We start from the raw sequence: 60,948 nt of genomic DNA on the forward strand, positions 1-60,948 counted from the left end.
CGACATGAGGCCCAGAAGCCTCATGATCGACAGAGCTGTCACCAATGCTCCACCAGAACCTCCACCCTCTCCTGAGAGAGCCACGCTCTCAAGAGAGAGGAGTCAAGCACTACGCTAAGGTAGGTGAGCCACTGGGAGGGGAGAGAGGCACTCTTCTTCCAGTTCACCGTGAAACCCAGGCGAGACAGGTGTGCAACTGGCTGGGCTGTCTGCATCAACGCCTCGTTCCAGGACCGTACCTGCAGCAGCAGGTCGTCCAGTTAAAACAGGACCCTGATCCCCAACCGCCACAGCGGCTCCAAGGCTGTCTCGACACACTTGGAGAAAGTGCATGGAGACAGGGAGTAACCGAAGGCCAGGTGGTCGTATTGATACTGTGCGCCCCGGAAGGAGGACCGCAGGAAATTTTCTTTTCTTCCTGACCACTAAGTAGCGGGAGTAAAACCCCTGATTCTCCTGCCCGAGAGGAACCCTGGAGATGGCCTGCTTCTCTCTGAAGGGGGGAGGGGAGGATGCGAACTGCAGCCTTTGACCCCGGCGGATCAGGCTGTCCATCCGTCCACTGGTCACAGCGATTTCTGTGCTCAACTGCACAGGAGAGCTTGGCTCCTGGCCGGGAGAGGGGTCACGAGCATCAGCATGCGCCACCATACAGAAGGGAGTGCCTCCCTGCGTAGTGGGCATGTGCGAGTCCGTCTGACTGCAAAGTACATCGAGGATGCCACACAGCCGGACGGACGTGGCAGCGTCCTGTCCCGCTCTTGCCGCCACAGAGGAAGACATGGATTCTCTTATCTCGCTGGTAAGAAATCTTTGCTCTTTAGACAGCTCAGTGTTGAAGAAAAATGGGAGCAGAGGGCTAGGTCTAACCCTTGTATATACAGGAGAGGCCCACGCTGAGGGTGGGCATTTTCTCATTGCCGCGCAGGCACACATAGGTGTAAACCCAATAGTGATGTCAATGGAGCGCAGCCATAAAACTGTCAGACAAGAGAGCGAGACTTATACTGCACTGTGATTGGCCAGCTTCATATTCGGGACGTGGTTTTGCAAACGGTCAATTGTTAGTTAACACTGTTGCTTAGGCATGAGCAGTGAAATTGAGGAGTAGTTATTGTTGAGATACATTTTAACATCAATATAGAGTTAATTATTTAATTGTAGGTCTTCTGTAAGTCGTTTTACATTAAGAAGTCCTTTCTTTTCACTGTGGGATTCAGGAGTTTTACCTGCCAAGGTAAATTTTTAAATCCAGTTATGTTTTTTCATGTATTCAGTTTTATTTATATAGAGCCAATTCATAACAAAAGTCTACACATTGCACTTTTCAGGTCTAGACAGTACTCTGTTTAATATTATTTACAGAGACTCAACAATTCCCAACAATGTGTAACTACTACTTTATTGAATCCAGATAACATTTCAATCACCGTCAACATGAGCAAGAGGAAAGGAGATATTTCCTAAAAGAAAGAGTAAGTTGAAACTTAAAACTTGAAATGATAAGAATTAGGAATTAGAGATGATGATGATGATAATCTTAGTTCACTGAAGCACACGCCTGAGCTGTACTGGGTTTCCTTATGACCTGGAAAATAAGTTGACTCCCCCAATTGTTAGTTCGCACCCTGAGGAAACTTGTGTCCTACTCAAAAATGTGAGTTCCCCTTCGAGGGAACTCGAACTGCATCGGTGACGACACTATGGGAACGCCCCTGGGCGTGGCAGGGCTGAACTATGAATGAAACTACTCCAATCCTATTGGTGTTACTAGAACAGTAGTGTGTGACGGCGTAACCGGAGGGGGTATATAAGCACGCCGGCACATAAGACACATTAGCTTCTTTCTATTCAGCAGGCACTCTGGCTATGTTTGGAAGCTCCATTTTCCTACCTGACATCGAGCCGAAGCAGCAGAAGATCATGTCAAAGCGATTCCGACAGTGTGTCTTCCCTTGTGAGCGTTTCATCACAGAAGGTGATACCCATGGGATGTGCGTCTCATGCCTGGGGATGTCGCATGCTCAGGCGGCTCTCGAGGGGGCTGCCTGCGACCATTGCGAGGCCCTGCCCCTGAGGGTGCTGAGGTCTCGAGCGGCTCTCTTCCTAGAGGATGGTCGGATGCGCTCCCCTCGTGGCACAGGCCCCGCGGTCGCTGAGGCATTGCGGCGGCTCCGATCCTGGGGATCACAACGAGAGATCGCCGAGGATGCCAAAACGGCTGAGGCCTTTTTCCGGTCCTCGTCCGTGGAATCCTCCTCCCCTCGTCCCCGATCGGGAGCCCGTTTCACGGTTTCTCCCACTCGAGGGGCGAGTCCGGAAAGGCTGACACGATCTGGCTCTGAGGAGCTAGATGTGCTTAGCATAGAGGAAACGGAACGTCATCAGCCCTCGCCAGGATACGAGGAGTTGTTGAAAGTGGTGACGCGGGCCGTGGCCAAGCTGCACATTGATTGGCCACAGGCGGTGCAGCAGCCATCGGTAGGCAGCAAACTAGATGAGCGGTTTCTGCAACACCGAGCGCCACCCCCGCGTCGGCCCCTACCATTTTTTCCGGATCTGCACAACGAGTTGTGTAGATCCTGGAATAAACCCTTCTCTGCACGGCTGTCTACGTCCCCCCGGCTGGACTACGGCAACGTGACGGGAATCAGACAGCACGGCTACGGAGCGATGCCACGAGTGGAGGAGGCACTGGCTAGCTACCTCTCTCCCAACCTCGCCTCATCCCTCCGGACGCCGGCGCTCCCCACCAAGCCGTGTCGGATGACGTCCGATTTGGTGGGCAAGGCCTACATGGCAGCGGGTCAAGCTGGTGCCAGCCTACATACGATGGCTGTCTTGCAGGCATACCAGGCCGATCTCCTTCGGGACTGTGACGTAGGGGGAGGTCCCTCTGAGGAGGACCTAACTGAGCTCCGTAGAGCGACGGACTTGGCTCTCCGTGTGACCAAGGAAACGGCCCGTTCCATCGGCCGATCCATGGCGGCTTTGGTGGCTACGGAGCGTCATCTGTGGCTCAACCTATCAGGCATCCAGGGGAAGGAGAGGGCTTTTCTCCTGGATGCGCCCCTCTCACCTTCTGGCCTGTTTGGCGAAGCAGTGGATGCTGTCGTCAACAGGTTCCAGCACGCCAAAACTCAGGGAGAGGCATTTGAGCGATATCTCCCCCGCCGGTCAGACTCCAGGACCGCGACAGCTCAGGAAAGGCGGACGCAGCCTTCATCCAGCACCTACCGCCACAGCCAGAAGCAGAGCGTCGCTTCGCGGGACCCCCCTCAACCAACCTGGGACGCAAGACGGCGCTCTCACCCACAGCCCCCCGGGAAGACGGATCTGAGGACCGTTATTCAGTCTTGGCGGGCCCAGGGGAAGAGGTCCTGAGACCTCGAGCCACCACCACCCACCGCCTCCTCCCCTTCCCTACCCCCTTTCCCCTGAGAGAGGCCGATCGAGGTCCCCTCTCTCATGGTGGCTCCAGCAACAGGCATTGTTCCTCCCACCGCTTCAGCGCTCGGGACGCGCTAGCCGCCGGCAGGCCCTCGCCGATCTGTCCGCCCCGAGGGGCGGCAGCTGGAACACGACTGGGCTCACAAACCGTGGTTCACCGGCGAGCCTTCCCCGGCGGCCCTCCGCTTCAGGGCGCCACCGGGAATTCCCGTGGGACACCGACCACCAGCCCCGAGGGACTGGTCCCCTTGGCGAAGTTCGCGGAAGCTTGGCGAAGCCTCGCGAACATTTCCCCGTGGGTCCTCCGCACAGTAGTAGATGGCTACAGGCTGCAGTTCCGGGTTCGCCCCCCCAGATTCTGCGGGATGGTTGGGACTACAGTACACGCAGAACAGAGCCAGGTGTTGGGACAGGAAGTCCGCTCTCTTCTGAAGAAAGGGGCCATAGAATTAATTTCCCTGCCAGTCAGAGAAGCCTGCTTTTACAGCCGATACTTCCTGGTCCCCAAGAAGGACGGAGGATTGCGTCCGATTTTGGATTTGCGGTCCCTGAACCAATCTCTGAGGAGATTCAGGTTCAGGATGCTTACCATCCCAGCCATCATCAGTCACATCCAATCCGAGGATTGGTTTGTCACGATAGATCTACAAGACGCTTATTTCCACATCTCCATCCGTCCCTCTCACAGGAAGTTCCTGAGGTTCGCCTTCGGGGGCATGGCTTACCAGTATCGGGTTCTTCCGTTTGGCCTAGCACTATCTACCCGCACGTTCACCAAATGCATGGATGCAGCTCTGGCTCCGTTGAGGCTCCAGGGCATCCGCATACTGAACTACATCAACGACTGGCTCGTCCTGGCCCAGTCTCGAGAGTTAGCGGTTCGGCATCGAGATGTCGTCCTCGCCCACCTTCAGCGTTTGGGGCTGCGGCTCAACGCGAAGAAGAGCGTGCTGACACCCGCCCAACTGACTGCATTCCTAGGGGTGGTGTGGGACTCAACGACGATGCGGGCCCACCTGTCTCCCGCATGCATCGAGTCCATTTTATCCTCAGTGACCAAAGTGCAGTTAGGCCGCGCCATCACTGTGAAACACTTTCAGAGGGTGTTGGGTCTTCTGGCAGCAGCGTCCAGTATAATACCTTCCGGACTATTGCACATGAGAGCCCTGCAGTGGTGGCTAAAATCCAAGGGATTCTCCCCGAGGGGAAATCCGCTCCGTCTGATACGGGTTACGAGCGGATGCCTTCGTTCCCTATCCATATGGAGGAAGCCTTGGTTCCTGTCCCAAGGTCCTGTGTTGGGAGCAATCTGTCGCCGAATAATTATTTCAACAGACGCCTCACTCACGGGATGGGGCGCGGTCATGGACGACCGCTTCGCGAGAGGCTCCTGGGAGGAGCATCATTTCTCTTGGCACATAAATTGCCTGGAAATGTTGGCGGTTTTCAGAGCTCTGAGGAGTTTTCTGCCCGCTCTCCGCAGTCGCCACGTCCTTGTCAGGACCGACAATACGGCGGTGGTGGCCTATTTGAATCACCAGGGGGGTCTGCGCTCACGCCCATTATGCAAGCTGGCACATCGGATCCTCCTGTGGTCCCAGGAGAGACTGCTGTCCCTCAGAGCGATGTACATCCCTGGGACCCAGAATCAAGGAGCAGACCTGCTGTTGAGACAGGGGTTGAGGCCCGGGGAATGGAGACTCCACCCCGAGGTGGTGGAGTTATTATGCGAAGAGTTCGGCCCCATAGACGTGGACTTGTTTGCGTCCCGAGAGACGGCACACTGTCCCCTGTGGTTCTCCCTATCACCCCCAGCCCCGCTAGGGCTGGATGCCATAGGTACAGACGTGGCCGAGGTTGCGTCTGTATGCGTTTCTCCTGTTCTGAAGAACAGGAGCGAGTCCGCCAGGACGGCGTCAGCCTACTACTAGTAGCCCCGTTTTGGCCAGCACGAGTGTGGTTCTCGGATTTAATATCGCTCCTCGAGGGCCCGCCCTGGCAGGTCCCTCTGAGGAAAGACCTGCTGTCCCAGGCGGAGGGCCAGATCCTTCACCCGCACCCCGCCCTGTGGCAGCTATGGGTCTGGCCCCTGAGGGGGCGCAGTTCTTAGAGGCGGGTCTGACAACAGGAGCAGTCGAAACGCTGCTCAGCTCCAGAGCCCCGTCCACGAGAAGGATGTACGGCCTAAAGTGGAATGTGTTCACCACCTGGTGCAGAGAACGGGCGGTGGACCCAGTTACCTGCTCGGTAATTGTGATACTGGAGTTCCTCCAGCACCGTTTCTCCGCTGGCCTCTCCCCGTCCATGCTCAAAGTATATGTGGCTGCCATTGCAGCATTCCACGCCCCTCTGAGTGATGGGCCCTTGGGGAGGCTTCCACTGGTCGTGCGCTTCCTCCGTGGAGCCCGGAGGATGAGACCCGTGACTCGTTCCAGGGTTCCCACCTGGGACCTGGCAGTGGTTCTCGAAGCGCTGGCTGAGGCCCCCTTCGAACCCCTGGAGTCGGCTGAGGCCAAACACCTGACCCTTAAAATGACCTTTCTCCTTACTATCACCTCTCTGATGAGGGTGGGGGATCTCCAGGCACTGTCGGTGTCTCCCCCATGCCTGGAGTTTGCCCCGGGGAGGGTCAGGGCCATCCTGCACCCTTGTCCAGGTTATGTCCCTAAGGTTCCGGCCAGACTGGCAGGGTCCACGGTGCTGCAGGCGTTTCATCCCCCACCTCATGTGACGGCGGAGGACGGGAGACTTCATCTGCTCTGCCCTGTCAGAGCACTGAGTATTTACACTTTGAGGTCTTCCCGGTGGAGGAAAGCAGACCAGTTGCTGGTGTGTTTCGGGTCCCCCAAGGCTGGGCTCCCCGCTTCTAAACACACCATCAGCAACTGGATCGTTCAGACTATTTCCCTGGCCTATCAGTTTGCCTTCACCTATGGCCGTAAGGGCGCACTCTACTCGAGGCATGGCGGCTTCTAGGGCCCTCCTCGCAGGGGAGTCACTCCAGGATTTGTGTGATGCGGCTGGCTGGGCCACCCCACACACTTTTATCCGGTTTTACAGTCTGGACCTGCCTTCTGCACCCGGCACCCGTGCGCTCTCCTCCTAGTCGTGCCATCAGGTTCTGCACGCTGGGGGCAGGCGGGGTTTCGGTGAGGCCTAAGTGGGTATCTCGTTCCCATAGTGTCGTCACCGACGCAGTTCGAGTTCCCTCGAAGGGGAACGTCTCGGGTTACGTATGTAACCCTTGTTCCCCGAGAAGGGGAATGAGACACTGCGTCGGTCCACCACACCTCACCCCGCCTGGAGTGCCTTGCTTCATAGAAAGGGGCTAATGTGTCTTATGTGCCGGCGTGCTTATATACCCCCTCCGGTTACGCCGTCACACACTACCGTTCTAGTAACACCAATAGGATTGGAGTAGTTTCATTCATAGTTCAGCCCTGCCACGCCCAGGGGCGTTCCCATAGTGTCGTCACCGACGCAGTGTCTCGTTCCCCTTCTCGGGGAACAAGGGTTACATACGTAACCCGAGACGTTTCATGCCTCTAGTGTCTCTTCCCTGGGTGTTCTTTTCTCCGCCGACCACATCCTGATGTACCCTGCTGAAGACAGTGCTGTGGCAGAGTGGTCCACCAGTTGTAAATTGGTTAAATGACTTCTGGGGTTTGAAAACTTTTTAAGACGTTTAATCATTAACTTCAGTGCTATTGCCACACATTTGCATACCTTAACCTCCCTCATGTCAAGTTTCAGTAGACTCTGCAGGAAGAATATGTTTTCTAGAGGCTGAAGGACAGCTTCACCTCAGCACCAGCCCTCACTCTGACTTTTTATTTCATTGTCATAACTTGTCACGCTGGTGAAACTTCTTTCAGCATTCCATTTGCAGCAGGACAAAAAAAGGGCGTGTGCAATAATTCAGAGCCAAAACAATAACTTGAATTTAGATTAGAAATTCTCTATCTGGTGATATGTGTTTGTCACACATCAACATTTCTGAAGTAATTATAGTGTATGTGTCACATGGTAAGCCTCCATTCCAATATAAAGGCCTTAATAGATGTTGACTGTCACATGCGGTGACAGCTTTACAGTATCACCTATGAACTAGACAGAAGTGGAAGACACCAACATAGTTTTAAAACAAATAACTGATGCAGATAGAGAAAGGGATATTATAACTAATTGTGGGTAAGTACAGTTTTAAGAAAATACATGTTTTTTCTTCTTTTTAATTTTTTTTTTTTACATGTTACATATTGTATGCATTTCTATTTCTTTGTAAATTATGTGTAATTCATGCATATTACCACATACCTAAAGTGATAATAAGTAATTGCCACGTGAATTCATTAGCATTTAAAAAATGCTTATTATTAGTAGAGTTTCTCTGATATTGTAGTTTATTCCCTAATTACAAGTGCTACTTAAGTATTTTCCCATCTCTATTATCATGGCACATCTGCCTTTGTTTTTATAGTTTGGTGGAATAAAGCACTGGTTTAGGTACAAACAAACCAGCATCCTATTATTAATTCAGATAAACAAAAGTATAATAATTTATGAAATATCAAGATATTGTGTGAGTGTTTAGGTTTGTTAAAGATCAAAGTTTCCTCACTCAGCCCACCTGCATGTTCAAGTACTCTGCTTTTTGAAGTAGTACATGTTGACATGTGTATTCTATCAGCTCTAATTAATCTGATGGAGATTTAGAGTCTAAAGACTCAAGAAATTGAAGATGGAATATGGGAAGCAAAATATTTGTCAATATTTGTAATTCTGAGCACTTTACATTGTTTCTTTTTGTTTTTGTATTGCATTGGCTTTAGGAGACTGAAATTAGGTGTTGTGTTGGGAAATTTTTTCAACAAATAAATAATAGCCACTCTACCCATTTACTAGAATTTGAAACAGTGCTGGTAATCTTTTGGTCCATAGTACGGCCAAGATTTATCAGTGTGGTTATTTTCTTATGGTATTTTTTCAGAACTTGACATTAATGAAAATGTAATGTATACAATGTAAAAAACCCCCGATACGTTTCAAAGGAGTAAAAGTAGCATTTTATCAACGCTGTTTAAAAGTGTAAAATGTATTTGGTGTCAGGGTAATTATGAGGGGGACACATACGGTATTGTAGTTGTTATTTACATCAAATCCCATGCCTTTGTGTGTTTTTTGCACATTCAGTTATAAAGGATAAAAATACTCCTATAATTAATCATTTGCACTTGAAGTTGTATACTGGTAGAAATGACATTTTCTTTTAAATAATCTGTTTCATTTAAAATACAAATCTACAGAGATACAGGGAACAAAAAAATCATATAAAGGTTTGATTGTTGTAAATATTATCCATTGACATTTTGTAATACACTGTATTCTCATAGAAATTCCAACATTAACATTATAGTGAAAGCAGTGGTTATAGTAGCTAGCAACTGTAGTGCAAAAGGTTATCACATGCTCTTTCTTTCTGAAGTAAGTTACTGTATTGTTTGATTTTATAGATTCAAGTGAAAACAAGATGGGCACCACATGGATCATATCAGTTGTCCTGATTCTAATGGGTAAGCTGAGTGATTTTAAACCTGTTCCCTCTTTCTACAAAATATTAGAAAAGGTGTGGGTGCAACGACAATGATAGCCAGTAAGGCTTTGCAGTGAGTAAACCTCACTCCCTGACGCCTTACCATCATTAGCACCCATGGGTTTTAGCCTGCTCGTTAGCGCGTCTATCTCCCGTACCCGAGGTCGCATCTTTGTGTCTGAACCGTTCAGTACAACCAAGGGCTGGTTACATGGGCTGAAGTTGAACCAAAGGGAGAGTAAATTTATTCAACAACAGAAACCTGACAACAGATGTAAATACAAAATCTTCTGGTCAATTGTCGTGTTACAGCTTGAGCCCTTACACAAGTTAAATGACACAGGAATGTATTAGCAACGTACAGTGTCACGATGCCGCTACCTCTTCTGTGAAGTAGATCAAAAGGGAAGAGGTGAGGGAGGGAGACCCTGTTAATAAGAGAGGGGTTCACTGAAATGTAGGGGTAAAGATTTTAAATCACAAACGTTTCTCATATATTGACACGGGAGGTCTAACGTGTAACTAACAGGTGATAAGTATTGACATTAAAATATTGTATAATTATATAATTTACTCTGTTACATGGCAAAGAAAAACTCCCACACACTGTACATTAGGAATGACCAAACATTAAGTAAAGGTGGATAGAATATTTCTCATACAGAGACAAATAGGAGTCTTGTATCACACTTAGACAAAAGGTAAACCGTATGTGGTCATCCTTTTGAATTACAGGAATACTAAAGAAGACCATAGTCTTTGCATGAACCGATAAGTTCTGGTAATAATCCAAGAAAAAATAATAGTGGTGCATTTATGGGGGAAGCAAATCACAAATCTAAAAGTAAAAAATTTGAATATTCTTTGACATAGTTATAAATTTCTAAAAATAAAAAAAGTGTTTTTTGTCAAGGAACCACTTCACTTGGCTAGGTTAGATGGTATAATGTGGTATAATATAATGTTTATTGTGCACCACAACAACAGCAGAAACAACGACACGTGCTTCAAAAACTGAAGCAACAACAACTGTCCCGACAACACCTGCTCCAGCAACTGAAGCAACGAAACCTGTTTGTCATGAAAGAGTGACAAGGACAACAAAACCTCCCAAAACTGCAAAAAAAACAACGCTTGCTAAAAAAACAATGAAAACTGAAAAAACCACAACTTCGTCAACAACAACACCGTCTCTGACAACCACAACTACAGCAGAAAAAACAACTCCTGTTCGAACAACAACTACGTCCACAACAACACCTGCCCCGACAACAACTGATGCCACAACAACACTTGCTCCAACAACTGAAGCAACAAAGACATCTGCTCCAACAACTGAGGCAACAACAACACCTGCTCCAACAACAACTGAAGCAACAACGACACCTGCCCCAACAACAACTGAAGCAACAACGACACTTGCTCCAACAACTGAGGCAACATCGACACCTGCCCCTACAACAACTGAAGCAACAACGACATCTTCTCCAACAACTGCACCAACAACAACTGAGGCAACAACGACACCTACCCCGAACACAACTAATGCCACAACGACACCTTCTCCAACAACTGAGGCAACATCGACATCTTCTCGAACACCTGAATCAACAACAACACCTACTCCAACAACTGAAGCAACGACATCTACTCCAACAACTGAAGCAACAACGACACCCGCTCCAACAACCGAAGAAACGACACCTGCTCCAACAACTGAGGCAACAACACCTTCTCCAACAACTGAGGCAACAACAACATCTGCCCCAACAACAACTGAGTCAACCCCGACACCTGCTCCAACAACTAAGGCAACAACGACTCCTGCTCAGACAACTGAAGAAACAACGACACCTGCTCCAACAACTGAACCAACAACGACACCTGCTCCAACAACTGAGGCAACAACAACATCTGCCCCGACAACAACTGAGTCAACCACGACACCTGCTCCAACAACTGAAGCAACAACGACACCTGCTCCAACAACTGAAGCAACAACGACACCTGCCCCATCAACAACGACACCTGCTCCAACTGAGGCAACCACGACACCTGCCCCGAGAACCACTGAAGCAACAACAACACATGCTCCAACAACTGAAGCAACAACAAAATCTACTCCAACAACTGAGGCAACAACGAAACCTGTTCAAAAAGCTGACACAACGACACCTGCTACAAATACTGAGGCAACAACAACACCTGCTCCAACAACTGAGGCAACAACATCTGCCCCAACAACAACGGAAGCAACGACACCTGCTCCAACCACTGCGCCAACGACGACACCAACCCCAACAACAACTGAAGCAACAACGACACCCGCCCCAACAACAACTGAGGCAGTACCAACACCTGCCCCAAAAACAACTGAAGCAACGCCACCTGCCCAGACAACAACTGAAGCAACAATGACACCTGCCCCGACAACAACTGAAGGAACAACGACACCTGCCCCGACAACAACTGATGCCATGACAACACCTGCTCAAACAACAGAGGCAACAACGACATCTGCTCCAAGAATTGAAGGAACGACACCTGAGAAAACAACGACAAATGCCCTGACAACAACTGATGCCACGACGACACCTGCTTCAACAACTGAGGAAACAACGACACGTTCTCCAACAACTGAGGCAATAACGACACCTGCTCCAACTACTGAAGCAACGACACCTACTCCAACAACTGAAGCAACGACACCTTCTCCAACAACTGAGGCAACAACAACACCTGCCCTCACAACAACTGATGCCACAACGACACCTGCTCCAACAAGTGAAGCAACAACGACACCTGCTCCAACAACTGGGAAAACAACGACACCTGCTTCAACAACTGAAGCAACGACGCCTGTTCCAACAACTGAAAAAACAACAACACCTGCTTCAACAACTGAAGCAACGAACCCTGCCCCAACAACAACTGAAGCAACAACAACAGCTGCCCTCACAACAACTGATGCCACAACGATATCTGCTCCAACAACTAAGAAAACAATGACACCTGCTTCAACAACTGAAGGAACAACGACACCTGCTCCAACAACTGAGGGAACACCAACACCTGCTACAAAAACTGAGGCAACAACGACACCTGCTCCAACAACTGAAAGAACAACAACACCCACTCCAACAACTGAGGCAACAACGACACCTACTCCAACAACTGAACCAACAACGACACCTGCTCCAACAACTGATGCAACGACACCTGCTCCAACAACTGAGTCAACAACGACAACTGCTCCAACAACTGAGGCAACAACGACACCTGCTCCAACAACTGAGGCAACAACGACACCTGCTCCAACAACTGGGGCAAAAACGACACCTGCTCCAACAACTGAAGCAACAACGACACATGCTCCAACAACTGAGGCAACAACGACACCTGCTCCAACAACGACACCTGCCGCGACAACAAATGAAGCAACAACGACATCTTCCCCAACAACTAAAGCAACGACACCTACTGCAATAACTGAGGTGACAATGACACCTGTTCCAACACCTGAGGCAACAACCACACCTGCCCGGACAACAACTGAAGCAACAATGACATCTCCAACAACTGAAGCAACACCTGCTCCAACAACGACACCTGCCGCGACAACAACTGAATCAACAACGACATCTTCCCCAACAACTAAAGCAACAACACCTACTGCAATAACTGAGGTGACAACGACACCTGTTCCAACACCTGAGGCAACAACCACACCTGCCCGGACAACAACTGAAGCAACAATGACATCTCCAACAACTGAAGCAACACCTGCTCCAACAACGACACCTGCCGCGACAACAACTGAATCAACAACGACATCTTCCCCAACAACTAAAGCAACGACACCTACTGCAATAACTGAGGTGACAACGACACCTGTTCCAACACCTGAGGCAACAAACACATCTGCCCTCACAACAACTGATGCCACAACGACACCTGCTCCAACAAGTGAAGCAACAACGACACCTGCTCCAACAACTGGGAAAACAACGACACCTGCTTCAACAACTGAAGCAACGACGCCTGTTCCAACAACTGAAAAAACAACAACACCTGCTTCAACAACTGAAGCAACGAACCCTGCCCCAACAACAACTGAAGCAACAACAACAGCTGCCCTCACAACAACTGATGCCACAACGATATCTGCTCCAACAACTGAAGCAACGACACCTGCTCCAACAACTAAGAAAACAATGACACCTGCTTCAACAACTGAAGGAACAACGACACCTGCTCCAACAACTGAGGGAACACCAACACCTGCTACAAAAACTGAGGCAACAACGACACCTGCTCCAACAACTGAAAGAACAACAACACCCACTCCAACAACTGAGGCAACAACGACACCTACTCCAACAACTGAACCAACAACGACACCTGCTCCAACAACTGATGCAACGACACCTGCTCCAACAACTGAGTCAACAACGACAACTGCTCCAACAACTGAGGCAACAACGACACCTGCTCCAACAACTGAGGCAACAACGACACCTGCTCCAACAACTGGGGCAAAAACGACACCTGCTCCAACAACTGAAGCAACAACGACACATGCTCCAACAACTGAGGCAACAACGACACCTGCTCCAACAACGACACCTGCCGCGACAACAAATGAAGCAACAACGACATCTTCCCCAACAACTAAAGCAACGACACCTACTGCAATAACTGAGGTGACAATGACACCTGTTCCAACACCTGAGGCAACAACCACACCTGCCCGGACAACAACTGAAGCAACAATGACATCTCCAACAACTGAAGCAACACCTGCTCCAACAACGACACCTGCCGCGACAACAACTGAATCAACAACGACATCTTCCCCAACAACTAAAGCAACGACACCTACTGCAATAACTGAGGTGACAACGACACCTGTTCCAACACCTGAGGCAACAAACACATCTGCCCAGACAACAACTGAAGCAACGACACCTACTCCAAAAACTGCTTCAAAAATGACACCTGCCCCAACAACAACTGAAGTAACAACAACATCTTCCCCAACAATTGAAGCAACAACGACACCTGCTCCAACAGCTGAAGCAACAACCACACCTGCCCTGACAACAACTGAAGCAACAACGACATCTTCTCCATCAACCGAAGCAACGACACCTGCCCCGAAAACAACTGAAGCAACAAAACCTGCTCCAACAACGACACCTCCCGCGACAACAACTGAAGCAACGACACCTGCTCAAACAACGACAACTGTCCTCACAACAACTGAAGCAACGACACCTACTCCAACAACTGCTTCAAAAACGACACCTGCCCCAACAACAACTGAAGTAACAACGACATCTTCCCCAACAATTGAAGCAACAACGACACCTGCTCCAACAGCTGAAGCAACAACCACACCTGCCCTGACAACAACTGAAGCAACAACACCTGCTCCAACAACGACACCTCCCGCGACGACAACTGAAGCAACAATGACATCTTCCCCAACAACCGAAGCAACGACACCTACTCCAACAACTGAGGTGACAACGACACCTGCTCCAACAACTGAGGCAACGACAACTGTTCCCACAACAACTGCATCAACAACTGAAGCCACAGCACCTGCTCCAACAACGACAACTATCACCACAACAACTGAAGCAACGACATATCCAACAACTCAGGGAACAACAAGTGTCCTGACAACAACAGCATCAACAACGACACCTGCCCCGACAACAACTGAAGCAATGACGACAACTGTCCCAACAACAACTGAAGCAACGACAATTGTCCCGACAACAACTGAAGCAACGACGACACCTGCTCCACCAACTGAGGCAACGACACCTGCTCCAACAGCTACGCCAACGACACCTACTCCAACAACTGCAGAAACAACGACATCTGCTCCAACAACTCAAGCAACAATGACACCTGCTCCAACAGCTGAAGCAACAACCACACCTGCTCTGACAACAACGGAAGCAATAACGCAATCTTCTCCAACAGCTGCTCCAACAGCTACGCCAACGACATCTACTCCAACAACTGCAGCAACGACGACTGCCCCAACAACAACTGAAGCAACAACACCTGCTCAAACAACGACAACTGTCCCCACAACAACTGAAGCAACGACACCTACTCCAACAACTGCTTCAAAAACGACACCTGCCCCAACAACAACTGAAGTAACGACATCTTCCCCAACAATTGAAGCAACAACGACACCTGCTCCAACAGCTGAAGCAACAACCACACCTGCCCTGACAACAACTGAAGCAACAACGACATCTTCTCCATCAACCGAAGCAACGGCACCTGCCCCGACAACAACTGTAGCAACAACACCTGCTCCAACAACGACACCTCCCGCGATAACAACTGAAGCAACGACGACATCTCCAACAACTGAAGCAACACTAGCTCCAACAAAGACACCTGCCGCGACAACAACTGAAGCAACAACAACATCTTCCCCAACAACTGAAGCAACGACACCTACTCCAACAACTGAGGTGACAACGACACCTGCTCCAACAACTGAGGCAACGACAGCTGTTCCCACAACAATTGCATCAACAACTGAAGCCACAGCACCTGCTCCAACAACGACAACTGTGACCACAACAACTGAAGCAACAACGACATATCCAACAACTCAGGGAACAACAAGTGTCCTGACAACAACTGAAGCAACAACACCTGCTCCAACAACGACACCTCCCGCGACGACAACTGAAGCAACAATGACATCTTCCCCAACAACCGAAGCAACGACACCTACTCCAACAACTGAGGTGACAACGACACCTGCTCCAACAACTGAGGCAACGACAACTGTTCCCACAACAACTGCATCAACAACTGAAGCCACAGCACCTGCTCCAACAACGACAACTGTCACCACAACAACTGAAGCAACAACGACATATCCAACAACTCAGGGAACAACAAGTGTCCTGACAACAACAGCATCAACAACGACACCTGTCCCGACAACAACTGAAGCAATGACGACAACTGTCCCGACAACAACTGAAGCAATGACAATTGTCCCGACAACAACTGAAGCAACGACGACACCTGCTCCACCAACTGAGGCAACGACACCTGCTCCAACAGCTACGGAAACGACACCTACTCCAACAACTGCAGAAAGAACGACATCTACCCCAACAACAACTGAAGCAACAACGACACCTGTTCAAACAACTCAAGCAACAACGACACCTACTCCAACAACTGTTTCAACAACGACACCTGCCGCGACAACAACTGAAGCAACAACGACATCTTCCCCAACAATTGAAGCAACAACAACACCTGCTCCAACAACGACAACAGTCCCCACAACAACTGAAGCAACGACACCTACTCCAACAACTGCAGAAACAACGACATCTACCCCAACAACAACTAAAGCAACAACAACACCTGCTCCAACAACGACAACAGTCCCCACAACAACTGAAGCAACGACACCTACTCCAACAGCTGAAACAACAACCACACCTGCCCTGACAACAACTGAAGCAATAATGACATCTTCTCCAACAACCGAAGCAACGACACCTGCCCCGACAACAAGTAAAGCAACAACACCTGCTCCAACAACGACACCTGCCCCGACAAGAACTGAAGCAACGACAACTGTTCCCACAACAACTGAAACAACACCTGCTCCAACGACAACTGTCCCCACAACAACTGAAGCAGCGACACCTACTCCAACAACTGTTTCAACAACGACACCTGCCGCGACAACAACTGAAGCAACAACGACATCTTCCCCAACAATTGAAGCAACAACGACACCTGCTCCAACAATGACAACAGTCCCCACAACAACTGAAGCAACGACACCTACTCCAACACCTGAGGCGACAACGACACCTGTTCCAACACCTGAGGCAATAACCACACCTGCCCGGACAACTGAAGCAACAATGACATCTCCAACAACTGAAGCAATGGCGACAACTGCCCCGACAACAACTGCAGCAACGACGACTGCCCCTACAACAACTGAAGCAACAATGACACCTGCTCAAACACCTGCTCCAACAGCTACGGCAACGACACTTACTCCAACAACTGCAGAAACAACGACATCTACCCCAACAACAACTGTTTCAACAACGACACCTGCCGCGACAACAACTGAAGAAACAACGACATCTTCCCCAACAATTGAAGCAACAACAACACCTGCTCCAACAACGACAACAGTCCCCACCACAACGGAAGCAACGACACCTACTCCAACAACTGCAGAAACAACGACATCTACCCCAACAACAACTGAAGCAACAACGACACCTGCTCAAACAACTCAACCAACAACGACACCTGCTCCAACAGCTGAAGCAACAACCACACCTGCCCTGACAACAACTGAAGCAATAATGACATCTTCTCCAACAACCGAAGCAACGACACCTGCCCCGACAACAAGTAAAGCAACAACACCTGCTCCAACAACGACACCTGCCCCGACAAGAACTGAAGAAATGACAACTGTTCCCACAACAACTGAAGCAACACCTGCTCCAACGACAACTGTCCCCACAACAACTGAAGCAGCGACACCTACTCCAACAACTGTTTCAACAACGACACCTGCCGCGACAACAACTGAAGCAACAATGACATCTTCCCCAATAATTGAAACAACAACGACACCTGCTCCAACAATGACAACAGTCCCCACAACAACTGAAGCAACGACACCTACTCCAACACCTGAGGCGACAACGACACCTGTTCCAACACCTGAGGCAATAACGACACCTGCCCGGACAACTGAAGCAACAATGACATCTCCAACAACTGAAGCAATGGCGACAACTGCCCCGACAACAACCGCAGCAACGACGACTGCCCCTACAACAACTGAAGCAACAATGACACCTGCTCAAACACCTGCTCCAACAGCTATGGCAACGACACTTACTCCAACAACTGCAGAAACGACATCTACCCCAACAACAACTGAAGCAACAACCACACCTGCCCTGACAACAACTGAAACAATAACGACATCTTCCCCAACAATTGAAGCAACAACAACACCTGCTCCAACAACGACAACAGTCCCCACAACAACTGAAGCAACGACACCTACTCCAACAACTGCAGAAACAACGACATCTACCCCAACAACAACTGAAGCAACAACGACACCTGCTCAAACAACTCAAGCAACAACGACACCTGCTCCAACAGCTGAAGCAACAACCACACCTGCCCTGACAACTGAAGCAACAATGACATCTCCAACAACTGAAGCAATGACACCTGCCCCGACAACAAGCAAAGCAACAACACCTGCTCCAACAACGACACCTGCCCCGACAAGAACTGAAGCAACGACAACTGTTCCCACAACAACTGAAACAACACCTGCTCCAACGACAACTGTCCCCACAACAACTGAAGCAGCGACACCTACTCCAACAACTGTTTCAACAACGACACCTGCCGCGACAACAACTGAAGCAACAACGACATCTTCCCTAGCAATTGAAGCAACAACAACACCTGCTCCAACAACGACAACAGTCCCTACAACAACTGAAGCAACGACACCTATTCCAACACCTGAGGCGACAACGACACCTGTTCCAACACCTGAGGCAATAACGACATCTTCTCCAACAACCGAAGCAACGACACCTGCCCCGACAACAACCGAAGCAACAACACCTGCTCCAACACCGACACCTGCCCCGACAAGAACTGAAGAAACGACAACTGTTCCCACAACAACTGAAGCAACACCTGCTCCAACGACAACTGTCCCCACAACAACTGAAGCAACGACACCTACTCCAACAACTGTTTCAACAACGACACCTGCCGTGACAACAACCGAAGCAACAACGACATCTTCCCCAACAATTGAAGCAACAACAACACCTGCTCCAACAACGACAACAGTCCCCACAACAACTGAAGCAACGACACCTACTCCAACACCTGAGGCGACAATGACACCTGTTCCAACAGCTCAAGCAACAACCACACCTGCCCTGACAACAACTGAAGCAATAACGACATCTTCTCCAACACCTACTCCAACAGCTACGCCAACGGCATCTACTCCAACAACTGCAGCAACGACGACTGCCCCAACAACAACTGAAGCAACGACACCTGCTCAAACAACGACAACTGTCCCCACAACAACTGAAGCAACGACACCTACTCCAAAAACTGCTTCAAACACGACACTTGCCCCAACAACTGAAGTAACAACGACATCTTCCCCAACAATTGAAGCAACAACGACACCTGCTCCAACAGCTGAAGCAACAACCACACCTGCCCTGACAACAACTGAAGCAACACGACATCTTCTCCATCAACCGAAGCAACGACACCTGCCCCGACAACAACTGAAGCAACAACACCTGCTCCAACAACGACACCTCCCGCGACAACAACTGAAGTAACAACGACATCTTCCCCAACAACTGAAGCAACGACACCTACTGAAAAACTGAGGTGACAATGACACCTGTTCCAACACCTGAGGCAACAACCACACCTGCCCGGACAACAACTGAAGCAACAATGACATCTCCAACAACTGAAGCAACACTTGCTCCAACAACGACACCTGCCGCGACAACAACTGAAGCAACAACGACATCTTCCCCAACAACTGAAGCAACGACACCTGCTCCAACAACTGAGGTGACAACGACACCTGCTCCAACAACTGAGGCAACGACAACTGTTCCCACAACAATTGCATCAACAACTGAAGCCACAGCACCTGCTCCAACAACGACAACTGTCACCACAACAACTGAAGCAACAACGACATATCCAACAACTCAGGGAACAACAAGTGTCCTGACAACAACAGCATCAACGACACCTGCCCCGACAACAACTGAAGCAATGACGACAACTGCCCCGACAGCAACTGAAGCAATGACAATTGCCCCGACAACAACTGAAGCAACGACAATTGCCCCGACAACAACTGAAGCAACGACGACACCTGCTCCCCCAACTGAGGCAACGACACCTACTCCAACACCTGCTCCAACAGCTACTGAAGCAACAACGACACCTGCTCAAACAACTCAAGCAACAACGAGACCTGCTCCACCAACTGAAGCAACAACACCTGCTCCAACAGCTACGGCAACGACACCTACTCCAACAACTGCAGAAACAATGACATCTACCCCAACAACAACTGAAGCAACAACGACACCTGCTCAAACAACTCAACCAACAACGACACCTGCTCCAACAGCTGAAGCAACAACCACACCTGCCCTGAAAACAACTGAAACAATAATGACATCTTCTTCAACAACCGAAGCAACGACACCTTCCCCGACAACAACTGAAGCAAACACACCTGCTCCAACAACGACAACTGCCCCGACAAGAACTGAAGCAACGACAACTGTTCCCACAACAACTGAAGCAACACATGCTCCAACGACAACTGTACACACAACAACTGAAGCAACGACACCTACTCCAACACCTGAGGCGACAACGACACCTGCCGCGACAACAACTGAAGCAACAATGACATCTTCCCCAATAATTGAAACAACAACGACACCTGCTCCAACAATGACAACAGTCCCCACAACAACTGAAGCAGCGACACCTACTCCAACAACTGTTTCAACAACGACACCTGCCGCGACAACAACTGAAGCAACAATGACATCTTCCCCAATAATTGAAACAACAACGACACCTGCTCCAACAATGACAACAGTCCCCACAACAACTGAAGCAACGACACCTACTCCAACACCTGAGGCGACAACGACACCTGTTCCAACACCTGAGGCAATAACGACATCTTCTCCAACAACCGAAGCAACGACACCTGCCCCGACAACAACCGAAGCAACAACACCTGCTCCAACAACGACACCTGCCCCGACAAGAACTGAAGAAACGACAACTGTTCCCACAACAACTGAAGCAACACCTGCTCCAACGACAACTGTCCCCACAACAACTGAAGCAACGACACCTACTCCAACAACTGTTTCAACAACGACACCTGCCGTGACAACAACCGAAGCAACAACGACATCTTCCCCAACAATTGAAGCAACAACAACACCTGCTCCAACAACGACAACAGTCCCCACAACAACTGAAGCAACGACACCTACTCCAACACCTGAGGCGACAATGACACCTGTTCCAACAGCTCAAGCAACAACCACACCTGCCCTGACAACAACTGAAGCAATAACGACATCTTCTCCAACACCTACTCCAACAGCTACGCCAACGGCATCTACTCCAACAACTGCAGCAACGACGACTGCCCCAACAACAACTGAAGCAACGACACCTGCTCAAACAACGACAACTGTCCCCACAACAACTGAAGCAACGACACCTACTCCAACAACTGCTTCAAACACGACACCTGCCCCAACAACTGAAGTAACAACGACATCTTCCCCAACAATTGAAGCAACAACGACACCTGCTCCAACAGCTGAAGCAACAACCACACCTGCCCTGACAACAACTGAATCAACAACGACATCTTCTCCATCAACCGAAGCAACGACACCTGCCCCGACAACAACTGAAGCAACAACACCTGCTCCAACAACGACACCTCCCGCGACAACAACTGAAGTAACAACGACATCTTCCCCAACAACTGAAGCAACGACACCTACTGAAAAAACTGAGGTGACAATGACACCTGTTCCAACACCTGAGGCAACAACCACACCTGCCCGGACAACAACTGAAGCAACAATGACATCTCCAACAACTGAAGCAACACCTGCTCCAACAACGACAACTGTCACCACAACAACTGAAGCAACAACGACATATCCAACAACTCAGGGAACAACAAGTGTCCTGACAACAACAGCATCAACGACACCTGCCCCGACAACAACTGAAGCAATGACGACAACTGCCCCGACAGCAACTGAAGCAACGACAATTGCCCCGACAACAACTGAAGCAACGACGACACCTGCTCCCCCAACTGAGGCAACGACACCTACTCCAACACCTGCTCCAACAGCTACTGAAGCAACAACGACACCTGCTCAAACAACTCAAGCAACAACGAGACCTGCTCCACCAACTGAAGCAACAACACCTGCTCCAACAGCTACGGCAACGACACCTACTCCAACAACTGCAGAAACAATGACATCTACCCCAACAACAACTGAAGCAACAACGACACCTGCTCAAACAACTCAACCAACAACGACACCTGCACCAACAGCTGAAGCAACAACCACACCTGCCCTGACAACAACTGAAACAATAATGACATCTTCTCCAACAACCGAAGCAACAACACCTGCCCCGACAACAACCGGAGCAACACCACCTGCTCCAACAACGACACCTGACCCGACAAGAACTGAAGCAACGACACCTACTCCAACAACTGAGGTGACAACGACACCTGCTCCAACAACTGAGGCAACGACAACTGTTCCCACAACAATTGCATCAACAACTGAAGCCACAGCACCTGCTCCAACAACGACAACTGTCACCACAACAACTGAAGCAACAACGACATATCCAACAACTCAGGGAACAACAAGTGTCCTGACAACAACAGCATCAACGACACCTGCCCCGACAACAACTGAAGCAATGACGACAACTGCCCCGACAGCAACTGAAGCAATGACAATTGCCCCGACAACAACTGAAGCAACGACGACACCTGCTCCCCCAACTGAGGCAACGACACCTGCTCCAACACTTGCTCCAACAGCTACTGAAGCAACAACGACACCTGCTCAAACAACTCAATCAACAACGAGACCTGCTCCACCAACTGAAGGAACAACACCTGCTCCAACAGCTACGGCAACGACACCTACTCCAACAACTGCAGAAACAATGACATCTACCCCAACAACAACTGAAGCAACAACGACACCTGCTCAAACAACTCAACCAACAACGACACCTGCTCCAACAGCTGAAGCAACAACCACACCTGCCCTGAAAACAACTGAAACCATAATGACATCTCCTTCAACAACCGAAGCAACGACACCTTCCCCGACAACAACCGAAGCAACAACACCTGCTCCAACAACGACACCTGCCCCGACAAGAACTGAAGCAACGACAACTGTTCCCACAACAACTGAAGCAACACCTGCTCCAACGACAACTGTCCCCACAACAACTGAAGCAACGACACCTACTCCAACAACTGCAGAAACAACAACATCTACCCCAACAACAAGTGAAGCAACAATGACATCTCCAACAACTGAAGCAATGGCGACAACTGCCCCGACAACAACTGCAGCAACGACGACTGCCCCTACAACAACTGACGCAACAATGACACCTGCTCAAACAACTCAAGCAACAACGACACCTGCTCCACCAACTGAAGCAACAACACCTGCTCCAACAGCTACGGCAACGACACCTACTCCAACAACTGCAGAAACAACGACATCTACCCCAACAACAAGTGAAGCAACAACGACACCTGCCCAAACAACTCAGGCAACAACGACACCTGCTCCAACAGCTGAAGCAACAACCACACCTGCCCTGACAACAACTGAAGCAATAATGACATCTTCTCCAACAACCGAAGCAACGACACCTCCCCCGACAACAACCGAAGCAACAACAACTGTTCCCACAACAACTGAAGCAACGACACCTACTCCAACAACTGTTTCAACAACGACACCTGCCGCGACAACAACTGAAGCAACAACGACATCTTCCCCAACAGCTGACGCAACAACAACTGAGGAAACAACTGTCCTGACAATAACTGCAACAACGACAGCTGCCCCAACAAGCACGACAACTACTCCAACAACTGACGCAACAACGATACCTGCCCCGACAACAACTGAACCAACGATCCCTGCCCCGACAACAACTGAAGGCACGACACCTGCTACAACAACTGAGGTAACAACAACTGTCCTTACAACAACTGCATCAACAACGACACCTGCTCTAACAACTGAATCAACAACGACACCTCCTCCAACTAATGAAGCAAAGGCACCTTCTCCAACGACTGCACCAACAACGACACCTCCCCCGACAACAACTGCATCAACAATGACACCTGCTCCAACAACTGAGGCAACAACAAATGTCCCGACAACAACTGCATCAACAACGACACCTGCTCCAACAACTGAGGCAACAACAAATGTCCCGACAACAACTGCATCAACAACGACACCTGCTCTAACAAATGAAGCAAAGGCACCTTCTCCAACGACTGCACCAACAACGACACCTGCCCCGACAACAACTGAAACAACAACGGCAGCTGCTCAAACAACTGAAGCAACAACAACTGCACCAACAACAACACGTGCTTCAACAACTGAGGAAACAACAAGTGTCCTGACAACAACTGCATCAACAACGACACTTGCCCCGACAACAACTGAAGCAACAACCACACCAATCCCGACAACAACTCAAGCAACAACAACACCTGCCGCAACAACGACTGAAGCAACAACGACACCTTCCCCGACAACAACTGACGCAACAACGGCAGCTGCTCAAACAACGACAACTGTCCCCACAACAACTGAAGCAACGACACCTGCTCCAAACACTGAGGCAACAACAACTGTTCCCACAACAACTGCATCAACAACTGAAGCAACAACACCTACTCCAACAACGACAACTGTCCCCACAACAACTGAAGCAACGACACCTACTCCAACAACTGAGGCGACAACGACATCTACCCCAACAACAACTGAAGCAACAACGACACCTGCTCAAACAACTCAAGCAACAACGACACCTGCTCCAACAGCTGAAGCAACAACCACACCAATCCCGACAACAACTCAAGCAACAACACCTGCCGCAACAACGACTGAAGCAACAACGACACCTTCCCCGACAACAACTGAAACAACAACGGCAGCTGCTCAAACAACGACAACTGTCCCCACAACAACTGAAGCAACGACACCTGCTCCAAACACTGAGGCAACAACAACTGTTCCCACAACAACTACATCAACAACTGAAGCAACAACACCTACTCCAACAACGACAACTGTCCCCACAACAACTGAAGCAACGACACCTACTCCAACAACTGAGGCGACAACGACATCTACCCCAACAACAACTGAAGCAACAACGACACCTGCTCAAACAACTCAAGCAACAACGACACCTGCTCCAACAGCTGAAGCAAAGGCACCTTCTCCAACGACTGCACCAACAACGACACCTGCCCCGACAACAACTGCAGAAACAATGACACCTGCTCCAACAACTGAAGCAACAACAACTGCACCAACAACAACACGTGCTTCAACAACTGAGGAAACAACAAGTGTCCTGACAACAACTGCATCAACAACGACACTTGCCCCGACAACAACTGAAGCAACAAACACACCAATCCCGACAACAACTCAAGCAACAACAAATCCTGCCGCAACAACGACTGAAGCAACAACGACACCTTCCCCGACAACAACTGACGCAACAACGGCAGCTGCTCAAACAACAACTGTCCCCACAACAACTGAAGCAACGACACCTGCTCCAAACACTGAGGCAACAACAAGTGTTCCCACAACAACTGCATCAACAACTGAAGCAACAACACCTACTCCAACAACGACAACTGTCCCCACAACAACTGAAGCAACGACACCTACTCCAACAACTGAGGCGACAACGACATCTACCCCAACAACAACTGAAGCAACAACGACAACTGCTCAAACAACTCAAGCAACAACGACACCTGCTCCAACAGCTGAAGCAACAACCACACCAATCCCGACAACAACTCAAGCAACAACACCTGCCGCAACAACGACTGAAGCAACAACGACACCTTCCCCGACAACAACTGAAACAACAACGGCAGCTGCTCAAACAACGACAACTGTCCCCACAACAACTGAAGCAACGACACCTGCTCCAAACACTGAGGCAACAACAACTGTTCCCACAACAACTGCATCAACAACTGAAGAAACAACACCTACTCCAACAACGACAACTGTCCCCACAACAACTGAAGTAACGACACCTACTCCAACAACTGAGGCGACAACGACATCTACCCCAACAACAACTGAAGCGACAACGACACCTGCTCAAACAACTCAAGCAACAACGACACCTGCTCCAACAGCTGAAGCAACAACCACACCTGCCCTGACAACAACTAAAACAATAATGACATCTTCTCCAACAACCGAAGCAACGACACCTTCCCCGACAACAACCGAAGCAACAACAACTGCACCAACAACGACACGTGCTTCAACAACTGAGGAAACAACAAGTGTCCTGACAACAACTGCATCAACAACGACACTTGCCCCGACAACAACTGAAGCAACAACCACACCAATCCCGACAACAACTCAAGCAACAACACCTGCCGCAACAACGACTGAAGCAACAACGACACCTTCCCCGACAACAACTGAAACAACAACGGCAGCTGCTCAAACAACGACAACTGTCCCCACAACAACTGAAGCAACGACACCTGCTCCAAACACTGAGGCAACAACAACTGTTCCCACAACAACTGCATCAACAACTGAAGCAACAACACCTACTCCAACAACGACAACTGTCCCCACAACAACTGAAGCAACGACACCTACTCCAACAACTGAGGTGACAACGACATCTACCCCAACAACAACTGAAGCAACAACGACACCTGCTCAAACAACTCAAGCAACAACGACACCTGCTCCAACAGCTGAAGCAACAACCACACCTGCCCTGACAACAACTGAAACAATAATGACATCTTCTCCAACAACCGAAGCAACGACACCTTCCCCGACAACAACCGAAGCAACAACAACTGCACCAACAACGACACGTGCTTCAACAACTGAGGAAACAACAAGTGTCCTGACAACAACTGCATCAACAACGACACTTGCCCCGACAACTACTGAAGAAACAACCACACCAATCCCGACAACAACTCAAGCAACAACACCTGCCGCAACAACGACTGAAGCAACAACGACACCTTCCCCGACAACAACTGAAACAACAACGGCAGCTGCTCAAACAACGACAACTGTCCCCACAACAACTGAAGCAACGACACCTGCTTCAAACACTGAGGCAACAACAACTGTTCCCACAACAACTGCATCAACAACTGAAGCAACAACACCTACTCCAACAACGACAACTGTCCCCACAACAACTGAAGCAACGACACCTACTCCAACAACTGAGGCGACAACGACATCTACCCCAACAACAACTGAAGCAACAACGACACCTGCTCAAACAACTCAAGCAACAACGACACCTGCTCCAACAGCTGAAGCAACAACCACACCTGCCCTGACAACAACTGAAACAATAATGACATCTTCTCCAACAACCGAAGCAACGACACTTTCCCCGACAACAACCGAAGCAACAACACCTGCTCCAACAACAACAACTGTTCCCACAACAACTGCATCAACAACTGAAGCAACAACACCTACTCCAACAACGACAACTGTCCCCACAACAACTGAAGCAACGACACCTACTCCAACAACTGAGGCGACAACGACATCTACCCCAACAACAACTGAAGCAACAACGACAACTGCTCAAACAACTCAAGCAACAACGACACCTGCTCCAACAGCTGAAGCAACAACCACACCAATCCCGACAACAACTCAAGCAACAACACCTGCCGCAACAACGACTGAAGCAACAACGACACCTTCCCCGACAACAACTGAAACAACAACGGCAGCTGCTCAAACAACGACAACTGTCCCCACAACAACTGAAGCAACGACACCTGCTCCAAACACTGAGGCAACAACAACTGTTCCCACAACAACTACATCAACAACTGAAGCAACAACACCTACTCCAACAACGACAACTGTCCCCACAACAACTGAAGCAATGACACCTACTCCAACAACTGAGGCGACAACGACATCTACCCCAACAACAACTGAAGCAACAACGACACCTGCTCAAACAACTCAAGCAACAACGACACCTGCTCCAACAGCTGAAGCAAAGGCACCTTCTCCAACGACTGCACCAACAACGACACCTGCCCCGACAACAACTGCAGAAACAATGACACCTGCTCCAACAACTGAAGCAACAACAACTGCACCAACAACAACACGTGCTTCAACAACTGAGGAAACAACAAGTGTCCTGACAACAACTGCATCAACAACGACACTTGCCCCGACAACAACTGAAGCAACAAACACACCAATCCCGACAACAACTCAAGCAACAACAAATCCTGCCGCAACAACGACTGAAGAAACAACGACACCTTCCCCGACAACAACTGACGCAACAACGGCAGCTGCTCAAACAACAACTGTCCCCACAACAACTGAAGCAACGACACCTGCTCCAAACACTGAGGCAACAACAACTGTTCCCACAACAACTGCATCAACAACTGAAGCAACAACACCTACTCCAACAACGACAACTGTCCCCACAACAACTGAAGCAACGACACCTACTCCAACAACTGAGGCGACAACGACATCTACCCCAACAACAACTGAAGCAACAACGACAACTGCTCAAACAACTCAAGCAACAACGACACCTGCTCCAACAGCTGAAGCAACAACCACACCAATCCCGACAACAACTCAAGCAACAACACCTGCCGCAACAACGACTGAAGCAACAACGACACCTTCCCCGACAACAACTGAAACAACAACGGCAGCTGCTCAAACAACGACAACTGTCCCCACAACAACTGAAGCAACGACACCTGCTCCAAACACTGAGGCAACAACAACTGTTCCCACAACAACTGCATCAACAACTGAAGAAACAACACCTACTCTAACAACGACAACTGTCCCCACAACAACTGAAGTAACGACACCTACTCCAACAACTGAGGCGACAACGACATCTACCCCAACAACAGCTGAAGCAACAACCACACCAATCCCGACAACAACTCAAGCAACAACACCTGCCGCAACAACGACTGAAGCAACAACGACACCTTCCCCGACAACAACTGAAACAACAACGGCAGCTGCTCAAACAACGACAACTGTCCCCACAACAACTGAAGCAACGACACCTGCTCCAAACACTGAGGCAACAACAACTGTTCCCACAACAACTGCATCAACAACTGAAGAAACAACACCTACTCCAACAACGACAACTGTCCCCACAACAACTGAAGTAACGACACCTACTCCAACAACTGAGGCGACAACGACATCTACCCCAACAACAACTGAAGCGACAACGACACCTGCTCAAACAACTCAAGCAACAACGACACCTGCTCCAACAGCTGAAGCAACAACCACACCTGCCCTGACAACAACTGAAACAATAATGACATCTTCTCCAACAACCGAAGCAACGACACCTTCCCCGACAACAACCGAAGCAACAACAACTGCACCAACAACGACACGTGCTTCAACAACTGAGGAAACAACAAGTGTCCTGCAAACAACTGCATCAACAACGACACTTGCCCCGACAACAACTGAAGCAACAACCACACCAATCCCGACAACAACTCAAGCAACAACACCTGCCGCAACAACGACTGAAGCAACAACGACACCTTCCCCGACAACAACTGAAACAACAACGGCAGCTGCTCAAACAACGACAACTGTCCCCACAACAACTGAAGCAACGACACCTGCTCCAAACACTGAGGCAACAACAACTGTTCCCACAACAACTGCATCAACAACTGAAGCAACAACACCTACTCCAACAACGACAACTGTCCCCACAACAACTGAAGCAACGACACCTACTCCAACAACTGAGGCGACAACGACATCTACCCCAACAACAACTGAAGCAACAACGACACCTGCTCAAACAACTCAAGCAACAACGACACCTGCTCCAACAGCTGAAGCAACAACCACACCTGCCCTGACAACAACTGAAACAATAATGACATCTTCTCCAACAACCGAAGCAACGACACCTTCCCCGACAACAACCGAAGCAACAACAACTGCACCAACAACGACACGTGCTTCAACAACTGAGGAAACAACAAGTGTCCTGACAACTGCATCAACAACGACACTTGCCCCGACAACAACTGAAGCAACAACCACACCAATCCCGACAACAACTCAAGCAACAACACCTGCCGCAACAACGACTGAAGCAACAACGACACCTTCCCCGACAACAACTGAAACAACAACGGCAGCTGCTCAAACAACGACAACTGTCCCCACAACAACTGAAGCAACGACACCTGCTTCAAACACTGAGGCAACAACAACTGTTCCCACAACAACTGCATCAACAACTGAAGCAACAACACCTACTCCAACAACGACAACTGTCCCCACAACAACTGAAGCAACGACACCTACTCCAACAACTGAGGCGACAACGACATCTACCCCAACAACAACTGAAGCAACAACGACACCTGCTCAAACAACTCAAGCAACAACGACACCTGCTCCAACAGCTGAAGCAACAACCACACCTGCCCTGACAACAACTGAAACAATAATGACATCTTCTCCAACAACCGAAGCAACGACACTTTCCCCGACAACAACCGAAGCAACAACACCTGCTCCAACAACGACACCTGCCCCGACAAGAACTGAAGCAACGACAACTGTTCCCACAACAACTGAAGCAACACCTGCTCCAACGACAACTGTCCCCACAACAACTGAAGCAACGACACCTACTCCAACAACTGTTTCAACAACGACACCTGCCGCGACAACAACTGAAGCAACAATGACATCTTCCCCAACAATTGAAGCAACAACAACACCTGTTCCAACAACGACAACAGTCCCCACAACATCTGAAGCAACGACATCTACTCCACCACCTGAGTCGACAAGGACACCTGTTCCAACACCTGAGGCAATAACCACACCTGCCCGGACAACTGAAGCAACAATGACATCTCCAACAACTGAAGCAATGGCGACAACTGCCCCGACAACAACTGCAGCAACGACGACTGCCCCTACAACAACTGACGCAACAATGACACCTGCTCAAACAACTCAAGCAACAACGACACCTGCTCCACCAACTGAAGCAACAACACCTGCTCCAACAGCTACGGCAACGACACCTACTCCAACAACTGCAGAAACAACGACATCTACCCCAACAACAAGTGAAGCAACAACGACACCTGCCCAAACAACTCAGGCAACAACGACACCTGCTCCAACAGCTGAAGCAACAACCACACCTGCCCTGACAACAACTGAAGCAATAATGACATCTTCTCCAACAACCGAAGCAACGACACCTCCCCCGACAACAACCGAAGCAACAACACCTGCTCCAACACCGACACCTGCCCCGACAAGAACTGAAGCAACGACAACTGTCCCCACAACAACTGAAGCAACGACACCTACTCCAACAACTGTTTCAACAACGACACCTGCCGCGACAACAACTGAAGCAACAACGACATCTTCCCCAACAGCTGACGCAACAACAACAACTGAGGCAACAACTGTCCTGACAATAACTGCAACAACGACAGCTGCCCCAACAACAACGACAACTGCTCCAACAACTGACGCAACAACGATACCTGCCCCGACAACAACTGAACCAACGATCCCTGCCCCAACAACAACTGAAGGCACGACACCTGCTACAACAACTGAGGTAACAACAACTGTCCTTACAACAACTGCATCAACAACGACACCTGCTCTAACAACTGAATCAACAACGACACCTCCTCCAACTAATGAAGCAAAGGCACCTTCTCCAACGACTGCACCAACAACGACACCTTCCCCGACAACAACTGCATCAACAATGACACCTGCTCCAACAACTGAGGCAACAACAAATGTCCCGACAACAACTGCATCAACAACGACACCTGCTCCAACAACTGAGGCAACAACAAATGTCCCGACAACAACTGCATCAACAACGACACCTGCTCTAACAAATGAAGCAAAGGCACCTTCTCCAACGACTGCACCAACAACGACACCTGTCCCGACAACAACTGCAGAAACAACGACACCTGCTCCAACAACTGAAGCAACAACAACTGCACCAACAACGACACGTGCTTCAACAACTGAGGAAACAACAAGTGTCCTGACAACAACTGCATCAACAACGACACTTGCCCCGACAACAACTGAAGCAACAACCACACCAATCCCGACAACAACTCAAGCAACAACAACACCTGCCGCAACAACGACTGAAGCTACAACGACACCTGCTACAACAACTGAGGTAACAACAACTGTCCTTACAACAACAACGGAAACAACAACGGCAGCTGCTCAAACAACGTCAACTGTCCCCACAACAACTGAAGCAAGGACACCTGCTCCAATAACTGAGGCAACAACAACTGTTCCCACAACAACTGCATCAACAACTGAAGCAACAACACCTACTCCAACAACGACAACAGTCCCCACAACAACTGAAGCAACGACACCTACTCCAACAACTGAGGCAACAACGACACCTGTTCCAACACCTGAGGCAATAACCACACCTGCCCGGACAACAACTGAAGCAACAACAACACCTGCTCCAACAACTGAAGCAACAACGACACCTGCTCCACCTTCTGCGCCAACAACGACACCTGCCCCAAAAACTGAGGCAACAACGACACCTGCCCCGACAACAACTGAAGCAACAACAACACCTGCTTCAACAACTGCAGGAACAACTGAAGCAACAACACCTGCTCCAATAACTGCGCCAACGACACCTGCTCCAACAACTGAGACAACAACGACATCAGCCCCGACAACAACTGAAGCAACAAGGACACAGTCTCCAACAACTGAGGGAACAACAATTATCTCCACAACAACTGCATCAACACCTGCTCCAACAGCTACGCCAACGACACCTACTCCAACAACTGCAGAAACGACACCTTCTCAAGCAACTCAAGCAACAACGACACCTGCTCAAACAACTCAAGCAACACTGAAACCTGCTCCAACAGCTGAAGCAACAACCACACCTTCCCCGTCAACAACTAAAGTAACAACGACATCTTCTCCAACAACCAAAGCAACGACACCTTCCCCGACAACAACTGAAGTAACAACAACTGTCCCGACAACACCTGAAGCAACGACACCTGCTCCAACAACTGCGCCAACAACGAAACCTGCCCCGACTACAACTGAACTAACAACAACACTTGCTCCAACATTTGAAACAACAACGACACCTGCCCCAACAACACCTGAAGCAACAACAACACCTGCTCCAACAACTGAAGCAACGACACCTGCTCCAACACCTGCAGAAACAACGACACCTTCCCCGACAACAACTGAAGCAATGACGACAACTGCCCCGACAAAAACTGAAGCAACAACGACACCTGCTCCACCAACTGAGGCAACCACACCTGCTCCAACAACTGTGGGAACAACAACAACTATCTCCACAACAACTGCATCAACAACTGAAGCAACAACACCTGCTCCAACACCTGCTCCAACAACTGCGCCAACGACACCTGCTCCACCAACTGCGGTAACAACGACACCAGCCCCAACAACAACTGAAGAAACAACAACATCTCCAACTGAAGCAACAACACATTCTCCAACAACTGAGGGATCAACAACTATCTCCACAACAACTGCATCAACACCTGCTCCAACAGCTACGCCAATGACACCTACTCCAACAACTGCAGAAACGACATCTGCCCCGACTACAACTGAAGCAGCAACGACACCTGCTCAAACAACTGAAGCAACAACGATATCTTCTCCAACAACCGAAGCAACGACACCTGCCCCGACAACAGCTGAAGCAACAACACCTGTCCCGACAACAACTGAACTAACAACGACACCTGCTCCAACACCTGAAGCAATAACCACACCTGCCCCGACAACAACGGAAGCAACAACAACACCTGCTCCAACAACCGAAGCAACAACGACACCTGCTCAAACAACTCAAGCAACAACGACACCTGCTCCAACAACTGAAGCAACAATGACATCTTCTCCAACAATCGAAGCAACGACACCTGCCCCTACAACAACTGAAGCAACGACACCTGCCCCAACAACAACTGCACCAACAACAACAACTGCCCCGACAACAACTAAAGCAACAACGACACCTGCTCAAACAACTCAAGCAACAACAACACCTGAATCAACAACCACACCTGCCCCGACAACAACTGAAGCAACAACGACATCTTCTCCAACAACCGAAGCAACGACACCTGCTCCAACAACTGAAACAACAACGACACCTGGCCCGACAACAACTGAAGCAGCAACGACTACTGCAACAACTGTTCAGACGACATCTGCCCCGACAACAACTGCACCATCAATGACAATTTCCCCGACAACCAAGCAAACAACGTCGTCTTCTCCAGCAACGGATGCAACAGCGACACCTGCTCCACCAACTGAAACAACAACGACACCTGCCCCGACAACAACTGAAGCAGCAACAACTACTGCAACAACTGTTCAGACGACATCTGCCCCAACAACAACTGCACCATCAATGACAATTTCCCCGACAACCAAGCAAACAACGTCGTCTTCTCCAGCAACGGATGCAACAGCGACACCTGCTCCAACGACACCTGCTTCAACAACTGCACCTATAACATATACAACCGGTGCATTTACAACTTCCACATCTAGTTCTACTGCACCTGCAACTACTACAACTGTAGCACTCATTACAACAGCAGTGACTTTCAGATCTCTTCAAAGCACATTTACAAGTGACTTGAACAATGCATCATCTGCAGCATTTAGAGATCGAGTTTCAATGATAAAGTCACAGGTAAGTCAAACTCTTAAAAAATCTTCTGGTACAATTACTGGAGCTCAGTCCCCCAACACTTTAAATACAGCTAATACTCTTTTTACTTAGTATTTACTTTTTGTATCTTTCTAGGTTTGTCTCTTTCTAGGTGTTAATTTTTTCCAAATGTTTGTTTTCCAGTAAGTAACCAGTATTTACAAAAATAGTATAATTTACTTACTCAGTTGTTCTATAGTCCTAGTCCTATAGTCTTGTTTATAAGTAAATACTTAATTAAAAGTTGATTCATACAACAGAATTAGATTGTAAATTGCAATTTTTATTATAAAGTGTTACCACTGTTATCATTAAAACCAAGTTTCTTAAAGTATCAATAACCTTAAAAAATAAGCATTAAGGCATGCTAAACTTCAATAATTGTACTTTATCTGATAAAACATATAGGGCCTGATTTACTAAACACACCCGTAATGAAAGAAAACCTAGAGAAATTAACAATATTAGATAATATTATTCTATATCCAAGTATTGAAATACAGTTATTTTATTTTATTTATTCGATGAAATATATGAATTGAATTGTTGTTTTTTTGTTCCTTTAGCTTTGGCAATACGGTTATATTAACATTCATGCCAATAAAGCACATTTCGTTTCGACCTGACTTCTTTTCTCCGTGAGATGGAAGAATTTGCACTGCATGGATTACACGTAAAATTCATCCAGCCAGAGGAAACAATCACCAACGGTTCACAGCACGGCGGTTGTAATAGCGACACAACTCATTGTAGGTATCGGAGAGGGAATCGGGCGTGGGACAGGAGATCACGGAGCGGAGGGTCGATGATTATTCCCTCTGGCTTTATGAAGCACAATCTGCTGGCATTTCCTCGCGTCTGGGTCATTCCAGCATACTGTACCTATTTCTGCTGGGGTTTCCCAAAGCAGTTTGTCAGGTGTGCTGTCAGACGCACTGAATGAAACAAACCAAGGTTTTTACGCAGTGGCTGCTTTCCCTCCCGACTTTATGCCGGAAAACATTAAAACATGCAAAACCCCTCATTTAAGTACTGACACCTCCATTGTGTTTGCTCCTGTTGTCATCTACGCAATAATATTTAGTAAATCACCCATAACAGGTACTAAAATTGCACGTGCAATATTTTAGAATGCACACGAAATTTAGTACTCTTTATTCTGGATGTTAGTAAATCGATGGTACGATGAATTGAAACACGGATTGTGAATGGTCAATTCCCCAAGTAGAAATTCCCCACATAGAAAGGAATCGCACACCCGTTGAAAAAATGTGCACACTGCCCAGAAATACACATGAAGAAATGTAATGCTTCTGCAAAAAATGAATAGGAAATCTATTTTTTTTTAATCCTGTAGTGGTTCTAATCATTATTTTTCCTCCTGTCTGTCTCTCTCCTGGAGCAGTCTTTCTTCGCTACAGAATTGACAGAAAATAAAAGAAAAAGAAAAAACTGTAAAATAAGGAAAAACTTTTACTCTTGCTAGACAGTCTATGAAAGAGATATCAAGGGTTAAATATAATGACAAACTAGAATATTTGCATTTTTTTTGCTGCTGCAGAATAATAATAATTATTATATGAAATAAAGAGTGAAGATAACTAAACTACACCTCCAGCTCACTGTACAACTTAGGCAAACATATATGTGAAACGTGTTTAAGTACGATTTGTTTTCTGTTCCTGCAGCTTGAACCTGTGTTCCTAAAGGCATTCCCTTCCTCCTTCTTGTCCTTGGACGTGGTGTCATTCAGGTAATTTGTTAAAAATTACAGTGTTACAATTTAAAAATTGGCCAAAATCTGATTTTTTAAAAATATTTTATGTTTCTCCATCTGCAGAAGTGGATCAGTCATCAATGACATGAACCTTCTCTTTGCAAGCACATCTGTTCCTAATAATACTGAGATTAGGAGGGTTTTGATCAATGATAGTTTAAACGTCACTGGCTTCGACATTGAAAGGAGCTCAATCAAAGTGAATGGCACAACTGCTCAAACAACCGAAGCAACAACGACCCCTGCCCTGACAACGACAGTTACATCAACGACACCTGCTCCACCAACAACTGCTGCACCAAACACGACTTTGGCCACTCCACCTATTTACCTTATCTCAATCATTTTGGAAATTTCTTTTTCAATTGACCTCACTAACCCCAACAGCAGTCCATTCAAAGATCTTGAGCAACGAGTTGTAGCTACGGTGAGTAATTTGAACCAAATTGAACAAATTACTGACCGTGAGAATGTTACACATGATTACACACAAATGTTTAGCTGAAGGGCACATTTGTTAAGCTGGAAATTAATTTCATGTACATTTTCATTTCAATTCAATTTAATTTTAAAACAATTGTGCTCGAAAGATACTCAAGGGTTTTTGATGTTGCTTTTTCTTGCAGTGTGAGTTCATATACAGACCAAGATTTGTTCAGTTTGACCACTGTATTGTGACACTGTTCAGGTAAAAACATTTTTCTAATAGTAGTTCAGTGGTGTTTTGTATTCAGATGTATGGTCTTAAAATTGGTACTGTCTTGTGTAAATCACCCATAACAAATGGCAACAGAATCACCCCATATTTTTATTTGACATTTGGTTTCTTGAAACAGGAGTGTTCCAATTCGAGCCGATGTAACTGAAGCAGAGTTGCAGGTTGTGTTCAATCAGACAACTCGCTTTGAAGAACTCCCACAGAACAGTGTCGTTGCTCAAACCTTAGTAGAAGCTGTGAGTAATACCAACAACAGCTTCAATGTGACCATAAATCCCAACAAAGTCATTCTAATAGGTATGTAAACACAACACAATGTATTGCTCTAATCAGTATGTAAAAAAATTGAAATAATGAGCTGCTCATGCAGTTTTTAAATAAGTTATTGAAATATTATGCTGCTGCACAGGAAACAAAGCTATAGACGAGGTTCATTTAAAAAAAAATGTGGCATGACAAGCTAATTTATAGCTACCTTGTATTTAGCCAGAATATGTGTAATAATAATTTGTTATTAACTGTAAGATTTTTGATATTAGCAAATTCGAACTAGACAAGAAGCTAAAAAGTCTACAGAGCCAACTCTTTCTATGCCCTTTATGATGGTCCTTGTAAATCAGTTAAACTGGCAACAAAGTCAGTTTTACACCAAACAAATTATTTTTGGTTTCAATACTTATTAACTTATTCTTTTTTATGTTTTACAGAAGGTCCAGTTCCATCTACAACTACCACACCTGCAACTACCATATCTACTTCTACTGCACCTGCAACTACCACATCTACTACTACAGCACCTGCAACTACCACATCTACTACTACAGCACCTGCCACTACCACATCTACATCTACCACACCTACAACTGTAGCACTCATTACAACAAGGGTGACTTTCAGATCTCTTCAAAGCACATTTACAAGTGACTTGAACAATCCATCATCTGCAGCATTTAAAGATCGAGTTTCAATGATAAAGACACAGGTAAGTCAAACTCTTAAAATAAAATCTTCTGGTACAATTACTGGAGCTCAGTCCCCCATTCAGAGAACTGAAATGTTAAAATACAGCTAATACCCTTTTTACTTTAGTATTTATTTTTGTATCTTTCTAGGTCTGTATATTTCTAGGTTAAATCTTTCCAAAAGTTTGTTTTCCAGTAAGTAACTAGTATTGACAAAAATAGTGTTATTTACTCCATTGTTCCCTATAGTCTTGTTAATAAGTAAATACTTTATGAAAACTTGATTCATGGATGGTGCTGGTCAATTCCCCAGGTAGAAATTCCCCACAATGTAAGGAATGGAATTCCAGTTGAAAAAATGTGCACACTGCCCAGAAATACACATGAAGACACTTAATGTTACTGCGAAAAATGAATAGGTCATCATGAATTCTTTTTTGAATCCTGTTGTGGTTCTCATCATTATTTTTCCTCCTGTCTGTCTCATGGACACAGTTCTCTGCACTACAGAAAGTACAGAAAAAAAAGAAATAAAACTGTAAAATAAGGGAACATACATTTTTCCTCTTGCTAGAAAGTCTATAAAAGAGATATCAAGGGGTATATATAATGACAAACTAGAATATTTGCATTTTTTATGCTGCTGCAGAAGAATAATTATATTAAATAAAGAGCAAAGATAACTAAACTACACCTCCAGCTCACTGTACAACTTAGGCAAACATATATGTAAAAAAAGTACAATTTGTTTTCTGTTTCTGCAGCTTGAACCTGCGTTCCAAAGGGCATTCCCTTCCTCCTTCAGTTCCTTGGACGTGGTGTCATTCAGGTAATTTGTTAAGACTTACCGTGTTACAATTTCAGAGTAGTGACCAAAATCTGATATTTCAAAATTATTTTGTGTTTTTCCATCTGCAGAAGTGGATCAGTCATCAATGACATGAACCTTCTCTTTGCAAGCACATCTGTTCCTAATAATATTGAGATTTGGAGGGTTTTGATCAGTGAACGTTTAAACGTCACTGGCTTTGACATTGAAGGCATCTCAATCACCGTGAATGGCGCCCGTAAGCTATATTGTGTTCTACTTCTTCAAAAATGTCAAAACTTTGAACAACTGTTTATTTAACTAATGTTTTGTTTACTTTTTACAGAATTTACAGAATCAAGTGGAGTGAGCCACAAGATCAGTCTCATTACTGCATCCTGCCTGGTACTGTTGTCATGGATACTATCAAGCCAGCAATAGCATCAGTGCTGATTACCATTTGAATTGCCAGCAGACTATGACTGCCATTACTGGTATGAACAAGGACTTTGTTGTTGGTAAAAATCCAAGATTCATGATTGTCTTTGCTCTTGTATGTAGAATGACACAGCCAACTTTAAGCACCTGGCCCATTGAATCATCACTACAATAACAACCTAAACAAAATAACAATACTGTCTGTTAAGCCCTGGGATGTCAGAAATGGTTGCACTCTTTGACTTTTTATATAAAATGTAATGTATAAATGCATCTTGCTTCTCTGAGCACTGTGCTATAGCAATATTTAACTGTCAGTTAGTACTAATGCTGTTCTTAAGTCATGCTAAACAAGTTAAATCAGCCACACTGGAAAGTAAAATCACTGTCACCATTGTATGAAAGATATTCAAATGTGAGATGTCTGTGAAGTTAGTTGTCATCAACACAGTCTTGTCTTTCTACAAGCAAAGATGATTCAAAATGGTGTTGTTTTACTCTGACTTTAAAACTATCTAAACCTTTGTGAAATTCATGTTTAGGTTTCATTTACAAATACAGCAACATAACAGCTCTATAGTGAGCATATTGTAAAGCAATCAAGAGAACAAATTAAATGAAGGCACACATGCAGCTAGAAGTTGGCTGCACACCCCAACCCAGAACCACCTTATAAAGTTTTATCAAAGATCATGGTACATAATTTAAAACAATACACTGTTGATTTTGTTAGTATACACATTGTATTTATGTAATCAAGTATAGCTATATTATTTGAGACTATTGTGGTTTCTATAATTTCAAAATCAAAAACTTTACAATGATCAGAATGCAAATTCTTTTGTGAATTTAAATTGTCTCTTGTGTGAGGTTTTCCAATTTTGGTGGGTAAAGAGAAAATGTATCAGGGCATGTTTAACCTTGTACAATTCCTGTACAATTAAAATGCTTAACCAAGCCATACCCAAAGTAAATTGAATGCTGTTGAATGATTTTGAGAAAATGCATGGTTTGGGCTTCTTTGAAAAATAACACTCTGAAGTTTCCAACCCAACAGTAAGAATCACAGAAAGTGCTACTGGCACTGAGTAATATAAGTCTGAACACACACAACATGAAGCCTTATTTAGCCCAATTTAAAATTGTATAACTATAAAGCAGAAAGTGAATATTTTAATTATGTTTTTCTAATGGTCAGTACATCAATGAATGCTTCCATTTTACTGTTTGAATAGACACATAGATCAGCTTTAGCTGTTTTCTCCAAACAATGACATGAGTTTTGAGCAAGCTAGGAGAACAAACATATATGTACTTGAGATTCAACCTGAAAGGGCGAAACCTTGGTTAATTTATGTTTTATCATTATCAACCTATGGTGTGGAATTGTTGCTTGTACGACGACTTTTGTGACCGAAACTTAATTTTTTAAAATTCTTACTTAAGTCTGAACGACCATTGTTGGCATCTTCACCTGAGGCCAAGAGGAAATGCTTGTTCAGTTTCCTGGGAAGTGAGGAAAGGACAACATTGTAAGAGGGGGATAAGTGGTGGCGTAGACCCCCTCCTCTGTTCAACAACGGCTTCTCACTCCGTGTGTAAATGGCTTCCCTGACACCTTTTTCAAACATCCATCTTCTCTCTCTAAAATGTGCATGTGGTGATCCTCAAACGAGTGTCCTCTGTCCTGAGGAGTTAGCCCTTCTGTGTCGAGCCATGCATTTGTGTAGTGGTTGTTTAGTTTCCCCAATGTACAGCTCTGTGCATTCCTCACTGCATTGGATCGCATACAGTAGATTGCTAAAAGGTACAGATACATGGTGTATTGGAAACACAAAGCCTCATAACTATTCTGTGAGAAAGAGATAAGATCAGGTACCCAGAGTGTATGTAGACCCTGGAACATATGCACTGTGTATGGAAAGCAAGGCTGTGTAGGTAGTGACATCAAATGTGCCAGACCCAGATAGTTTTGTCAGTTTAAACTTAAAACACTTACAACTGTCAAGATGTTGGTGAGAAAATTCTGAAAAAAATCACGCATCATTCTGCCGATTTTGGGTGTGTTGTGAATTATTTTGGTGGCATTTGATCCAATCCAAGACAATGTTGTACTGTAAAAGTAACAGCAAGATACTGAATACCACTACAGACTCACCGTTTCACTGATCTGAAAACCCTTTGAAACACTTGATATCGGCAATCTGGAGAATGTCTGTGGGTCGAGTTTGGAAGCGTTTGAAGAAAGACTTGCGGCGCTATAGATGTTAATTGTGAGTGACTGACTTCTGAATTGACCATAGGTTGTAGTGAGGAAAACGTTTGTCACATATCAGTGGATGTGCTGAAAAAAGTTCAGCTCTCTAGGACGTACAGGTTATTTTCTTAGATTTTTAGAAGTTTGGAATGAGAAATGTCTAGAAATGTACATTTCTTGCAATAAGCCACGCTCACTTTGCGCAATCATAACCAAATTTTATACATGAACTGAGTAGTGACCCTAGATCGTCTAAACCCGAATTTTGTACAAATCCATGCAGCAAATTACGAGGTATAAACTTTTTCCAAGTGTAATGCAGCCTAGTGGAAGAATATCCCAGGACTGCTCAGCAAAGCTCGAGCCGAGCATCTGAACAGATGGGTCAAGTTTGGTGACAATGGCTTAAGCCAATTTTGATTTATGGGCATTTATGTAAAATACAGAAAAGTAAAAATTTGTGAAAACAAAAAACAGACTGACGTATCAAAATTCTTTTGATAACTTTTCATCAGCGACGCCCATAGATGATCCTGCCAAAGTTTCAGGTCGATTGGTGAAACCGTCTGGGATGAGTTCGCAAAAACATGTTTTAGAGAAAAGTGATAAAAAAGTCGTATATATTTAGAGCAGAAGACCACTGGAGCAAAGATGCAAATGAATCCAGAGATTAAAATAATGAAAGAAGTTTGACTCCAAGCCATTTTCGAGATAATTGCTAAAATGCAAAGTTGATTGTTATAGCGCTACCATGAGGGCCATTTTTTTGCCTGATTAGTGGGTGGAATTTGCAACCTATGTGCCAATTTTGGTGAGTTTTTGTCCAGCAGTTTTTGCTGCCCAAACACTTTCAGCAAAGAGAGAAAGAAAGAAAGAACCTAAAACCTTAAGAGCTAATGGTGTATGATCAGAACGCTCCAAGGGGCACATGCCCTGAGAAAAAGCCTGTCTGAGTGTTCTATAGATGTCTTAGAGCACGTACAATGTCTAAAAATATGTGTCCAGGAAAGGAAAACATGGGAACCAGAACATAAGGGAGTCAAATATTATAGGAGCAAGGCTCAAAATAACCATTGGGTAGTGCCGGAGGGGACTAATAGGAATAAAATTAGACCAGTAGAACTCAGAAGGCTATAATAAATTAAAAAGTGAGACCCCACCTGTCCTAGGGTGAGTCAAGGGCTATGTATTGAAAAACTTTGCATCATGTTTTTCCAGTGTGTCTTGTCGGTCTGCTAAGGCTTACTCAGGTTTTGTCTTGTTTTGTATAGGCGGACTGCGGTCCGGATCCGGACCCAGCCGCTGTACTGTTCAGCCCCGGATGTGCGGCCGATCTATTATTGAGACTTACTACCTCGCGACAAAGCGTTTCTATTTTAACCTGCGCAGCTTTTCTAGCATTTACTGTCCTGGTTTAGTGGCCCAGGAAACTCACAGACCAATTGCATGTGTTCCAGTTGTCTCATGCGATGCTGCTCAACCAATCAAATCTGTGCATTCCAATGCATTGTCAAAGCCGTTAACGGCTCTGAGCGTTGCGAGTAGAGTCCACGAAGAGAACCAAGGAACCAGGAATGTACAGATTCTTACATGTACATTTTTCAAAACCAGAATATCTCATATATCTCCAATCTTAGCCAGAGAAAGTGGGAAAGTGGTAGCTCTATAAGAAGGAATGAAAGAGAAGAGAAGGCATTATAGCTGTTCATTTGTTAAGATGTGTTGAGTGTTTATTATAAAATTGGTTGGACTACACTTCAGTCACTCAAAGCTACACTTTTTATTTTGTTTTTTCTGAAATTGATGCACATTTAGAAAAACATTTTTAAATGCAGCCTTTAGATAACCATCCAGGTTTTAACATCCTGAAGGCACATTTGAAGTTTAGCTAACTGATGAGTTTCATCTGGTTTGATCGATAGATATAACTGAGTATCATCTGCATAACAATGAAAGCTTATGGAATGTTTCCTGATAATATTGCCTAAAGGAAGCATATATAAAGTGAAGAGGATTGGTCCGAGCACTGATCCTTGTGGAACTCCATGACTAACTTTGGCATGCATGGAGGACTCATCGTTAACATGTACAAACTGAAATCAATCTGATAAATAGGACTTAAACCAGCTTAGAGCAGTTCCTTTAATGCCGATGAAATGTTCCAGTCTCTGCAATAGGATCTGATGGTCAATGGTATCAAATGCAGCACTAAGATCTAATAAAACCAGTACAGAGACAAGTCCTTTGTCTGATGCAATAAGGAGGTCGTTAGTAATTTTCACCAGTGCTGTCTCTGTGCTATGATGAGCTCTAAATCCTGACTGAAAATCCTCAAATAAACTATTGCTCTGTAGAAAGTCACACAGCTGTTTAGCAACTGCTTTCTCCAGAACCTTAGAGAGAAATGGAAGGTTAGATATACAGTGGAGGAAAAAAGTATTTGACCCCTTGCTGATTTTGCAGGTTTGCCCACTTACAAAGAATGCAACGATCTATAATTTTAATCATATGTACATTCTAACAGTGAAAGACAGAATCCCAAAGAAAATTCCAGAAAATCACATCATATGAATTTATAAAAATTGATGACCATCTGATGAGGAAAAACAAGTATTTGACCCCCTACCAAACAGCAAGTATTCTGGCTCCTACAAGCCAGTTAGTCTTTCTTTAAGACACAGCCCCAATCCCAACCAATTATCTACATCAAATACACCTGCCTCACCTCGTTACCTGTATAAAAGACACCTGTCAACACCCAAACAACCAGCATCCAACATCACCACCATGGGCAAGACCAAGAGCTTTCTACGGACATCAGGGACAAGATTGTTGATCTGCACAAGGCTGGGATGGGCTACAAGAGAATTGGAAAGCAACTTGGAGAGAAAAGATCAACTGTCGGTGCAGTTATCAGGAAATGGAAGAAGCACCACACCACCGCCAACCTCCCTCAGTCTGGGCCTCCACACAAGATCTCGCCTCGTGGGGTGTCCCTGATCATGCGAACGGTGAGGAATCATCCCAAAACCACAAGGGGGGAACTGATGAATCAACTGAAGGCAGCTGGGACCACAGTTACAAAAGAAACGGTTGGTAACACACTACGCCGTCATGGATTGAAATCCTGCAGCGCACGCAAGGTCCCCCTGCTCAAGAAGAAACATGTACAGGCCCGCATGAAGTTCGCCATTCACCACCTGGACGACTCAGAAGAGGCCTGGAAGAAGGTGATGTGGTCAGATGAGACCAAAATAGAACTTTTTGGCCTCAACTCAACTCGTCGTGTTTGGAGGGCAAAGAACACCGAGTACAACCCAAAGAACACCATCCCCACCGTCAAGCATGGTGGTGGCAACATCATGCTTTGGGGGTGCTTTTCAGCCAAGGGGACGGGACAACTCCATCGTATTGAGGGGAGGATGGACGGGGCCATGTATCGTGGATTTCTGGACCAACATCTCCTTCCCTCAGTGAGAGAGCTGAAGATGGGTCGAGGATGGGTGTTTCAGCACGACAACGACCCTAAGCACACCGCCAAAGCAACAAAAGAGTGGCTGAAGAAGAAGCACATCAAGGTTCTGGAGTGGCCTAGCCAGTCTCCAGACCTGAATCCAATTGAAAATCTTTGGAGGGAGCTTAAAATTCGAGTTGCCAGGCGACAACCTCGGAACCTGAATGATTTGGAGGCTGTCTGCAGGGAGGAGTGGGCCAACATCCCTGCCGAAATGTGCACAAACCTTGTCACCAACTATAAAAACCGTTTGACATCTGTGCTGGCCAATAATGACTTTTCTACAAAATATTAACATGCTGTTTGTCCAGGGGGTCAAATACTTGTTTTTCCTCATCAGATGGTTATCAATTTTAATAAATTCATATGATGTGATTTTCTGGAATTTTCTTTGGCATTCTGTCTTTCACTGTTAGAATGTACATATGATTAAAATTATAGATCGTTGCATTCTTTGTAAGTGGGCAAACCTGCAAAATCAGCAAGGGGTCAAATACTTTTTTCCCCCACTGTAGGTCTATAGTTGGCTAAAACATCCAGATCAAGTTTGGGCTTTTTCAGAAGAGGTTTAATTACAGCTACTTTAAAGTACTGTGGTACATAGCCTGTTAATAAAGATAGATTGATCATATCTAGTATAGAGGTGGGATGTGTGGGATAGATGCAAAACGTTTTGAACATTCAGTCCAGGAATTTCTAACTGAATTAAAATGTATTAATTTATCCTTGAGGACGTGAAAAGGTGCCACATATAAAGAGGAACTTCCCAAAACAAAGACACAAAGAGAAGGGAAGACTAAATCATGAAAGAAAAAGAAATACAGAATGCTTGAAAGCCACACCCACTGAATTAAATGATGGTATAGTTTATATTTTATATTGTCACCTGCTGCCTGAGTTTGTGTTTCCGTTGACATAGCCTTGATAAAAACATTTCCACCATAAATTGGTGCAGACAATTTCATCAGAATGCAGGAAGTGTTTAATGCTAGAAATGTGCCCCAGAAAACTCTTGTTTTTTTATGAACTTGCCTATAATTTTCCAAACATTCTCTAGAATTAAAATAAATCCAGTTGCTGGTTTTGCTATCATGTCTGGAGGTTGGCAAGTATCCTGATCACACTGATCTGACCATAACTATTGACTTGGCTTTTCATCTACACATACAGTACATGTGACTGTGGCATGCAGGATTAAAGAGTGATGACCCCAACCCATGTGGTGGGATATGATACAGAAGGCCTAAAATTAACCCACCTCCAATACCGAATCTCACTTCAAACAAAATTGAAAAGTTGGCAGCCCTAAGCCCGAAGAATTTTAATCGGATAGCATCATGACAATGTGCAGATGTATAATCTATCTAATACACCTTCAATCTCAAATATAAATAGATAAATATATGGTCATCCATAATTTTCTCCCTCCTGCCCAAGCTGTAATCAGTGAAGTGAAACAGTTAAACAAAAATGCCTGAGTTGTGTAACAATATGTAATACTTTTTGTACAGAAACACAAGCCCCTGCAAATAGGACGACTGGAGTTTGGAGAGTAAATCTCTTCCTGTTGCCAAATGCTGACCACCTTGTCCTTCCACCTCATGCAGAATGCTGTAAACTAACCAGAGTGGGCTTAGGTAATGTACCTACTGCACTTGTTTTGAATGTGAACATGCACTATGAGTTTATTTATTTACACAGAGAATGCACACTTGTCAACATTTCTGTGGCTTTGACAGTGTTGGATATGAAGTTTATTTATATCTGAATTTGGGCTGAGCAAATGTTATAACTCTAAATGTGATTATTTTGACTGATACTGCCATTGCGATGTGGTTACAATATTAGAGGAAGTTAAGTATGTAGAACCAATCAATCACATTTGATCTTTGTATAGCACCTTTCATGCAAAATAACAGTACAAGGTGCTTGACATGTGTTCAAATTCCAGCATAACCATGTAACCAGAATAAAGTAAAAAGTCTGTTTGCAAAGTTATTAAGTAAGGCAAACTGAGAAAATAAAATGGTAATTAAGTAGAGTAAAGAAATTTAAAACTCCCCAGCTCCTGTCTCACAGATGTGGACCATATAGACTACAAGAATATGACTAGCTATTGGATCTATATCAATAGCTAGTGAAACGAAATAAAAGATTGATTCAGTATATTGACATTGTTTTGACAGCCATCTTTTATTTTACAGGGATCCCGAGTCATGATTTGCCAGGTGAAGTCTCAAATCGAAATTTTGTACAACTTTCCTGGACTCTCCCAGAGTTTAATAATTACATTTGCCAAAGCTTTCCCACAGTTAGCCTGAATGTAATTGGATTTCATCTTGCGAGAGCTGACAAGTCCAGGGTTCTGAGTAAAATTCAGGCAAATACACTGAAGGAGGTGAAGAGAGCAGTTGGCAGAAAGGTGTATATTATTCCCCAGACCAATATTACACTGCCATTTGAGGTGAGTTTTTCTTTTTTTCGGGCCAGCACTCCTTTTAATGTTAGCACACTGATAATAGTTTCTAAACAGGCTTTTTGTTCCCAGATCCCAGGACCTGAAAGGACTCATACCCTGCCAGAAACATCTCCACCTGATGGACCTGAGACACTTTCACAGTCTTTACCTGCTTCTTCATCATCCACAGCACCGATGGCCACACCCACTACTTCACCATCTACCATCAGACCTGCAGTCTCACCTGCTGCCCCCCCAGCAATTCATGTAGGTCCAGCCCAGTCCCCCGCACCATCAGCCATCAGACCTCACCCGCTGTCCCCCAGGTCACACCCCCTGCTCCTACAGCACCCATCGGCATGACATCGGTCACATCTAACAGTAGTTCTCATGCAAGTTCCCAGTCCCCTCCCCTTAATGCCATGTCCCTGTCTTCGACGATGGACAGTGATGGAGGATCACCAAGGACAGACATGAACTCGTAAGTTATTTTTAAAAAAAATAATACAGTTGTATGTACTTTCGATAATTCACACTAAAGTAAAGAGTAATCTAAAAAGTCATCCTTTTAGTTTTCAAAGCTAACCTCAGTGAAAGATCTTCTCAACCAACAGGAGGCAAGTCTGGATCCTGCACAGTGGATGAACGCTGGCACTCCAGAGGTAAATCTTTACATGACAACAGTTCTGTAGTTGTAATGTAATATGTAGCATTAAGGATGATACTTTGAGACATTTTCATTTCATGCAACATTTGTACCTTCTAGGTATTTTACAGAAGGGCCTGTATGGAACCACTAAACAGGTAGGTTTACAAACAGGAACCATGTGTGACACTGCATTCACAACAGTCTCAATACTCATCTTTAAATTTGACAGAGAATATCAGAATACACATGTAGATCACCAATACCAGTAGTCTGCAACAGAATTTGGGTCCAAAAGAGTTCCAAATAATTTTTTTAAGGCCTGACTATGTAATACTGACACTGAAAATAAAGAAATCTGATCTTTTAGGACTCCTGTCAATGACCTTGTTATTGAGGATCTGTGGAAGAGGACGACATTATTGCAGTTCGTTTTGAAAGTCACAGTCCTCCATCGGTAGGTTTAATTTTTTTACACTGCATTAAACTGCGAGAATATTTGTTTATATTTAATTGTTAATGACACAATTCTTTTCACATACTCTAAATTAAATTGATTAGATATTGCCACTATTTAAAAAATAAATTCAAAGATCACCAGACCAACCCTTTTTGCCAGTCATTTCTGATGTACTTTTTACAATTAATATACTTTAGGAAGATGTGGATCTTGCCATCATTTTGAGCACTTTTCAAGAGGATCACCTTTCTCACCGCCTGATATCCACCATTTGTGTCAGGAGGAGAAAGCTTCTGGAGAGTGCCGTTAAAGCCATCTCCAGAAACGCTTTCTGTTGGACCCACTCACCACTTATTGAGTTTGTAGGAGAAGAAGCAGATGATATGGGGGGACCGCAGCAAGAGTTTTTCAGGTCAGAATACCTAAACTAAATTTCTTCATTGTTTTATAACAAACGTTTGCATGGTTCCAGGGGAGCTGCACAGTAATACACGTCGCTGTATTTCTCTTTTCTGTCGATTTACTGTAGACTCTTGATGATAGAGGTACAGACCTCCCTGGGCATTTTTGAGGGAAAGGCTGGCCAGCTCTTTCTTAGTTACGACCAAGCAGCACTAGACCAGTGTAAATATTTCAGAGGTGGCAACCTCATCGCTTGGTCGATTGCCCACGGAGGTCCGTGTATCAAAGCCCTGGACCCCAGCCTCTTCCAGCTGATGTACGGACAGGAGCCTCCACTGGAGCAGTTTGACTGGCGTGTGCTCCCTGACCCAGATGTGCAAAGCAAAGTCAACAGGGTACTTTGTAATTATCATGTTAATATTTATTTGGATTTTAAACAAACATTTGTTTTACTCTGGGTCGCTGTTGACAAAATAACATTTAATGTCTAAATGTTAGCAGGACAAACACTTGCTCAATCTACATTGTTCTCACTCAGATTTCTGTCTAAGATCCTACAGTGCAAGACTGCAGGGGACCTGACTCAGCTCCAGCAAGACCTGGGGGACTGGATTGCAGAGTGCGGCGTCCCAAGCGTATTTAGTGCCACAGTTGAAGACATACCAAAAGTCTACGCGTATGTGGTGAAACACTACATCTTTCTCAGGTAAACACATACACAAATGAAATAAGCTTTACAGTTGTAACTACTACAAAAAAAAATGTTTCTGCACTTATTTTTTGGTTTGGGTCAGAGTTTGATACATTTATTCCCCAATATAGCATCAAAGAAATCAAAAAATGATGTTGATGTTGCAAATTACCAGGACAGAAAGAGAAGCTGTGAGCTGAGGATCAGTTGGACATTTGCGTCTTGTTTGTCAAACAGCAGACAGATGTACTGGACCTCTTGTGCAGGTGTGCTCCTGGGTTCTCTCTTCTCTTTCTGTCCTGGGTTGGCCGCTGAAACTGGAGAGCCATTGTAAACATATAATTAAGAAACAGTGTCATTATCATTTTGATGCGGTTGATCAGTCTTTCCCACAATTTTTACAAAAAAAACAATCAGTGATTCCAAACTTGTGCACGGTGATGTACATGTTTTATCTCTGTTGCTTCACAGAACGGCCAAGATGATCCTCCAGTTCACAGACGGAATGAATGCATTTGGGAAGCTGTGGGACCTGGTGAGGAAGAACTGGATTGCCTTCCTGCCTTTGTTCACCAACATGCAGGAGCCCATGTCAAAGGCAGCCTTCAAGGCCATCTTCAGTTACAACTACAGCAGGAGAGGCAGCAACCATCGCGAGGCAGAAGAGGACACCATCTACTGCTGGAAGATGGTGCTTAACATGATTGAAGGTACGTTATATTCTTTTATGAAATTTTAGAGCACTAAATTACGAAACCTTACACACTAGACAAACATCCATGAATGTACTGTGACAGAAGGAAAATACAAAGTTTTATTAATTTACCAATTTAGGAAAATGAAAACGATCTTACGCCAATGTACCAAAGCCATTACAACAAGGGACACGTACAAATTTAGATGTGATCAAAAGTACCTTTTATCTCAGAAGTGTACTCAGAAGCCAGTCAGGTTTATATTCTCTATATTTGTGATAAAAGGAAATACAGACCTGATCTTGTAAAGTTTGACATTTGATTGTAGAAATGCAAATGTCATGCTTACATTTTCTTCTGGCAGATAAAGTGACTGAACTCAAATTCGAAGACCTTCTGATTTTCATCACTGGAGCAGACGAGGTTCCTCCCCTGGGCTTTCCCAGGAAGCCCTCCATCGACTTCTATGAACAGGAGGCAGGCCTGCGCCGTTTGCCCTTCGCATCTACCTGCATGATGTGCCTATACCTGCCGAGAGGCGTCAGTCAAGAAGAGGAACTGCATGAGATGCTTTTACTGGCCACAAGAGGCTCTTTGGGATTTGGAAAGGTGTAGTCCATGTCAGGCAGGTTTACTGGAGCAGTAGCACGAGAAGCTTTGATAAGCAGACGCTCCCAGTCAGTTAGCACTGCCTGAACCACTTTATGGACTTTTCCCCTGGCCATGACTGAAAGTTTGTGTGTGTTTGTTTACACTTAAATCATGCACTGGTGTTTGCACATAAAGTGTATCATGTTCTCTGAAGAATGTTCTGAATCTCCCTCACACACACAAGGTACCTGTCCTTTAAGTCTGTTGTTCCAGCCATTGCATTTTGAAGGTGCTGCTGTTGTTCAGAGTTCAGGTCGTTGAGTGGTTGTGATACAATCACTGCTCGTTCAAGATCTTCACTGTTTGCTTGTAGCTGGGTGAGCTGGATGCCGTGTCGTGCCAGGCCAGCTTCCAGATTTTCTTGGCTGTAAGGGTCATCTCCAAAGACGTTGTTGAGAGCTGTTGAGTCCTGCTCACTGTTGGCTAACATGCCCTCCATCCAAATTTGTGTCGGGGTGCGGTTGTTGGCCGATCTGATTCTGTGTTTGTTCCATGCACGTCTGAATAAATCGAGTCGTTTTTGGATTTCTGTCTTTTTACTATTTGTAATGCAATTTTCTGAGCGTTATCTTCAGGGTTCAAGATTTGCTCATCTTCAAAGGAATAGAACAGCGTGTAGAAGTAGTGCACAACCTGCTGGAAGACATCTCTCCAAAGACGTTCGATACGTTGGTTGTGTACAGACTGGCCTGTAATGTGCCTCGCGTGTCCTTGTCCCTGCAGAAGTTTCATTAAGAGTGCAATTAGAGTGTTCTCCCCTCCGTGGTCCGATCTGACTCTGGAGGGTAACCCGTACAGACAGGTGGCTCGAACAAAAGAAGTTAACACTGTCAAAGCGGTGTTGTCTGTGCTGCAGTTGATGTAAGTTATTAGTCTCGAGCTCCCATCAATACCAGCATGCGTCACAAACCCCCACCTGAAAAACATTCAAAATAATACATAATAATTGATTACTTCTTTACATTTAACCCCATATACACTATTCTATTACATGTCTACCAATAGATTTATAACTTGAACCTTTGGCCACAATTAACATAAACATCCTAAACTGTAACATTATAAATATGACAGAAAATATGGAAAAGCATAACAGGTCCCCTTTAAAAAGAATAAATGCCTCCTTTGTAGGATAAAACCATAAACACTGGAATAAACACCTACTCGAGTCCCATTTGTTGTTCAGCGCCTTTAATGATGCACCTTCTATGTCACACACACACTTAGCAAGATGAATCTAGCCTGCCAACCCCTTGCAGTGCATAAAAAAAGGTTTGCCATTTGCAGGTCTGTCCTTGAAGTCTCATTACGGCAATTACCAGCAAACCATATGTTCATTGCTCTGGCTGTCCACCGTGGAAGCAAATCTGCAAATCCTACTATGGCGGTGGCATGACATGCCCAACTTTGCCTCTGTTTGGCTTAACCTGAAGAAGACGTTTCTCATATCCCTCGTTGAAAGAACATAAAGTTTTTGCTTTTCTGCTGTCTTCGGCAAATTGACCCGAAACCGGTCTTCTAAATGCAGTTCATTTGCTAAGTCTTGTTCAAACTGGAAGCTCTCATTTATAAAGGGTGCGTACGTAAAAAAACAGGGCTGGAAACGTGCTTACGCCACTTCCCAAGCAAAGGTTGTGATCTATTAAAAACTAAATTGACGGGAAAATGTGCGGTCCAGTAAGTAAACTCTGAACCATACCGTACGAGGTGAAATGAGAAACAGCAACTCACATGGCAGTAGAATGAAATGGTTTGAAATGAATAGGCCTATTATTGTGTAAAAAAATCAAAATATTACCTCACACAAACGGAGATATCTGTTTCTGCTAAAGAACGCCTCAAACATGTTGTACAGTTTAATCTGGAATAATTTTAATTAATACTTGCATGCAGTGCAATTTATTCTCATAAATAAGGTGAACAGGAGCATAGTTTCATATTGTCTTTTGTTATCAGATGTTTGTTGCATTTCCGAGCCAAACGCTATGCACTAGCATGTGGATTTAATGCACTGCTTGTAAAAACACGTTATGGAAAAATAACACTATTTTATGTAATTTATAGCACGTCATATTTCTTTTAAATCATCAGCAGCCTCATTAAGTGAGTGGACTGTTTGTGTAGCCTAAATAAATCTTCAAACACAAGTGGATTGTATTTGGTTTAATCTCTTCAAACGGGGGAAACCAAATTAGTACCTGGTTCATCCTGTCTTGCGTGTGTATCCCCCTCCAGCCAGTAATGTCACTACTCAGGAGGGATGCATGTTCCTGCAGCTCAGTTATAAAGGGGTGGAGCTCTGGTGCCCCCTTTTCTCTGGTGTACAAGCGTTGCATGAAAGTGCGTTTTTTACCCACCAAACAACATGCTTCAGCTTCACCAAAAGGAACGTCAGTGTCACACTGAGTTAAATTTCATTTTGTAGCTTATCCATCAGATTTTGCCTCCTTTTCTTCATGCAGTCAGTACGTATTAATATTAATGAGGGGCGTTTCACTTATCATTTATAGGCAACTATGGGCGTTTCACTTATCATTTATAGGCAACTATGGGCGTTTGAAGGGTCGGACATTGAGCTCCCTCACCTGCGCCACATTTCAAGTTGATTGTGATTTATAAAGGGAAACTACTTACAAGTGTGCATAGGCATGATTTAATAAGTCTGAATATTTTTTGGCGTTTGCCATTTTTGGCTTTTGGGCGCATGTAGACTTTTAGTGAGGTTTCTATGCACAGTTTTAAAAATGACCCCTTGTCTGAAAATGAAGGTAAATGTCCCTTAAACCTGAATTCTTTCTAATGGCCAGCAGGGGGCGACTCCATTGGTTCTACTGCCGCTTTGAGAGTCAATCGGACAACATCCCCTGTGACACCTTCGCTCAGCTTCAGCCTCAGTCCATCACTTCTCCCCCGCCCCCTCCTCAGAGCTGGACAGCTCCACCCCCTCCCCTCCTCTCTCCATCACAGAGAGGGAAGTCAACGGTCTTTTCAGGAGGCAGAAACCCAGCAAAGCAGCTGGGCCGGACTCTGTCTCCCCATCCACCCCGAAGCACTGTGCTGATCAGCTGTCTCCGGGGGTTCAGAGCCATTTTTAACACCTCACTGGAGACATGCCATGTGCCAGCCTGCTTCAAAGCCTCCACCATCATCCCTGTCCCCAAGAAACCAAGGACCACAGGACTAAACGACTACAGACCCGTCGCCCTGACCTCTGTGGTAATGAAGTCCTTTGAACGGCTTGTGCTGTCTCACCTAAAATCCATCACAGACCCACTCCTGGATCCCCTGCAGTTCACATACAGAGCCAACAGGTCTGTAGATGATGCAGTAAACATGGCCCTTCACTACATCCTCCAGCACCTGGACTCCCCAGGAACCTACACCAGGATCCTGTTTGTGGATTTCAGCTCTGCTTTTAACACCATCATCCCGGCCCTGCTGCAGGACAAGCTCTCTCAGCTGAACGTGCCTGACTCCACCTGCAGGTGGATCACAGACTTCCTGACGGACAGGAAGCAGCACGTGAAGCTGGGAAACCATGTCTCTGACTCCAGGACCATCAGCACCGGTTCTCCTCAAGGCTGCATTCTTTCCCCCCTTCTCTTCTCCCTGTACACCAACAGCTGCACCTCCAGTCACCAGTCTGTCAAGCTCCTGAAGTTTGCGGACGACACCACCCTCATTGGGCTCATCTCTGGTGGGGATGAGTCCGCCTACAGGTGGGAGATCGACCATCTGGAGACCTGGTGCAGCCAGAACAGTCTGGAGCTCGACGCTCTGAAGACAGTGGAGATGGTCGTGGATTTTAGAAAGAGCCCAGTCCCACCCTCCCCATCATCCTGTGTGACTCCCCAGTCACCACTGTGGACTCCTTCCGCTTCCTGGGCACCATCATCTCCCAGGACCTCAAGTGGGAACTGAACATCACCTCCACCATCAAAAAGGCCTAGCAGAGGATGTACTTCCTGCGGCAGTTAAAGAAGTTCAGCCTGCCAAAGACAATGATGGTGTACTTCTACACCTCCTCCATCACCATCTGGTACGCTGCTGCCACTGCCAGGGACAAGGGCAGGCTGCAGCGCATCATTTGCTCTGCAGAGAAGGTGATTGGCTGCAATATTCCTTCTCTTCTGGACCTGTACTCCTCGAGGACTCTGAGGCGAGCAGGAAAGATTGCAGCTGACTCCTCCCACCCTGGAAACAAACTGTTTCAGACCCTCCCCTCTGGCAGGAGGCTGCAGTCCATCAGGACCAAAACCTCTCGCCACAAAAACAGCTTCTTCCCGTCTGCAGCAAGCCTCATTAACAAGGCCTGGATCCCCCTCTGACACTCTCCTCTTGCAAATGATTCAAATGTCTCTGCACATGTAAATACTGTTTCATCTCGTGTCGTGCACAGACCTGGCACGTTGCACATATTTGTTGTTGATTGTTGATCTTTGTTGTTGTATATTTTTATGTTGTCAGTTTATATATTTAAATGTACACAGTATTCTCTTCCGTTGCGTTACTTCTGCACGGCACAGACCCAAAATAAAGACCCTGAAAATCTGCAACGTTCTTCCATTCCATATTTATATATTTCTACATTATTTATGTCAACTGTATGTTTGTCTACATGTAGCACCTTATCACCACAGCAAATTCCTCGTATGTATAAAACACTACTTGGCAATAAAACTCCTTTTGATTTTCCAAAACCACTTTTTCAGACTGAAAACTGAATAATAATTTAATCAGTCTGTACAGGACAGAGCTGCAGGCTACATCAGTTTAGTCTCAGTTTGTACCTGATGTTCTCAACATTAGACAAGTAGGCAGTAATAAAATACAGCTTCCAGTTACTTTCCATAAATTGAGATAATGTTAAGTTACATAGCAGCTATGTAGCTGCTGTAGAAGCTTTCCTGCTCAGCTGCGCAGTCTGAAGGGGAGGGGAGATGTTAGCTAACTTAGCGCTACCCGGCTTCACTTTTCCAGCAGGTGGGAAACAACAGACTTTTCTTGGTCTTGAGAAGCTGACACACTGTAACAGACACTGTACATTTACTGCCAGAATATTTTCCTCCACTCGCGTTCACCGTCACTTTCTGCCGCTTGGACAATCAAACACTCGCTACGCACCTCCCGATTCAGAGTTACGCTGCTCTTATAACACCATCTGTCACGTATGTTCTGCATAGAATGAGGAGAGGAAGCGAGCCGAGCGTTGAGTGCTGCCATATTCGCACAGTTTGTGAGTGAAAACATTTGTAGCGCATAGTTTAATGATCGTGGCAAATTTTAGTAGTGGCGGTCGTGATTCAGCAGCGGCGTATATGCATATAGAGGAAACACTGATTTGGGTTCTGCCTGGGATAGTATGAAGAATATTGTGGGGCTCAAGGAAGACAGAAGGAGAGTAGAGTTAAACGGTTACACATTGTGCCAACAGCTGGCAGAGGATTTTAATGAATTTTACTTGAGATTTGATATACAGGACACTCTGAGCTCAGGGAAGGTCTTCTGTGTAGGCCTACTACACCTATTAACACTTTCTTTGACGAGCAGAGTGTGATTACATTTTTTAAAGGTCGTAGACCCAGGAAAAGCCCAGTGCTGTGTCTCAATTAGCATACTTCCATACTTACACTTACAATTTTGAGGGCATAAGTGTGTTCACACTGAGAAGTATGGTAAAATGCAGTGCACTGTGAGTACCTGAATGGTGCACTCATAACGGCCAAAAAGTTGAGTGTGGAACGGTGGACACTTCTCACCCTCAACAACCGCCATTTTAGCTACGTAGCGGAAGTGGGCGGGGCCAACAACACGGGAGAAGCGGAAAGCAGCAGAGAGAGAGAGGCCAACAACAGAACGTCTTTTACAAGTTTCGTACACTATTTCATCACTAAATGCACTTCTGAGAAGTTTTGAGGCGAGAAATCAACTGTGTAGATGTCGAATATTGACAGTTTTATGAAAAGCTCCGTAAGTGACAGCGGGGGAAGCTTGCGCCAACCTGCGGGAGGAGCTAGCGAGGTCAGCCCTCTGCTCCTGTGGTCATATAGAGCGCTGCAGCCAACGCAGCAGAGACTCCAACAACAACAGCAGAGGAAAACACAGCCGTAAGATAATTTTAATGTTCATACCGCTCTTATTCTGTCATTACATTGAGTAATTTAAATTAAATGAAGAGACATCTGGTACAGAAAATTCTTGGCTTGTGAAACTTAAAAAATAAATAAACACTACTATATCAAAGCGAATTACTTGTAAATTTGAACTTGGCAATAAACCCCATTCTGAGCATTTTAAGCCTGGCTGTTATTTTGGAGCTCTGCAGTCGGCACTGGGGGGATTGCGCAGTCTTGCGATAGTCATTTCCGGTTAGTGCACAACAGCAGTGTTTGATTTGAGTTAAACAGTACCCTGTCGAAATTAACGTTAAAAAGTTAAAAAACTGGTCAAAAAACATATCTTACTGAGTGCTTTCTTGACCCTTTTCAGTTTGCCTACAGGACGGAGAGGGGAGTGCAAGACGCTACCATCACCCTCCTCAACCTACCATATAAACACCTAGAAGGTAGCGGGAACCATGCACTTTATGTACGAACATTTATATGAGTCACAAGTACACAGAAGTGCTAATAAACAGTATAAACTACAGCTTTCACTAACTGTTGATACCCTGACAGCCATCTTGGATCACAAAGTCGGGGGGTAGTGCGAGAAATCTATCGGCCTAAGGGGGTGTGCCCTTTGAAATTTTTACCTTTGAACTTGGAAATTCCGACTTACCATGTCAACTGGAACCACCATCATACCCACAGCCACATCCTGCAGAGGCCCTTACAGCCTGTCAGTCACATGCTGGTTCAGCACAATGGCCTCATCTAGTGGCTATTGGCAGGTTGAGCAAGAGTCACATGACAAACAGAAAACAGCATTCAGTATTGGCAGTGCTCTGAACCACTTCAAGTTTATGGGCTTGACCAACGCCCTACCAACATTTCAGAGGTTGATGGAGCTGGTGCTCCATGGCCTGCACTGGAAAGACTGTTTTATCTGGATGATGTCTTTGTGTTCAGTCCCTCTTTTTCAGATTACCTACAGAGCATTGAGGAAGTGTTCAGCCGGTTTTGCTCAGTTGGGCTCAAGTTGAAAGCCAGGAAGCCAGGAAGCCACACACACACACACACATCCCTGGTGTTTCTGTCTTGTTGCAAGCCTCACTCGTCATGTCTCCCTGTTTATCCTGCTTTCTTGGATTTTGGATTTCTCCTTGGATTACTTTGTTTTGGGACTCTGTTATTAGCCACTCTACCTGTAAGTGTGCTCACTTTTCGTAGTCAAATCATTGAACTGCACCAGTCGGCTCTTGTGTCCTTCGTTTGGTTGAGTTTTCAAATAAACAGCTCAGGCAAACACTTGTCTTTCTGTGAATTTTATTCAAGTCTTCTGCAGAAGGACTCACAGCAACACACTACGCCGTGTACATGTATGCTCGAATGAGTGAGGAGAGCTCCGTGAGCCTGTTATTTATCCAGCTTTAGGGTCAATCTTATCATCCTACAGACACGTTGTCCCTGACGTCTGGATACCACAGAACAGAGATATTTGGACTGTTAGTTTACACAGATCATACTCCTCACAGATGAGTCTCCCTGAGTCCAGGGTTACATACAATATGTTTGGAATTCCCATTACATTCACTCCCTTTTAGCATTTTATGCTAACCAAACATAAGAATACAATTACATTTCATGTAATCTAAGTAAGAATATAAAATAGACGATAAGAAATATAAGGAACAAAAATGAGAATATAAGGAAATATAAGGATAAAATAATTATTAAACAGATTAAACTTCACTTTCTTCCCCTCTGAAAGGTGGAATCCACTCCACTGAATCAGTTGGTAGTTGCGTATACTGACCCATTGATTTAATTGCTGTAGCAATCATAGATCTAGAACAAGGGATCACACAGCATGTCAGGAGGAGAAAAGCACCAAGAATGATGAACAATGGGGTCAACAATTTTATCAGCACATTCTTCCATCCGCCTGTTGTTAGCCATGACCACATGTCCCATTGCCCAGTGTTCTGTGAGTCCTGACCATCTGTACCGTAGGCAATATCAAACACTTAAAGGGAAACAAATAAAGAAGAGTTAAAAGTTATTCACAAATGTCATTGTAATTGTCAGTTTCAAGTTGGTCAAGTGCACTGTTTTCACCATGAATCATGGGAGAGATATTTATCTCTCTTTTATCCTTTGTCAATAATTAGGAGTCTTTGTCTACAAAATCATCAGCACCTCTTTTTGGTGATTGGTTTTGGAATAGATGGAAAAGGTTTGTACGCTGTGGGAGGAAGAGATGTACTCTCACTGTGATCACATGTCCCAGGTTTATCCTGTCTGTTCCAATTGCAATTGAGACAGGCTAGCCTTGTTTGTGGCCATTGTGAGCTAACTGCTTTAACAAACACTGGCCATCCCAGCATCCTTCTTGTGATGTACTGCAGAACGAAACCGACCAGCAGCATGGTTAACGTAAAATTTTAACCAGGCCTCTGAATCACCAACAGAGAAATATGTGGCATTTGATGTTATCAATAACAGGCTTGTGTGAAAATTTGAGACCTTGTGCTCACGGATGCACTGCAACATTTACTGCTAGTTGGTCTATAACACTCTACCACTCTGTGTTCTGTTGGTTGGCCTTCCCCACACATTTTCCTTTGATGGAAAATTGTGGGAGTGGCCAGGTGAGTCATCACAGGGGATGGTGACTCCAGCCTATAATAGTGAATTCAAAACCTAACCTTTGAATCACTAACTAACAAACAAACATGTTTAATACATTCAAGCACATGCTTCTTGTTTGTCCCTTATTTATCTATAATCTCATCTGTCCACCTGAACTGTACTACCATGCAGTGGAATGTATTCAAAAGTCTGTGTATGTGTGTTTCTGCTACCCCTTGCATGCAGCAGCAGGGTTGTCTGTGTGCATGTGTGTGTTTGCTTTAGAGATAACCTTCTCTCCTCATTCCCAGTGCTTTGATTACCAAAGTGTTTTGTCATGTTTCATCAAAATCTGGATATCACATACCACATAACACGATATTTACTATATCTGCCTCTGTGCTTGGGCAAATTTAAACAAACAATGTAGCAATGATGTCACCTGCAAGGTTTGACCAACAGTTACTCTGATAATTTCCCAACCCCTTTGTGCTCCATATTCATTACAAACATAGGATGTTCAAGTTTAGTATTACTTACTAACATCTTAATATGGTATTCATTTAGATTTTTACTTCATCTGTGAGAAGTTGTAACTCACCCAGTGTGTGTTTGGCTGGATCCTGTCACTAATGTCCATCCCGCCCACTCCAGCTCAGTCCATTTGTTTTCTTTTTTTCTTCTTGTGGCTCAGTTTTAGAAAATTTGCAAAATCTCTTTTCCAATGTCCACTTTTGCCCTTTGCTTCGCCCTCTCCCTCTGTACTGTCTGCTTCTTCATACCAGGATGGCTTGATACAGCACCAATCATTTTCTTTTGACAGTCGT

The 60,948-nt window shown here is 45.7% G+C and overlaps 1 protein-coding gene across 1 annotated transcript; it reads left to right on the top strand.

Moving 5' to 3' along the window:
- Positions 1–17,742: 17,742 nt before the first annotated feature.
- On the top strand, positions 17,743–38,331 carry LOC119911881 (mucin-2-like; the record flags this gene model as incomplete). Its single annotated transcript, XM_038730862.1, has 10 exons — positions 17,743–17,811; positions 19,018–19,128; positions 20,711–20,770; positions 30,929–31,399; positions 36,601–36,665; positions 36,753–37,116; positions 37,316–37,377; positions 37,526–37,704; positions 38,115–38,272; positions 38,317–38,331. Coding segments are annotated over 10 exons (1,554 nt in total), but the record flags the coding sequence as incomplete, so codon positions are not given.
- Between the last annotated feature and the right edge of the window lie 22,617 nt (positions 38,332–60,948).

The sequence above is a fragment of the Micropterus salmoides genome, unplaced genomic scaffold (assembly GCF_014851395.1).
Source record: "Micropterus salmoides isolate LMB-PRFRI ecotype aquatic unplaced genomic scaffold, ASM1485139v1 Ms_hic_scaffold_2, whole genome shotgun sequence".
Taxonomy (NCBI): Eukaryota; Metazoa; Chordata; class Actinopteri; order Centrarchiformes; family Centrarchidae; genus Micropterus; species Micropterus salmoides.